The sequence below is a fragment of the Panthera pardus genome, unplaced genomic scaffold (genome assembly GCF_024362965.1).
Source record: "Panthera pardus isolate Hobbes unplaced genomic scaffold, ASM2436296v1 HiC_scaffold_17, whole genome shotgun sequence".
In the NCBI taxonomy this organism is placed as follows: Eukaryota; Metazoa; Chordata; class Mammalia; order Carnivora; family Felidae; genus Panthera; species Panthera pardus.
The window spans coordinates 62,590,533-62,662,621 of NW_026526732.1; the positions used below are offsets into that span (position 1 = coordinate 62,590,533).

The 72,089-nt window shown below is 42.2% G+C and overlaps 1 protein-coding gene and 1 pseudogene across 1 annotated transcript; both read right to left on the minus strand.

The window, feature by feature from the left end:
* Nucleotides 1-798: 798 nt before the first annotated feature.
* On the minus strand, nt 799-5,212 carry POU3F2 (POU class 3 homeobox 2). Its single transcript, XM_019442920.2, has one exon. The coding sequence runs from the start codon at nt 4,925-4,927 to the stop codon at nt 3,596-3,598; it is 1,332 nt and encodes a 443-aa protein (XP_019298465.2). The 5' UTR covers nt 4,928-5,212; the 3' UTR covers nt 799-3,595.
* A 9,546-nt stretch (nt 5,213-14,758) lies between these two features.
* LOC109263252 (uncharacterized) lies at nt 14,759-49,627 on the minus strand (annotated as a pseudogene).
* Nucleotides 49,628-72,089: the final 22,462 nt, after the last annotated feature.

Consider the following 72,089-nt stretch of genomic DNA (forward strand, 5'->3'; position numbering starts at 1 on the left):
TACCTTTCAAAATGGACATTTATGCTTAAACCAGTGTTTCAAGGAGCACTCCAAATATATCAGCAAACTTGTAAACTAACCCAACGCTGCTTGGATTTTCCACTAATCTTAAAACTGATTTTGGTAAGTATAATGCTCCATAGGAGACTATCTGAAACAATCTGTTATTAGCATCACAGCCTGAGTCTCTCCCATACATTCTTCTCTCTTTTTTTCTCTTTCTGTTTTAGAGCCTGTTTGCTTGCCTGAAGAGAAATAGATACTATTGTATAAACCACTGCAAAATCCATTCCCCACCCCCCACCCCTGTAAACCTAACAGGAATAATATTTAGGTCCTACCTCTAATCACTCGGTAAACACACATCTTGCATATTGTCAGAGTTACTCTTTGTTGGAAGATATTTGTTAATTATTAAAAAGAATAATACCCTTAACTAAGCTTTGCTCTTTTAGATCCCAAATTATGTGAGGACAAGTGGGTAAAGATTAAAGTCCACCTAGTTGATTGATGCTCTCCAAAAAAGCACAATCAGTTAAGGTAAAGGTAACCTGGAAAGAAGATGTAGGGATATCTGCATATATTTAAAGGGGACAAACATCTCTCTGTTGGACGCTGAAATGGCAAACGAATCAGAACTCAAACCCAATGACCATTTCAATTTAGTGCTATGGGCACAGTGACTGAAAGGTCTGGGACTGATAGTTTTTTGCAAAGAAAAGTGAAGTAGAATCAGAACAGTAGTCTCTCTTAAAAACAAACAAACAAAAAAGCTCTGAAAGTTATAAACATGAAACCTGGCAGTATACGCATAAAATTTATTCCAAAACTTTATGAAGTATAAAGGAAGGGAAGTATTTTACACACAACTCAACTCAGTCAGTATAAGGTCTAGGGTTTCCCCCCCCTTAAAACTTGGCACTATCTTTAAAAATAAAATAAAGATATTTCAATAATTAGAACAAACTATGAAGGTATTGTGCATTTCTGTTTTATGTAGATAATAAAATATTACTTTAACATAAATATATAAGGATCTCTGCGTTTTTATTTTCCCCACAAGCACAACCAAATGTACCAAAACAAAGTATTTTTAAAGAGACTGAACAAAAAAATTACATCCCATATAGATTTTGCTCATCTACTCATTTAAAGCTACAGAAAAACAGTTTCCAGAACCTTTTTGCTTTAAAAGAAATAAATATACATTGAGGCAGGCCACTTAAAAATGATATGAAAATATTTCCCTGGGTAGCATTAAAAAAAAAAAGAAAAATAGACAAAGAAACATTTAAACTATTTCTGCATTTCAAAAGACAGATATTAAACATATATACATAGTGGTAAGGTTCAGTGGTAACTTTCTTCTTAGTAAACCCAAGAGAGTTAGAGGAGCTATAGACAAGTCCCCTGAACTCCAGCGTCTGACCTTACCCACTTGGTAATAAGAATCTGAAAATTCATTTCCTCCCTTAACCATTGGCTATTTGCCCTGCTCTGGATTGCTTCACTAGAGGCCAGTCCCCACACCTCAGGAACAAGCAGTGTGATACAGCCCGAAGCAGCAGCTCTGTGTCCATCTCCTCGTGACATTCGTTGGGGGAAATGAAATACAGGCAAATAAATATGCCCATTCTAAGTCATCATTTATCTTGCAAAAACATTGAAAATGAAACAATCACAGGTGTTTGAAAAGACAATATAAAGCATATTTCCTAAAACCTTAACTACTGAGTGCAATGCTAATCTGATGCTGAACCATAATTTTATGGTATTGAGAATTTAATTTTTTAAATAAAGATTTGCCTAATACTTAACCAGAAAAAAAAAAAGCCCCAAACTTTTAAGATTAATAAAAAGTGTTTTCCCTTTTAGCGCCCTTTTGTGCTGATTATTTTTTTTAAATATTTTAACTGGTCACAGTTTAATGGTATTTATTTTCAATAGTTAGAAGTTTTTTCACCTACACTTCCCAGTAGAGTCTTTTGTTATGGGAGTTAACCATTTTCCATCAAGATAAGGTAAAAGCGCACTTAAAACTATTAACAAAGGGAGAAAAGGAAGGATAGAAAATAGCATTTTTTCCCCCAGTTCATTTGGCTTCCTTAGTGAAAGAAGGGGGGAAAGCTGTCTAGGTTAAACTGGTATTTTCTGTGATAAATTATAGGAGAAGAAGGTGTGGGACCTTAAATTTGATTTGATAAACAAATGAGCTAGTGAAGACAAAACCAGCCTAGAGTGGAGATATCCTCTGTATGCATATGGGTATTTGTGCAGTAAAAAAAAGTCTCTGCATACACCATTAAGTTCCCAGATTATTTTCTTTATGTTAAAAAAAAAAAAGCTATTAGAGGAACAAAGTTTAACTGCTGCTCTCAGCACAAATAATTCCTCATAATTAAGTTATTAAAACTGAAGGCAGAGAACTATACAGGGGTTTCTGAAGATATATATTTCCCTAGTTCTCTTCAAAGTGCCACTTTCTGTTGGACGACTCTGGAAATACATTTATAACCTCCACATTTCCTCTGAGCTCTTTCACAATGGGCCCGCCTGATAAAATGAAGCAATCAGTCACTCACTATCGATTTTTCTTTTTCTCCCCTCCACAACCTCCCCCAGAAACACTGCCTGAAAATGAAGTTTACTTTGTGGCTGGTCACAAAAAAACCAATGCTTGACTCATTTTTGTATTCCAAACTGGACTCTTGCCTTGGATAAAGCGGGTAGACCATGCACGTTTCCTGAAAGCAGAGAATTATTTATTTTGTATGAAGCCAATCGTTTTTGCTTTGGTAAAAGAAGCAACTAAATGTTACACCAATGTTGGGGGGAGCCTGAAGGTAACCAAAGTTCACAAACAGGAAGAAGAACAAGGGGCAACACAAGAACGTTAGAAATGGAGAGTAGCCAAGAGCTGGCTTCAACTCTCCCTGCTGAATAAAACAACAAAACAAAACAAAACAAAACAAAACAAAACCCGGCAATTTCAAAATTAACCGTGCGAGAAAGAAAAATACGTTCAATGAATTTGTTGGTGTAAACTTCAATTTTCTTGCAGTGCAAATTTATGCGGTTAAATTTTGACTACATCAAAGAACATGTGTATTTTTTCCTCCTTCCTGATGAGGATCCACATTAAATCAACACAGCAGAGCATGTGCCAACTCCGAGCATCAGGAAGCTGTTTTGTGTTTATCACGGTTTGGTGGATTTTTTTTTTCTTTTTGGTAATTTATTTAGTTTTGCCAGGTATTTAACTCAGTGCTTGCCATCTCTCCTTCTCTCTCTCTCTCTCTCTCTCTCTCTCTCTCTCTCTTACACACTCTCTCCTCACTCTATGAGACACTCCACTCCATTGCCTGGGTACTAGCCTGTAAAGGTCAAAACACATCATTACACCTGCTACCGTTTAAAGGATAGTCCAGTGCCTTAGTTGCTTTCCTTATTATTTTTTTCTTTTTAAGGGACGGGGAAATAATAATTAAAATAAAAAGAACAATCAGAAGTTAGAGAGGGAACAAGGGGGCCGGGAAAGGGCCGTGGACCGTAGGGGAGGGGGAGCCCCGCGCTCTGCCCCTCCCCCCGCTCGAGTTCACTGGACGGGCGTCTGCACCCCGTGGTGTGGTGGCGTGTCCCTACTCCCCCCGTACACATCCTCGGCGCCCGGCAGAGTCCCTCCGGGAGGGGTCATCCTTTTCTCTTTCTGTCTCCTGTTACAAAACCAAACTCTCACCACCTCCTTCTCCAGCTGTAAGCTGTCCGCGAGGGAGGTGATCTCCTGGGCCGAGGGCTTGGGGCATTTGAGGAAATGGCTCTCCAGAGCCCCCTTGACGCTCACCTCGATGGAGGTCCGCTTTTTCCTCTTGCGCCCCTGCGCTGCGATCTTGTCTATGCTCGTGGGGCTGCCCGAGGACGAGTCCGCCTCCTCCAACCACTTGTTCAACAAAGGCTTCAGCTTGCACATGTTCTTGAAGCTCAGCTGCAGGGCCTCAAACCTGCAGATGGTGGTCTGCGAGAACACGTTGCCGTACAGGGTGCCCAGCGCCAGCCCCACGTCCGCTTGGGTAAATCCCAGTTTGATCCGGCGCTGCTTGAACTGCTTGGCGAACTGCTCCAGGTCATCCGAGGTCGGCGTGTCCTCGTCCGAGTGCGGGTCGTGGTGCGCGCCGGGGTGGCCCGGCGGGCCCTGCGGGGGCGGCGGCGGCGGCGGCTGCTGATGCGGGTGCGAGTGCGGGTGAGGGTGGTGGTCGGCGTGGTGCGGCTCGTCGTGCGCGTCCCGCAGGCCGTGGTGGTGCAGCCCCGCCGGCTGCCCGCCGGCGCCCAGCATGCCGTTCACCGTGAAGCTGGGCTGCGAGTAGAGCAAACCGCCGTTGGACGCTCCCATGGAGGGCGGGAGGTGCGCTGCAGCCGCGGCGCTCCGCCATGCCCCGGGCCCCGGGTGGTGGTTGGCGGCGTGGTGCACCAGATGCGGCGGCCGCTGCTGTTGCTGCTGCTGTTGTTGTTGCTGCTGCTGCTGTTGCTGCTGCTGTTGCTGCTGCTGGTGCTGCTGCTGCAGGGCGCCTGGCCCGTGCAGCTCGTCGCCGCGGCCGCCCTGCTGTACCACCACCGAAGGCTTGATGTCCGGCTGGCCCAGGGGGCTGGTGGACCATGGGGAGCCGTCGCCGCCGCCCCCGCCGCCGCCCCCGCCCCCGCCGCCGCCGCCACCGCCCCCGCCGCCGCCGCCGTGGGACAGCGCGGTGATCCACTGGTGAGCGTGGCTGAGCGGGTGCCCGTTGCTCTGCAGCGCGCCGTAGTCGCCCTGCACCAGGCTCTGAGCCTCGCGGTAGCCCCCCGCGCCCTGCTGCATGCCGCCCGGCGGCTCGGCGTGCACGATGGAGGCGCTGGAGGTGAGCAGGCTGTAGTGGTTAGACGCTGCGGTCGCCATGACTCTCGGAGCCGGACTGAGCGCTCCGGTTAAAGGAGCCGCGCATTTGACAGTTACTTTTTTGCCTCGGGCTCCTCTGCTCGCTCGCTCTCTTTCTCTCTCCTCTCTCTCTCCCCCAGCGGGCAGCTCCGACGCCCGCTCCGACGCCTTCTGTTGCTGCTCCTGCTATTACTGCTGCTGCCGCCGCCGCCTCCCGCCCGCCCTCGCTCTCTTTCTCCTCCTCTCCCTCCTTCTTGCTCTCGCTCACTCTCTGACTAGCTCCGCGCTCCCCCCTCTCCCTGCTCTCTCCAGCTCTCTCCCGCTCTCTTGGCAGCGCCAGCTCGCAGCGGCACGCGCCTGGGCCCCGCCCCCTCCGCCCCCTCCCATTGGCTCCGCGCCCTTTGATTTACGTGGATACCGCTAGCAACCTCCCAGGCCGGCGCCACTGATTGGCGTAGAGCTGCCCCCTCCTCCTCCCCCCCGGGCGCCGAGTCCTCTCAGCCCTCCTCCAGTCCCCCCTCTCCACCCAATTCAGATTCTCTTAGTTCTCACCACCCCAGCTCTCCAACCCCGGGGCTCCTCCGCCCCTCTTGGATGGGCCCCGCCCCCCATCTGTCTCCCTAGCAGACGCGCGGTGCGCGCGGTGGGGGGGGGGGGGTGCTGATGGTGGGGGGCGGGGGGCAGCCTCAGTCCTTTTCGACCACAGCCACTTGGAAGACTTGGGTGTGTGGGGGTTGTGGTGGCGGGGGGGGGGGGTGTGTTGGTCTACCTTCTCTTCCTGTTAGGGCTGGGGTGGGGGGTGAAGAAGGAGAGAGAAAAAGAAAAGCTGAGTCGCAGGAGCCAGGGGTAGTCCCGTTTTTATTCACCTTGGGACACACACACACACACACACACACACACCAGCGTTTCTTAAATCAAGAGTCAGAAGCCAGACTTGTCCCCCTGTTGAAGTCTCCTTTACCCCCACGGATAGAATTTCAATGTCCACGTGCTTTTTGCTTCAGGATGTGCGGACACTTTTGCCCCCAAATAAAGGTCCTTTTCCTCCCTTCCAACCCGCCGCTAGCACAGGCTCCCTTCCTTTTAGGTTCCAGGCCCAGTTGTCTCCCAGCCCCTGGGCGAGAGGACCCCATGAGAGGCAGGCTCAGCCTGCGCTCATCCACTAGTGAGAAACTCCTGTAAAGGCGCGGAACTGCCTGCTCTGACAGCGCAGCGGCCTGGACCGAAAACAAAACAAAACTCATAAAGTCTGTCAGATTAACTAACACACTGGGGCGCGCGCAGTTTTGGCTTAGAAAACCAGGAGCCTGGGCGGGAAGACCTTTGCCCTGTGTGAGGCCACAGAAGCGCTGGCAAGCGGTGCTCAGCCTCCGGGTGCGGTGGCGGCACCCAGGGCCGCTCCGGGAAGCCGAGACGCGGAGCTGCGTGCGCGCTTGCCTGTGCGGCTGGCTCTTCTCGATACAACTTTTCCGTTAGCTGCTTCCAAAGGGAGGAACGGTGTGTGAAGGAAAATGGGCTGATGCTAGGGGGATCTTCCTAATTAGTAACTTCTACGGACGCCAGCGGGTGGGGCTGGTCTAACTCAGCTCTCGGGCGCTCGCTGGCTAAGCTCCAGCTTAGCCTTCAGCCGTGAACTCCAGAGCAAGACTGCGGGAGAGTACACCGCGGCGCCTCTCTACTGGGCGCGAGCGCGTCGCTTGGTCAGTTCCCTAGCCACCGGGAGCAGGTGCCTGCCGCGGGCTTAGGAGCCTGCGAGCCTGGTGGGAGAGACTCAGGCGCGGACCCTGCCTGCAACAGCGGGACCACCACGCAGGGCCAAGTGAAGGGCGCGGATACTGCCAAGAGAATCAAAAGTTGCTGCCGGGAAAAGAAAAAAAGACCCCAGGGAAAGTGACTTTCGTCCCCACCTCTCACCCTTGGCCCTGTGCGTTGTAGCGCTGGCGCTGCCGGGGGTGGTGGCTTTGTAAAGGAAGCCAAAACAACGCTCAAGAGGAGCACTTTGGGGCCTCCGAGCATCTTAATCTAGACAGCAAAGTGGAGCGGGCCAGAGAATTCATCATGACTAACGAGGAGCGAGCTCTTTGGGGAGTGGCTGAGTTGTTTATAAATCACCACGTTGAGCACCCGCCCGGGCAAGGCGCTTTGGCTGAGAATTTCCACGTGCCCTGTGTTTATGAGCGTGTGTGTGGGAGAGAGAAATGGTTAGGGGAGGGGCGAACCCACAGGCCGCCAACAGGACGGACCTGCTTCCCCCCACGCGCGCACCCGCGCGGCAAGGCGAGGACACACACGGAGTGGCGCTCGGTCCCAGCGCAAGCGCGGAGCCACTGCAGCCGCACGCCTGGGGGCTGCTAGGAATCCCGTAACTTTGCCCGGTTAGGAAAAAATGAAAAAGTCCTAGCCTCGGAGAGCGCAGACTCGGCGGCTGGCGCTGGAGGCTCCTCGACAGGGAGCGAAGGGGCTGGGCGGCGGGCAGGACCGCCTCCTCACGACAGCGGCCCGGAGTTCCCGGCGCTGGGCGCGCGGCTCTCCTGGGGCTTTGGGAGCGCACGGGCGGCGTGCCAGCAGCGTCCCATCCAGGCGGGCCTCAGCCCTCTGCCCCCCCCCCCCCCCCCTCCGCCTCCCAGCTCGGAGAACTCAGAGATCCCCAGATGGAGGAATCCAGCCGCCGGGAAGGGCAGTGTCCGAATACTCAGCAGCTCACCCCCCCCCCCCCCCCCCCCCCCGCCTTCGCCCTTTCAGGGCAGGTGTCTGCTTTTCTCTGGATTTGATTTCACTCTCAAGGGACAAGGCCCTCTGCAGCCCGTGGGGTGATACACTCGAGAGAAGACAGGGTTTCCAGACACATCTCTGAGAAAGCCGAGGCGGCCGGGCTCGGAGTCAGTTTAAAGGTCTCTCCACCTGCCACTTCTTCTGCCGCCTCCCCTCAACCCCAGGCTTTGGGCGCTCGGTTGCGGAGTGGGGGCAAGAATATGCTGCACGTGTACATCAAAACTTCCTGTCTGTAAAGGGACTTCACTGGGACTCTGATATCCATCCCACGTAGAGGTCCCGGGTCTCTACTCCACTCCGCTCCCACCCGCCCGCCCCCATTTTGCTGGCAGACGTTGGAGCCAGAACGTTCTCAACAGGGCAAGCGGGGTAGTTCTCCCGGATTAATACACCCAATAAATCCCCGGGAGTACACAAAGCAATGCCCAACCCCTGGGCCTCAGCCTCCGCACCCCACCCCCAACCTCGGAGCCGGGCCAATCGCCGGGCGGGCAGGGCTGGGCGCGCACCAGGGCTCTGTGTCCCACCTCCCCCCCGCGCTTCCCCCGCCTCCCTGCTTGTCGCCGGAGGCCCGGCTGGCGCGAACGCCGGGTCCTGAGTAGCCTCGGCTTCCTGTCTGTCTCCCGGCGCGACTCTTCCCTGGGGCTCCGGGAACCGAGACTCTCCGGGGTTTTAGCTCCAGATGGGGGCTTCTCATTTTCCCTCCCCCGCCACCCCCACCGTCGTGGGCACCTTTTTTTTTGCGGCTGACCCGGCCAGGGCAGAGTCTGCAGGTCTCCCTGCCTTTCTCCAACCCGCATAAAAGCGCGTTGAAGGTGTCTCGGGGAGACACCTCCAGGTTTTGATTCAGCTCATTCCCTTTCACTGTTCAAAGCAGCTGTTCAAATACTGAGGCTGCTTACGTTGACGTGGAGAGGATTTCAAACAACCCTAAAATGCTTTGAACTGACAAGGTGTCTTGATATCTCCCTCACTCCAGCACAGCTCTCTGAGATCACTCGCTAGGACAATGGCTGAGCAGGCTGTTCGAGCGGGCCTCGCTGCCTGGGGGCGGCTGCAGGGTCCCCTGGGCCCTTTCAGCGAGAACAGACTTGAGGCACCCTAAGAAGAGATGCTGGCAGCGGCGCTAGCCTGGGCCCTTCCCTTAGGTCCCAGGAAGGGCTGTACTCTGTGGGTATCCTGACCTGGACTGGTTTGAAGAAATAGTGCGGACTCCCTCTTGCCCGGGTGCTCTGCGTGGAGAGGAAACAGCTCAACGTATCCGAACGTAACCGAAAAGACCCCTATTTATCTCCACCCTGTCACCCTCCTCAAAAGAGTGAGCTGGGCCTGGCCCCTTAACCCATGGCCCCCAAAGTCTTCACTTGAATAACAGTAATGGTATCAGTCCATGCTCTCTAACTTGAACTCTAATTTATTAACTCATTCATCTACTAAACACACACTATAGGTAAAACAAAAACAAAAACATTTATTTATTTCTCTGTACCAGGACTTGGCAGAAAAAACACCCATAACCATTCCCACACACTGTGCTGAAAAGGCACAGTTATTAAAATAGAGAGATGGTATTCATTTGATAGATCTTAATTTATTTCTTATTTAGGTAGTCTCATGATAATAAAAATCAGGAAACAGGAAAATTTCTAGGAGGTGGCAACTGGCTTAAACTTGGATAAAATTGCCTGTTGGTGTCTCCTTTTAAATGTATCCTCCTTGGAGGAGGGTTGTTGAAATCTCTTCTTTTCCCACTCCTCCCTCCCTCCCCCCTCCTTTCCCCCTTCCTTCCCTCTTTCCTCCTCCTGTGTCCCAGCCCTTCATTCCTGTGCTTTCTGCTCTCCTGCTGGCCCCCCAGATGACGTTTCATTTGAGAGCTCCCCCACAATCGAATGGAACTTCTTTGCTAAGGGCCTACAGAATGTCAAAACTGAGGCTCCCACCTCAGAGCTACAGCTTTAAACAGCCAATCCACACAAAGAGGCAGCTGGCTGCTTTAATGAAAACCTCCTGAAAGCTTCAAGAACTGCAGTCTTGGGGATGCATTCATAAAGAGCATGGAAAATGCATTTTCAAGTTGCCAGTCCTTATGAGAGACACAATAAACATTTAGCTTCTTAAAAAAAAACAACAGAAATTAATATCTTTAATTATGTAGCAGCACACTGTCACCACAATTTAAAAAATCTCATATTTATATGAATTACTGCCTATACATGTATTTTACAAGTTTCTAAATGTGCATCTGGCTCTATGTCATGTATGGTCTTGAAGAAGGAAAAGTTTTCTGAAAGTGGAAACTCCCATTCTTCATATGCTTGGCAACTCTATGTTTGTCCACACCTCATATACAGATGATTCTTCACTACTGTGTAAACCAGTGAGATATAATGTTCTAAGTTCAGTATTTGAAATGAAATTATTTGAATTCATGGATATTAATCTCTTCCCCCTTTACTCCCAGTTCTGAATCTTGTCATTAAAAATGATCCCCCCTTTGTAGTCCGCAAGTGAATATTTTATAGACAGGCACGGTTTGAAGACTTCTAAAACCACATCACCCAGGCAGTCTAGCTGTTTCAGGGATTACTTTGAGTAATTTATCAAAGGAAGACTGCTAAATTTTGAGTGGTGAATATGAGGCCTTACAGGGGAGAAAGCATAAAGGACACATTCCATCAGTGCGCGAGATAAATTCTATTTGGAGTTAATACAGTTTGTTTATATTGAAATATCAGGAACAGAACAGGAGGTGATTGGTGGCTCCTAGTTCCTTTCCTGAAATTTTGCTTTTAAAGGACTAATGACTTCCTAGCAATGGAGCCTGAGGGTGCCCACCTCCACCCCCTCCACCAGCCCCCCTCCGCCCCTGCCCTTCCCCCCCCCCCCCCCCCCCCCCCCGCCTTAAAGCAGGTGGATAGCTGACTACCAGGAGGGAATGACAACTCTGATAAATTAAAGGGATTTCCCACAAACCTCCTTAGCTCTAAAGCATTTAAAAATAAAGCTCTTGCCGCAGTCCGTTCCCTTTCTTATGCTCTGGAATAATTTGAGAAGCGAAAGGCAAGGGGTGAGAGCACGGACACACACCTGCGCAGAGGCGCAGTGAAAGGGCGTCCTTAGCCATTGCACTGGTGCGGCGTCCAACAGCTAGGGCTGGGTTTCGATCGCTGGGGGAAACAAGACTGCATTTGGTTGAGGCTGGACTTCGGTTTTCTTATTCTGGCTGCACAGATCAGGAACGTAAATCCCTTCTAAATTGTACGAATGCACTTAACAATCGTGTTGTTAGTGTCCGGGGGACCGCATTCAGCGGGGGAGGGATGATGCGCGGGAGCGAAGTTTTTCTTAAGGGCAGTTAATCACAGCGGTATTAGCTGTGGGCCAAGACTTCCTCCTGGCTTTCTGAGTTTTTAGATCTGTCATTCTAGGCACTTTGGGACTTAATAAAGTTAGGGATGACTATTTTTTTAAAGGGAGGTTTTCAGAACGTGGGTCCCGGTGATGTAAAGGGTGGCATTGTCCGGAAAACGACGCAGAAAGCGAAGGTCTAGGCAGGTTAGAGCATTGAGAACAGTTCACTCCTCTTGTCTTTCCTTCGAGTTTTCGATGGTAATCTGGGGCAGCCGGGTCCCAGCATTAAATGCAAAATAGGAAAACAGGACACGGCCGAGTCACAGGCCTGATCATATTAACGCCCTAGGTCAGAGGGAGAGAATAATGAATAGGCGCGGAGCTCGGTTCGTGGAAGGGAACCTAATTAACCTTGGGAGAGTGAAAGAAAGTCAGAGATCATGCCTAGGATCGTGGTTTAGGATGCTTATATTTACGTGAATGTGAATGTGTGCGGATGGGGGGCGGGGCGGGAGGGAGGGAGTAGTCTGCTTTGTGCATTATACTAATAATTGTTTTCTTAACCCTGAAAGAAAGCTGGAGTTTGTGCTACTCAGGACCATCTAACCACCCACACAATCCCGCGGAGAACTCCGCTGTGGGAGCTCCCGAGCTCTGCCAGGAGGTTCTGTGTCCCGGCCTCGGCCTGCGTGGGGGATCAGCAGGGGTAGGGAGAAGGGGCTGCGCCGGCGTCCCAGCGCCCTGGCCTGACCTCGGGAGGGACTGCTAGGGAACAGAGCAGGATGGGGGTGGGGGCGTTCCCTGCCACTGAGCCACTGAGCTCCTAGGCAGGTCCTGGCTGCGATCCGGTGGAGGAAGACGAGGGCGAGAAGCGGGAGGCCGGGCCATTGTCCAGGGAGGGCGCATTTTTGTCCGGATGCTGCTGGTTGCTATAGCGAGGAGGGAAATCCAAACAGAAGGGCTCAGTTCGCCTTCTTCGGGCCTGGGAGCAGCGTTCTCTCCTCTCAGCCAAAATAAAAGTGCCGCCCGGGGCCTGGCACCCCTTCCCGGGAGAGCTGACCGTGGGCTTGAGGAGAGGCCCGAAGGATCCGGGCACCTAGCAAGGGGAGGGGGTATCCAGCTACGCAGGGAACAGCCAAGCAGGTTACTGCTGGAGCGGACGGAATGCACCAGCCACAACTCATTCTCTCTCTCTCTCTCTCTCTCTCTCTCTCTCTCTCTCTCTCTCTCTCTCCTCACTCCCACCCGAGGTGACGTCTTTTATTTAGGAAAAACCTTACAACCTCAAACTCTTGTGACATTACCAGTGGGTGAAACTCCCTCTTCACCGGGGCTGATGGCAGCTTTTCGGTGTTGGAAGCGCCGTCGGAGGAGAGCGACCCGCGCGCTGCGCGACGCTGTGCGGGAAGGAGCGACAATACCAGCGGCAGAAAGACCTGTTTGTTATAAGTTTAAAAATCACTCAAAGGGAAATTTCACTAGAAATGGGGGGTGGATGAAAATTTCTCACATTTAGAAGAGACTCTTATTTTGCAGTAGTGTGTGTGTGTTTTAATGTCTTGCTATTCAACTTTAGAAACTGTGTGTGGTGGAGAGGTTACAATAAAGGCTCTTTACGGCTTATAATTTCTCCCAACAGTATAGCTCAGAATAGCTAGGGGAAGACAGCAATATTTAGTTAATTGTGAGCTGTTATCTTTAGAAAAATTTGAGTTGGTATTTTAAAAAGGGAGGATATTAGTTTACTCTAGGTCAGGTAAAAAGTTAGGAGGTTATTTGTGGGGACAAGTTATCCACACCAGATGGGGACAAGATAGTAGGGACTTAAAAAAATTAATTCTCTTACTCTCCTGTGACTTTCAAATTCTCTCTCCTCCCTCCCTCTTTTCTCCCTCTTTTTTTCTATTTTCTGTTTGTCTCTTGCCTAGACGCTGCCCAAAAAACTAGAGAGAAAACTTTTATTTGACCAAAGGAAGCCACTTGAAAAACTTAGTCAAAAGCATTTTTCTCCCTCCTCCATTTAAAATATATCCTTTCCTTCCCAGTGACAAGTCCCTTAAAACACACACACACACACACACACACACACACACACACACTTCACACAACTTTGTAAGAAGTTTCTTAATTCATAATAACATTCACATTTTTAAAAATGCTTGAAAGAAATCATGTTAATGAAGAGAACATTTGCAGTAATTTGGTGATAATTATCAGAATCGCCACATATTCGCAGAGGCTTGAACAATACGTGTTCAGAGAAAAGCAAAACACATTATTTTAATAGTCTGATATGCAAACTATGGACCGTTCAATTATGTGGCTTAATAATGCATACATGATGTGATCTTGTTATTGGGATGGGAAGGTCTACGGTGAGTCACTCCTAAGACCAAGTGTGCTTTCACATCCAGTAAAATCCATTGCCATGGATCAGGGGCCCCTGCCAAACTGCATTTAAGAGAATAAAAATTAATGACTGAGAATTTGAGCGTTAAATTAACATTAATTATATGACCTGCATGCTGGAAAGATTAAATTTCTTACGCCCTAATTAGATAACGTCTCCTCATATATCAAGCAATTTCCATTTTCATTTCAGGTTTCAGAAATAAAATGCAAGGTGGGGAGAGGCAGTTAGTTCAGGGTTTTCCTTCTCTGAGGTCAGAGTTGGAATGTCCACCCATCATCTCCTCTGCTTTCCTTGCCTTCCCCATGCAAAGCCTCAGGTTGGAGGTCATATGAGAGAGAAGTAAGCTCTCTCCACTTCTTATTGTCAGCGGTAGTTAGTGAGCAGGGGGCTTGGTGGGCGGACCCCTAGTAGACCTGGAGCATTGGAAGCTGTCCCAAAGAAGGATGGGCCACCAGTCAATGTCTCAGGCCAGGAAAACTAGGGGTTAAGATCCCTGGCAGGGACTCAGAAGAAAGGAAAGTCCAGCCAAAATGCACCCCGGACCCTTTTAGAGTAGACACGTCTAAGCTAGAAGTGTAAGGACACAAGTGATCCTCAGTGTTGTGTTTGGAAAAGAAAAAAAGATTTTCTTAGGTGAGGAACAACCAAAGGCAAGACAAAGCGCACTCATTTCTTTCCGGGGGAGGTTCATAAGAGGTTGTCTGCGATCTCCGCAGCAGGGCCCTGACATTTTGAAATCTCACACCATGCTAGCCACAGGCACCCATGTCAACGAGACAAGTACGGCCTGTCTGACCCTGTCTGGGGCCAACACGTGGCTGGCGTCGGCCACCAAGGTGAAGAGTGAGCCAGGTGCTCGTGTATGTGCCTCTCCCATATTTGAAAACCTGTTGCCAACGGCGGGGGCGGGGGGCAGGGAAAGGGCAGGATTAAGGTAAGCAGTACCCTTACCCCCCAAGGACAGATGGTCTGTGGTGGCGCGTCCCTTCTCTCTATTCCTAAAATACAATTTAGGGGTCCTAGGGCTCCGAAGAGAGCTGCCATGTGCATTTGGTTTGGAAACAATGCACGTGGACTTAAATTCTTGGGATTAGAATTCGGAGTCTCCCCTTGGATATTCCTGGTGGCCCCAGACCTCTCACGTTTCCTCCTCCCCCTTCCTCCTCGCCTCCTCATCCCTAGGGACAGTAAAGACTGCCGGACCGTTCGGACAGCTGCCCGGAGCACCGGGCGGGACGAGCAGGGCAAGATTAAAACCTCAAGGCGGCGGATACTAAGTCACTCAGAATAGAGTTTTCACGTGTCAGTGTTTCCATTCAGCCACTTTCAGGCTTCTGGGGAAAAGGGCAGGCGTGCGTGAGCGCGAGTCTACGCGGTCGTAAATAGTGTGTTACATGGCAGGGTGAGGGGGGAGATGTTAGGAAAGTTAGCAGATGCGGGCGGGAGGGGGTCTCTGCCCGCGGGTTCCCCATCCCCGCGCAGGCTTTGGGCGCCGCAGGGGCTGTCGCGGAAGGGGGCGGCGCTGAGAGGGGCGCCCCTGCGGGCCCCAGCAGGGCAGATGCTTTCCGAGGCTCCAGGCGCCGCGGCTCCCTCCAGCGCTCCTGCCCGCCGGGCCCTCGGGCCGCCCGCCGCACGGCTCCCCCGCGCGCTGACCGACGCACGCTCTCACTTGGCTGCTGCTTAGCGCGCACTCCGGGTCGCGGGTGAAAAGGCAGTCTCAGGGTGGGGGTGGACCTGAAAGTTAGCCCACTCGTTTTCGCGGGCTCGAACACGTCGCCTCGGATCCGTGCGCGGCCTGGGGCCCCGGGATTGCGGGGCGGGGAGGCGGGGCTGGGCTCCGAGGCCGCGGGTGGGGAGAGGCTGGGGGGGGGGGGCGCTCGGGAAAGTCTGGCGGCGTTTAGCTCCCGGCCAGCGCCAGCTCGCGCTCCCCGCCCACCTGCTGCTCACCGAGGGGGTCGGAAGGGAGGGCATCAGGATCCGGGGGTAACGTAGGTGAGGCGGGAGTGAGAACGGATGAAAGATGGTCCTTCCCGCTTCTCCCCCCCCCCCCCCCCCCATACAGAAATTTCTGTCTTTTGGCAGAGAAACTTCTCTCCTGGCTGGTCTACAGAATTAGAACGTCGCAGCTGTTGTGGCGAGAACTTCGCAACCCCCCGCTACTTGGGCAGAGAGGAGCCTCTGTTCGCTCACCACAGCTCCCTCTTCCCATCTCCGCAGCGCTTTCGGTTTGCAATGTGTTTCTCCTTTACGCAGACCCCACCCCCCACCCCCCAGCGTGCCTTTGCTCGAAATGGTTACTCCTTTTAGAAATTGGAAAATCAATACTAGTTTAGCTTCTTCCGTGAGATGATGCACTGTCTAACCTTACTGGGAGGGAAACAGCCGAAGGCACAGCTCCAGCCCCTGGGGAATTTTACATAGAAATTTACAATGAACGATCCTCCTGAGCGCTGCTGAAGTGCGCTTTGGTTAGTAGCATTACTATAAGCCCAAGATACACCTCTTACGTACGTATTCACTGGTCGTGGTTGAGGTTTGGTTAAATGATTGATCAGAAGCTCTCACTGTGGGTGTTTATTCTTCCTGTTTTCTTAAACCACTTCTTGGATGGTTTCCTGTTAGTTTTCAGATGTCATTTGCAGCACAGACAGATTTCATATGCCTAGTGCAGATTGTCTTCAAAGTTCTAGTTTAAAGAGCATTATGTAAGCCTCTCTCTATTTACATAAGAGCTTTAACTCAGACGTCTCAGAAAACCATTTATTACCAACTGAAACCCATCCAGGGGAGCGGCATAACCGACCTGTATCTTTATGACACTCTCAAGAACAGCAGTAGTTCATTCTATTTGAAAAAAGAGAAAAGCAGATGTAACAAAGAATTGGAGTATTTTGCATTTTTATTCAGCTTGGTTTTATATCACTTAAGCATTATTCTTAAGCTCCAGGCAACGCCAGCTTTTATAGGATACACTTTTTCTCTATGTGGTCAGTATTTAGGCGACAGAGCTGGCCCCGTCTCCCTCAAGTTTAATCCTAAAACAAAGATCTTTTAGAAGTAGAATCAATTAAATACAAATTTTACTAAATTCTAAGTCACTAAAAGGATTCATGAATTCATGATCACTGTAAACAAAAACCAAGCCATAATAAAATATATAGAATGAAAAGGCTTATTTTTTTATTAACTATCTGGACCTTCATCACATTCCTTTTCCCGCAGATAATCACTGCCAGTGGTTCTTGCCTCCCTTTCTTTTCCCCTTCTCTTCCTCCCTCCTTTTTTTCCTTCAGTCTACTTACTAAACTTTGGGGAAGGTTTGTATTGTTATACATTGTTACAGTTACTTTTAGGAAGATGGAGCCTGAGATAGGAAACTTAGTAATAAGGGGTTCAAAATTGGGACAATATAGGAAAGGACAATATCTTGTCCCAAATCGCATAGGATGCTAGCTTTGGGGTATTGCTCTGTGTTAACTGCATTAGCTGAAAAAAAAAAAGCCATTTAGACACTGGCACCTTCATATCCACAGAAAAGATCAACAAGGGTCCTAGGGATATGCATAACTATTAGAAGCAAGAAACACTTCAAGAGAGTTGTTAGAGTCTGAGGTTCTTCCTGGTGGCTCTCTTTTGTTCAGACAATCTTCTTTCTTCCTGCAGACCCAGGACAGATGCTCTTCTACAGCCATGTCTCAAATATGGAATTTGCCTTATTAAGAACTTGTCTTGTTAGGGCATTTTCTCATAGGACGCCCCTCCTAAGATGTAATTAAGATGTAATGAGTAGTTTTACCAAGAGGATTTGTGAATTAGACAGGTTGTGTCTCAAGTGTCCCCTATCACCTGCCAGCCTTCTCCTCACTCTTCCCTATCACTCTGGGCACACAGTTGCAAGTCTGCCTTTTGTGACAGTTTAACACATTTAGACTCCTTTCTCTGAGGGACCCCTCACTATTGCCTTCCCTATCATCATTAATCTGATAAGGTAATCAATACTTAGGTGTTAAAAACTGATAAATGTGGGGCGCCTGGGTGGCTCAGTTGGTCGAGCACCTGACTTTGGCTCAGGTCATGATCTCAGGGTTCAAGTCAAGATCTCGAGGTATGTGAGTTCAAGTCCCACACCTGAATCACTACTGTCAGTGCAGAACCCACTTCAGATCCTCTGTCCCTTTCCCTCCCCCGCTTGTGCATGCTCTCTCTCTCAAAAATAAATAAACATTTTTTAAAAAGCTGATAAATTCAAAGAGACATTTACTTTTTCCAAGCAGTTGGAGGGTCCATGTTATAGGCTCACAACAATGAATCTCAGTAGTGGAACTGGAATTTAAGACTGTGGTTGGCAGATGGGGAAGATATTTTAGGCAAGAGGAATTCACAGCATTCCTAAAATAAAGCCACATGGCCGTGAGTCATGTTCTTTGTCCTCTCTTTAAAGACCAGCTCTACCTCTGTGATGTACCCAGATATAATATTTCTACTGAAAGAACAGTGCCATTGTAGAATTCTTTAATAGTAATTGAGCAGTTTTGGAAACATTTTAATGGGATTGAGGTTGTATTGAAGAATTTGCTTCTAGTAACAGGTTCCATGAAACTGAAACCACTCTCTGGGGAGAATGACCCATGATTGGCCAATAAAAAGTATTTGTCCCCATAGTGATTGGTTCAGGAAGTGCACATGACCTGAGCAGACCAATCAGAGCCAATGAGCATTATCCTATAACTTTGGCCAGAGTGATGATAAAGGAGAGAAAAAAAAAATAATGTTCAGATGCCTTATACACTAAAATAAAAGCCTTGATTTTCTAGGTTCTTTGTTGTGGAGATAATGTGCTAGATAGAAACCAATTCAGAGAAAAGCAAAAGACAGAGTAACATAACATGGTGTAATTGAGCCCTTGGATTCAGCTGTGTGTGATTTTTGTTTGGTTTTGTTTTGTTACATAAGCCAAGAAATTAGCCCTTACCTCCCCCCAAGTTAGTTTGATTTTTGGTCACTCGCAATTCAAAAAAAAATTTTTTTTTTTTGAGAGAGAGAGAGAGAAAAAGAGAGAATCCCAAGCAGGCTCCATTCTCAGTTCCCGCTGTGGAATTCATGACATGAGATCATGACCTGAGGCAAAATCAAGAGTTGGTGGCTCAACTGACTGAGCGGCCCAAGTGCCACTGTCATTTGCAATTTAAACTCATGATTCTCATGCTCTTAAGGGCAAAAGGTTGAGTTAATCATAAATCTCAATAAATGGCATGTTATAATCATTGATTCATGCAAAGTCCTTTTCATAGATACCTTCTTTCCTTCCTTTTACCCTCCTTCCCTCCTTCCCTTCATTCTCCTTTATGTCTATATCTCACTTTGGTTCCTATCTCTGTCATAAGCCGCCATTCTAATATGTTGCATGTATTCTTGAAAATGCATACTTGGGGCGCCTGGGTGGCTCAGTCGGTTAAGCGTCCGACTTCAGCTCAGGTCACAATCTCGCGGTCTGTGATGAGTTCCAGCCCGCGTGGGGCTCTGGGCTGATGGCTCAGAGCCTGGAGCCTGCTTCCGATTCTGTGTCTCCCTCTCTCTCTGACCCTCCCCCGTTCATGCTCTGTCTCTCTCTGTCTCAAAAATAAATAAACGTTAAAAAAAAAATTAAAAAAAAAAAAAAGAAAATACATACTGATTTTCTGAAGGAATTATTTTTAATTTATGTAAATGACATATTAATGATCATGTTCTGTTTCCTGCTCTTTAACTCAGTACCCTGTATTTAATATTTATTTATTTATTTATTTATTTAACATTTATTCATTTTCGAGAGTGAGAGAGGCAGAGTGCAAGTGGGGAAGGGGCAGAGAGAGAGGGAGATACAGAATCTGAAGCAGGCTCCAGGCTCTGAGCTGTCAGCACAGAGCCCGACGCGGGGCTTGAACCCACCAACCCTGAGATCATGACCTGAGCTGAAGTTGGACGCTTAACCAACTGAGTCACCCAGGCACCCCAATATTTTTTAATGTTGCTTATGTGTACATTAATTTGTTGCTTCCAACTGCTACACAGTTCTCCTTCATGTGTGTATTAGTCAAGTCCCAGCAGGCAAAGAACAAACCACACTAGGTATCTCAATAGAGAATTTAATAGAAGGAGTTGATTACACAGGTGTTGGAGAGCTGAAAATGAAAAAAGCAAAGACTAATGGAATATGGAGGTAATAATTGCACAAAAAGTGGGGCTGGGAGAACAAAAATAAAAGATTGAGGCTACTAAAGCTTTCAAGTCTGGAGAAGGAACCCCAGGGAACTGGGACTCAGACCTTTGAAGAGGGAGTGCTCCTCAGCTGGTACTAATACATGGAGGTAAAAGGAATAGTCTTGAAGAGTTGGGACTCAAACCTCAGGGGTATTGAGGGCAGAACTAACAAGGCTGCTTTTATAGGAGTGACAAAAAATGTTGGAGGTTGAAATACACTGCTGCTTCCAGGGTGAAGTATCTTTGGGTGACACTGACAGGTGTCAAATACTTGGCCAATTTTATGTTTTGCTTTTATTTTATACACTTATTATTTTAATTTTTCTTTTGCTTTTATACCAATTGGTATATACACATATACCATTCACATATACAACTTCCTGTGAAAATTTTCTTTAACATGTTATGATAATCCTATCAAACATTTAATGGGTATGAACTTACCAAAGTAGATAAGTAAATAACAAGCAAACAAATAAACACACACACACACACACACACACACACACACACACACACACTTTTAAACTATTTTGATGCTGAAGAAAGAATTTTGCAGGATAAATTCAGTAAACGTTTCATCCTCAAAGATGAGAGTCTCTGGCTTTGTCTTGTAGAGTTTAAGAATATTTCAGCCTTATTTAGGCCAGGGGAGCAAGCAAATCTCATCTAATTCACACTGTGGGGGAGAATATAAGAGCAAGCATTTACTAAAATTGGAAGCAGGCATTACTGGCTACTCAAAACAGTTTCTAAGAAATGACCATCCAGTAAATAATGTGTTGTGTACATTAATGTTTGTGAGACTGTCCTCCCTGGATGATGGGCTCAGCTCTTCCTGCAGAGCCCAAAGCAGTCCAGATAAAAGCCAAAAAGGGTGCATTTGCCCATTTGTTTCCTAATTTTCTCTGGGTACTCAGTCAAGGCAAAATTGTCTGTTGTATACTGGCTATTTAGTACATAGTTCTATATTTATGGAATTATCACAGTACATATGAAAGTAGAACTCGTTTTTCTCTTTTTCCATTTGAGATACATGAGCAAATCTAATCTTTTCTTACGCTTTTTATCTACTTAAAAAATCTTTAATTTAATTGACCAAGGAAACTCTTTTTGCCTTATTTCATATTGTCTTTCTCAACCCACCATCGAACTCTTAATACACGCCCAAGGGTATAAAGCCAATAAGACACTGTGTTAGATGAAGACGGAAAACAAATATAATGGCGTTTCTCATACTATGAGCTCACAGACTAGTGGCGGAAGATGGATAGGTCAATATTATAATGTGGTATGTGACATCTTTCACTCATTTACTGACTAGGTTTACTTATTCTATTCAACATTTGCCCCGTACACCAGGTACTGTGCAGTGGTTCTCACTCTTGGTTCACGTTAGGTGAACCCATTTGAGAAATCAAAGAAAGACATGTTGGTCTACCCTCAGGGATAATCATTTAAATGGTTAAGCTTGGGTCCTAGGGTTTTGGAAACTGCCCAGGTGATTCTTATGTGCAGCCAAGATTGAGGACCCCTGTTCCAAAGACATTCTCCTATCCCCTAGGAAACTCATAATTTCATGGCAGAAACAGACAAGTAACCAGACAATTGTAATCCAGTGTGAAGGACCTTATGACAGATGAGTATGGGGAGCTATGGCCCTTCTTCCTCCCATTTTTACAGATGAAGAATTTAAGAGTCTTACATGTTAATAGATTTGTCCAGTATCATGGATCGATAGACCCAGGATATAAATTTAGATCAGTCAAATTTGACTGATCTAAACCATTCCACTAACTCCCAATAGAAGGAAACTATACTTCCCCATAAAAGGAAAAGGTAAGAACCAGGACTATTTATTTTCATTATTTTACAAAGGAATTCATAGTGTTTTTGTATGTTCTTTTTTTTATTAAAATTTTTTTAACATTTATTCATTTTTTTTTTTTTTGAGTGAGAGAGACAGAGCGTGAGTGGGGGAGGGCCAGAGAAAGAGGAAGACACAGAATCCGAAGCAGCCTCCAGGCTCTGAGCTGTCAGCACAGAGTCTGACGCCGGGCTCAAATCACAGACTGCAAGATCATGACCTGAGCTGAAGTCAGACGCTCAACCGACTGAGCTACCCAGGCGCTCCCGTTTTTGTATGTTCTAATATGGATATAGTATTCGTATGAGTTTCAAAAGGTTTGCAAGTGAAAAACTATAGCAGCAGTAAAACAATACTCAGGTGATTCCATGTTCTCAAAATATTTTCTGAACTGGATATCCGTAAAGAAATCCTGCAAAGGCAATATTTTTACATCATGATTTCTATGTGCCTTGGAATATCCACCTAAAACAATTGGACAATGTTTATTTACTTATCATTCTCATGAGAGCATGATAATAACAAATACAATTCTGAAATTCAGGGTGGAGTCCTCTTGGATAATCTGACCCATGATGATTAAATCTTGAAATATACAACATGATGTAATTTGGACATCCCCTACGCCTTCTCAAAAGTGTCATTCTAGTTAGACATTTTTGCTTTCCTAGAGACTTCACAGCATCTTCTATTTTTTTATGCAGGAAACTGTAAAAATCTGAATGCAAAGTTTCTGTTTAAATTATTCTATTTTAGGTTTTTATTTTTTATAGTTTTTCTTTAGGAAAACTTTTGCCTGTGGAAAAACATCTCAGCTCATCATAAAAAGGGTATACGCAGGCAAAAAGCAACATAACTTTTCTACATTTTCTACTGATGTTTTATACATCAGTGAGGTTGTGCGTGACATGTCCAAATTGAAAAGAAAAAAACTGAACCAGCATCTCTGCGATGTCCATCTGGAGGTTTCCTGAGTAAGGAGTATTAGCCAAACTCTAGAAGAAACCCCTAGCCCTTGCCAATACAGCGCTGGAGCTGGAGCCGACAAAAAATGTGAAACAAAGCAGAACTTTACAGTTTTAACTACACTGCAGCAGTGACCCAGTGAGAACAAGTCACTGGGAGATAGTCAGCTTCTGAAGTTTGTTTATTTATTTATTTATTCATTTATTTATTTATTTAGAAAGGTGGGGGGAAGAGAGAGAGAGAGAAACAGAGAGAGAGTGCCAGCAGGGGGAGGAGTAGCGGAGGGGCGGAGAACATCCCAAGCAGGCTCCTCACTGTCAGCACAGAGCCCGATGCAAAGCTTGATCTCATGAACCATGAGATCATGATCTGAGTGGAAGTCAAGAGTTGGACGCTTCGCTGACTGAGCCACCTAGGCTCCCTGAGAATGAACTTCTAAAAGTAAACTTTGAAAAGAAAAAAAGCCCAGTGATGCAAATACTTTATGAGGCAATAAACAGTTAAGTGTCATGAGATATTTGAATATTTTTTTTAATGTTTATTGATTTTTGGGAGACAGAGAGACAGAGTGGGGGAGGGGCAGAGAGAGAGGGAGACACAGAATCTGAAGCAGGCTCCAGGCTCTGAGCCTGTCAGCACAGAGCCCGACGTGGGGTTCGAACCCACGAAGCACGGAGTCATGACCTGGGCCGAAGTCAGACCCTCAACCAACTGAGCCAGGTGCCCCTAGTGTCATGAGATATTTGATAGTTATATTATAATGGTTTTGATTCAGAGATTTCAGAATATCTGAAACAGACATATCACAATTATTCAAATTATGAGTATCTATAGGGGTTCTTTTAAATGTCACATAGCCCTTTCATTTTTATCTATGAAATTGTGTAGAAACTCTATTGAGCTGATTGTATAAAAAGGTCCTACAAAGTTCAAGATAAATTTTCTCCCCTAGATCTCACCTTATAATAATAATAAGCAATGATTACTATTTTTGGTCATTGTGTATGATAAAAACCACTTATTTCCTTTCATGGGTTGACAGATGTAAACCAACTTCTTTCTGGGCCACACTGAGGAAGCAGATGTTTGTATTTATTTGGTGCTTTAAAGAGATTGGGATCTACCTGAAATTTAACATGGATACCTCAGCATGAGATGCCCCACAATAGGCATTTGATTCCCAGGAAGCAATTTATGGCGGTTGGAAAGGGCTATATTCCAGGATGCAAAGTTGTACATGTGATATATAGCTTGCCTTACATACAGATTGTGTGTGTAACTGTGCTGTTGTAATGTTGCTACTGACCACAGTCCCCATATGAGGAAGGATGCAAGTGATGATTCCTAACCCCAAACCTAACTGTCTTAACCCTATTGTCCTACTTACCAAGAAATCTCAAGAAAGCATAGCTCCAGTGTTGTTCGCTCATTGGCTCCTCGATTAGTCAAGAACCAATGTCTTTCTATTTTTTTCCCCTCAGTTATCTCTCCTTTATCCTCCACTAGCTTCCCTGAAGGTTACAAAGTTGTTGCTGCAGGTCTAGACGTCAGATGCAGGTACCACGATGTTGGATAGTAGAAGGATCTTTGATTTCTTTGATTCCAGTGTCTCTTTAGTGAGAGGCAGTTAAATTTTCCTGAGGCCTCCAGTAGTCTATGACCATAGACTGGAACTAAGTGATATGCACATGCCTTCACCAGCTGCTAGCCAAGGAAACAGGATCATCCCAACAGAATTCCTAATCATGGCTTACCCTGAGTCTTATGAGGAGAATGGACACTTAAATTGGAGCCACTTGGTAAAGAAGAAGGTGGAATGACTCTTAGCTGGGCAAAACTAGGTGACTCTCTGGGGAGAATAAAGAGCGTGATAGAGGAGAATGAGAGAAAAAAAATAGTTTAAGGAAATAAAAGCTCAGAGATGATTCTTCATAGGAACAGATCGGTTTACAGCTATTGGAAGCAGGTGGCAACAGGGTAGAAGGATTATAATTTTAGCCACCTTAAGTGGTCCTCTATGCACACTAAGTCAGCAATGTGGGTAAAACAGAACGGGGAATTGGAAGCTTCTGGTATTGGTTACTGAATTAATGTCATTTTTTTTGGTTGATTAAGCCAATTAAGGTGATTTTACAATAAAACTTTGCAGGAAGAGGCTGCAGTTAAGTGACTTGCTCACACTCACATGATAAATTTGACTATTCCCTCCACTTATGCAACCTGGAAACAGATGTGGAAATAGTCTAGGGTGAATGCCCAATTCCCATTCGTTCATTCATTCATTCATTCATCCATCCATTCATTCCCTCACTCATTCATTTCTTTCAAATATTTATTGAGCACCTATGTGCCAAGTACGTTTTAGGTTCTGGAATTAATATTGAAATAAGTATAGAATGTCTGTCATGGAGCTTACATTCTTGAGGGGAGAGAAAAATAATAAATAGATAAAGAACAGATGGTGATAAGCTCTATGGAGAAAAATAAAGCACTACAGACAAGGGTGAGGCAAGTTTGGTATTTTATATGGTGTATTGAGAAAAAACCTTATTAAAAGGGTTTTTGATCTGAGAACTCAAAGAAGGAGTGGCCTTGTGGTTATCTAGGGGAGGAATGTTCCAGACAGAAGGAAAGAAATTACAGAGGTCCTGAAGTAGGAGCTGGCTCGAAGGCCAAAAAGATCAGAGTGGCTGGAGCAGCGAAAGAAGATGGGAAGTAATGGGGGATGAATTTAGAGAAGTAAAAAATACTGCAGGCTGTTGGTTTTCACAGCATGAACCCCAGACCAACAGCCTCAGCATCTCCTGGAAACTTGTTACAAATGCTAATTATTGGGCCCTACCCAGGGTTCCTAAATCTGATGCTCTGGGGAGGTGGGATCTAGCAATTGGCGCTTTAACAAGACCCCAGGTGATTCTTTTTTTTTTTTAAATGGGTTTTAAAAAGTATTTATTATTTATTTATATTTTTTTAGAGAGAGAGAGAGAGAGAGAAAGCATGAATAGGGGAGAGGGGCAGGGGAAGAGGATATCAAGCAGGCTCCACACTCAGCTTGCCAGGGTCAGTGGGCAGGGGGGGGGTGCGACAGATGGAAAGGGGCAGGGAGCTCCATGTGGGGCTCAACCCCACAATCCTGGGATCATGACCTGAGCCGAAATCAAGAGCTGGATGCTCCACTGACTGAGCCACCCAGATACCCAAGACTCCAGGTGATTCTGATTCTGTTGCAGGTAAACTTTTACAAGTAGTGTTAGAGGTTAGTGTAAGAACTTTGGATGTTAATATTTAAACAAAATATCACCTTTTACACAGAAACAGGATCTGATCCCACCTTTAAACATTTACTTTGCTTCCCTTACATTGGTCTGAGCCTGATCAAATGCTGTCTTCATTCAAAATGTTGACATTTTGTTCATCATGAAGTTTTTTGCATTTATTTTCATTGAAAAATATTACATTGAAACATTATTTATGTCAGTTACTGAGTTTTTGGCACCTCCTCAAAATTTGCACCCCAATGAATATGTCTCCCAACTTGTTCCACTGTCTGGATAAAATAAAGACAGAGGATTGGAACAGTCAGTGGTGACTCCAACAATAGATGTCTCAGTGATGCTGGTTGGATAAAATTAAACTGGGCAGGTTCAAGAGGGAATGGGCAGGGAGGAACTGACAGACAGTGAGTTTAGATCATTCTTTCAAGGAGTTTTGCTATCAAAGAGGAGCAGAGAAATGGTTATTAGCCACAGGGCACGTGGGGTCAAATGTGGGTTTTATTTTATATGGAGAATATTGCAGCACAGCTGATGCAGAGAGAATGTTGAGAAATTGGGGGGTTGGTAATACAGAAGATGGAACGTGTGTCATAGAGGAGAACAGAAGCTGGACACCTGTGAATGCAAATGTGTTGATGAGAGGGTCCAAGGCTTGGAGTGAGGGCAGGGATGTAGTTTTGGTTTTCCTAGAAGCAACTCAAACCGCCTGTTAAGAAGACAAATGCAATACGTTCCTGTAACTAACCCTTGTAACTATTGTATATGTAACGTGTGTAACGGAATGGGCAAACATTCTTAACGAGTGCTTCATCACGCATACAGCAGTGTGATCGACGTGGATCATTCTTGTAATGTCCTTTGACAAAGGGCCAGGTTGTATCATGAAGAGAAGTTGCCCGAGTACGTAACCTTTTGATGTTTAATAAGATGTAAGTCTAGAACTTAGACTTTCAGAGGAGCAGGCAGATGAGCATTCTTACATTTACTTTCTGTCCATTGGGTTTTTGGTTGGAACTGGATGTCAAACATTTCAAGGTGATTCTTTCAAGTGTGGTGTACATCAGTTATGCCCACTGTGGAATAAGAACAGAGGGCATCTTTTTGGGAACCAAGTGGTGATATCAACACATTTATTAAGAAAGTTAGGGAGCCTGCTTTTGTGTTCTGGCCCTGACATGAGGCCTCTGAATCTTCACCTGGGGAGTCATGGACAGAACAAGGGCTTTCCCCAGAAAGCGATTGAAACAATGTTTGGTTAAGACTAGGGAGCATGGCAGAGAAAATTTTAATTTTAATTTTTTCTTAACAGAGGGTGTTACCACACATCCATACCCATATAAAAACGATAGGTTGCTACAGTATGCATTTACTAGCCCGGCACCCTGATGGGACTCCCAGGGGGTGTGGAATACACTCCTTAGATGACAGCATGAATTGGACTCTTGTACGGAATTATTTGTCATTGATGTTTTATTTTATTTTTTATTTTTTAAAATGTTTTTGTTTATCTTGAGAGAGAGGGAGTAGGCATGATCAGGGGACAGGCAGAGAGAGAGGAAGACACAGAATCTAAAGCAGGCTCCAGGCTCTGAGCTGTCAGCACAGAGCCTGATGTGGGGCTCAAACTCATGAACCGTGAGATCATGACCTGAGCCAAAGTCGTACACTTAACTGACTGAGCCACATAGGTACCCCTCTTATTGATATTTTAAAGGTTGGAGATATCAGCCTGGAATAGTAATTTTCATTTAAATTTTGTTGTTGTTGTTTTTTAGTGTTTTTTTTTTTTTTTCCTCCCGAAACTAAGATGGTTCCTAGGATCATTTGGCACTTAAAAAAAAAAAAAAACAGTCAAATAAGCAAATACCACAATTAAAATATAGCCAAGCTAAATATTGTGTGTCGTACAAACTCACCAATGGTGCACTGACTAAATTTTGCAAATTTTGGCTTGTGAGGTTAGTGACAAGTACATCCAGTCATAGCATGTGTCTCAAATGTCCTTTTTTCTCCCTTTTTTCTGTCACCAGTGAAGAAACTCTGTAATGGGGGTGGGCTGAGGAAGTGCAGCCAGAGTATCTGAGTATCAGCCTGCCCAGAAGAGCTGGGACATATCAAAGAGGGTGGAAGGAAGGAGCAAAGTCTTCGGGCTATGCTGGATGACAAGGGAGTGACAGCGTGCTGAGGGACCCAGAGAAGAGTCATAGGGTTAAACTCATGCAGACACCAAAGTTTCACTGGGGGAGGATCACCAACTGCTATCCTGGGGTTAAAGTGCCAGGATTTTTATGAAACCGCTAAGAAGTCCTATATTTAAGGCGGGAACTATTCAAGTCTCTGGTCTCTTGGAGATGACTCATCTCAAAGTCATTTTATACTTTTGAAATTTGTCAATGATATAATGGGAGCAAAGTTTTTCCTGTAAAGAAGACATAGGCTGTTTGTTCCCTGCAAAGGAAGTGAAAAATGAGGAAACCATCTGGCATTCACTCAAAATATCTAGATAATTGAGACCAAAGTATCTTTTAGCTTAATTTTATATCAATGAACATCCTTCATGCCCCCTTCCACATTCGCTGTATAGAAGGTATCTTAAGGAAAGAGCCTGGACTTTTCTAAGTAGAGTTTTGAGATACAATGGTTATTAATACTATTGGATTGTGCTCTCCATTATCCTTAGCAATTCTGCTATTCTTGAATTTAATATATGTGTGTGTATGTATGTATATATATGTTAATTAAACAGATGTTTTTAAGAATTTTTATAGATTGAAAAACTCCTACCTTTATTGAGAATTTCATAGCATTGATCAGATATTTCTCACAGGGGATGTTATCTTGCTGTTATCTCTCAAAATTGCATTTCAAAGCTGGTTGATAGACTAAGTGAGAGGAAGTTAATGTCCTTTCTGTACAACACAGGTGTAGGATGCATTTCTGCTTAGAAACATTATTATTTATTGCCAAGGTCATTTAATAAACTTAGTTTTGCATTTCGAATTCAGAATTGTATGTTTTGTACCATATATTCAAGTTCTGTTATAAAAACTCACATTTCTGGGGAAGACAGAACCATATTTAAAAGACATTTAATAGTTGTTTCCTCACTCTCTACCTAAGTGTATAAAGTATTGTTTTATTATTCTTAAGTGTGGTTATGTGATAATATCTTGCCATGTCAAGGATGAACACCACTTTTCATTCCTTATTTTAATCTGGGTATAGATCATTTTCTGTTTTCCTGGGAATAAATGTACAAGACTTGGGAAACATTGTAACTCCCTAAAGAAAAAGAAAATCTTTATCACCTAGGAAACCTAGTATTAACACCCAAACTTGCAGCTACTATGTCAAACTGGTGTTAGTATATTCAGCTGGATTAATTAAGTCTCCCAACTGGTCAGTATTTGAAAGTTGCTGTCAATTTTCGTTTGCATCAGAAATTTTCCTAAATTTCATCACCCTAAATGATATACAAAGATTGTATTATATGTCATGTCCTTTAAAGTTGAGAAATTGAATGGTCCAATTAGGTCCTAGACTTAAAGGGAGCACATTGACGCAGGGTCCTAAAAATATAGAATTTTGTGGTTTTACTGAGAAATAATATATAACAGGAAGTTATATGACAGAAACTTGGTTTTGTCCTTAGTATTCTGTATTTTAAAAATATATTCCTACACTTCAGGTTTTTTCTTCTTCCTCTCCCCTCCTTCCTCCTCTTCCTCTTCCCTTTCCTCCTCCATATCCTTTAACTTAGGGTTCGACTCCATTTTCAACAAAAATTGCAAACGTCCATTGGGGACCACTGTGGTCAACTAGCCAAACAGGAGATGAGCAGCAGCTTTTCTTAGCTGAAGAATCAACATGATTCCTAATTCACATTTCCCCCCTTTTCCCTAGGCCATTCCTTAACTAACCATCAATTGAAGATAACTCTGGTTGATCATTTTGGATGGAATTTGCCTATTTTTTCCCCTGTATTAAAAAAAAAAACCTTCTAATTTAGAAGGAGCTGGCTTACCTTCTTACCCTAAGGAACTACAAATCTGGAAAACATATATGAGATAATGCTTTTTAAGACATGATATTAGACAATGAAGAACAGTGATTCCTGACAGGTTGGAAAACTAAATGGGGAGCCCTATGATTACCCCAGTTTACTGTCTGTAGAGAGTTTCAAGGCTACAACACAGGGAGGAGGGAACCCAAGTAGACTGTGGTAGTCTATCTGAATTCTATACCCAGTGAAAGTATTTATTTTTAAATAAAAGTTAAAAAAAAACTGTCTGGGGGTGCCTGGCTGGCTCAGTTGGTGGAGCATGCAACTTTTGATCTCAGGGTCGTGAGTGGGTCAAGCCCCATGTTGGGTGTAGAGTTTACTTAAAAATAAAATAAAATAATATAGATTTAAAAAGTAAAAAAATAAAAAAAAACTTGTGCATTTTATTGAGATATATTTGACATATAACGTGTTAGTTTAAGGTGTACAATGTGTCGATTTGATATACTTACATATTATAAAATGATTACAACCACAGCATTAACAACTCCACCATGAGAATATTTTCTAAAAACAACGGTGAAATAAGGACTTTTTCAGACACACAAAAGCTGTAAGAATTTATCACTAGCAGAAGAGTACTAAAGGAACTGTTTGTGGAAGTCCTTTAGGCAGGAGAAAAGCGATACCAGATGGAAATCTGAACCTATAGGAAGAAAAGAAGACACTGGATTAGTAACTATGTGAATAAATGTAAGATATTTAAATCTCTTGGAAAGATGATTGTTTAAAGAAAAAATAATAATGTATTTTGGGGTTTACAGTAGAAGTAGAAGTAAAATGTATGAGAAAAATAGAACAAAGGTCAGGAAGAGAGAAATGAGACATTATTGTAAGATCCTTATGTACTGTACCTAGAGTGGTATAATGTCATTTGAAGGTAGACTACGATAAGATATAGTATAAATCCTAAAGCAACCACGAAAATAACATGGCAAAGAAATTTGTCTACTAAACCAACAAAAGAAATAAGACAACATCATGAAAAAAGCTCAATGAATTTCAAGGAAATCAGGAAAGGGGGAACCAAGAACAGGTGAGACATGTAAATATGACGTGGTAGACAAAACCAAATTTTATTACTAATCACTTTGAATATAAATGGTCTCAATATCCCCATTGAAAAGAAGAGATTGTCAGATTGAATAAAAAAGCCAGACTCAAATATACACTGTTTACAAGAGATATGTTTTAAGTATAAGGACAAAAATAGAATAGGTTACAAGTAGAAGGAGGGGGAAAGATACACTGTGCTAATCAAACAAAAGCTAGAGTGGCTATGTTAATATCAGACAAGAGAGACAAATGACATTTAAGACAGGTTTTACAAATTATTCATTGCTTTATCTAAGTCTGAAATACAAATATTACAAAACTTTGTTCTGATCTCATTCAGTAATGTGATTCTTCAACCACAATTTTTAAAAATTGTATATGCATGCTCCTCCATGCATATCTTTCTTTTAAAATGTTTTTTCAAGGCTGGAGAGAGAGAGAGAAAGCAAGTTGGTATTGAAACATTGAAGCAAGCACACAAATACAGAATGGATTCTTAGCTCTACAGCTGATTTTGGGTCAGAAGAAGGGACAGAGGAAGCTTTCTTTCTTTTCTCATGAGGACCCTTCCTATTTTTTTTTTTCCTGTTTGCAATTGTTTTACCAATGCCTTAAGGTTTCCCCCAAACATGCTCAGGCACTCCCATTTGTCCCACTTGACAGTAAGTTCACCTTTTCGGTTGCTTAGGCTAAGAGCCCTGGAATTATCCTTGAAACTTCTCTTAGCGGTTAGCCTATTTACTTTACCTTCAAAATACACCTGGAATCTGATACCTTATCATCTTCCTTGCTATTACCTGGTGGGAGCCACTATCTTCTCTTCCCTGAGTCACTGTGATGGTCTTTTATATGGATTCCCTTCTCAGTGATATGCTTTATCCATTTAAAGTCAAATCATGTCCTCTTTCCTTCAACAACCACCACACTCCACCTTCACTAGCATTCCCTCTTCTCTCAGTGTAAAATGTGAAATCCTTACAATGGCCCTTAAGGTCCAGAATGATCTGGCCCTAGTACTTCTCTGCCCCCCCTCTTCTGCTCTTTCCCTTCCCTCACTGACTCTGCTCCAAACCACCCCCTTCCTCTGTTTTCCTCCATCACGGTGCACATTCCCTCTTTAAGGCTTGTATTGACTGTTTGCTCTCCCTGGGACACTTTCCCCTCAGATATCCTTACGGAGAACTCCTTCACCTCTTTCAGATCCTTGTTCAAATGTTAGCCTCTCTAGGAGCTCTGCCCTGACTGTCTTATTGAGGTCATAAGCATCCTGGCTTCAAGGTCCCTTTCCACTCCCTAACTGCCTACTCTGCTCTAATTGTATTTCTTACATTTTGATCTACTATATAATCTGCTTATTTATTATGTTTATTCTTATTGTTGGTCCGTCTACATGAGCATAGAATCTCCATGAGGACTGGGATTTTTGTCTGCTTTTTTCATTGGTGTATCCCAGTGGCCTTAGAACAATGCCTAGTACGAAGTAAGAGTTTAATATTTATTAATGATTGAATGGCCATTTGCAGAAAAGGGTGAAGAATCTTGTCAGAAAATAACAGTGTATTTCATCTTTTCCACCAAAATGTCTACTACAGAGCCACGTGTCTTTCAATTTATATTATTGGTTGGCAAACATTTAAAGCTGACACTTTTGACAGATGAGAGGATGACTAAAGATTTTGGCCACCTCTGCAATTTTTAAATTTTTGTTACATTTATGTGTTATAAAGAACTGATTGTTCCTATTTGGATGTAATTCTTATATAACTCAGTGAAATGATTAACACGTTATTAGTTGTCAGACCTGAGGGGGTAGAATTTTACCTGTTTAGTTATTGTCAATTGTCAATCATGGAGGAAGGAAATGTACCTCTCAGAATGGAAAATTTCCCTGGTCTCGTGGGTTCCTGAGAATCACTCTTAGGCTTTAGCAGAAGGTTTCAATGTTTCTATAGGATCTGTATGGTAAGTCTAGGCATAGTACCCTTTACATGGAGAAAGATTTGAAGCAAGAATATAGGGAGTCAAAGCTTTGATGTACCTGACTATGGGGCTACTGGACACACACACACACACTCTCTCTCTCTCTCTCTCTCTCTCTCTCTCTCTCTCCGCTCCCCAGCCCCACTGTACTCCCTACTCAGAACAGCTGTAGAGCAGTCCCAGTGCAGTTGAAGATCAAGTCAACCAAGGTAGGAGGTGACCACCTCCTTTCAAGGTAAATCCTTTCAGGGTTTGACTTTGTTTAAATGTCTGGTTGACATTTGCAGTTTGCATTTGCTTTGCATTTGGCTAGTAGTCTGTACAAGGTGCTATGTTTAAAGTAGCCAAAAATTATATCTGCAATACCTTGCTATTCTCTGAAATTGCAGCCCCCTGTTTGACTTGGTTGTTATATCATCCGTTGAGCTAATTGAGGACACATATCTTATTTCTTTCGTCGTCTTCCACTGCACTGGTATTACTTGCAAATGACCTAGGCTGTGACAGTGGCAGCCATAACATCAGGAACGACTCGCTCAACTTCTATTTATTGATCATCTGCTACATGGCAGGAAATACATTAGATATTTTACAGCCTTGTAAATGTATATTGTTATTATGCTGTCTTTCATTTTCTGTGGTTTTCTTAGGCTTCATGACAATTTCTGGAGGAGACGTATTTACTTTTTATCTGCCATATTAGGCAGTGTCATTAGAGAGAGCAGGCAGGGGCAGGAATAGGGTGATGGGGATAGGAGTGTGGAATGTGTAGAGTCACTACCAGCTAATCCACAAGCAGACAGATTAAATCTGTGGCCTAAGAAACAATGAGAGCAATAAACCATGAGTCCTGCTGTTGGAAATTCATGGGGGAACCCTTTGTCCAGGATAACAAAAAGATGAGAGATGGAGGGATGGATACCAAGCCTTCCTAACTAACTTTTGATAATCGGCAATGAATCAGTACTTCAAAAACTGTGAAAATATTTTGAATCCTTTAATAGTTTGTCTGCTTGCATATCCCTTCCCTTACTAAGAGTCAAAACAAAATTTGCCAGTTTTCTGTTGAAGTTTAAATTTTATCCTACCAAATTGTGTGTATGTATATATATGTAACACACATACACTTAGGAGCAGGATTGTCAGGTTTAGAGTTTGTGAATGTTTCGCTTTACAAGGTTATGCCACATTATTTTCTAATAAACGGTGCTCATTAAATTATTTGTTTTTAAACGACAGAATTACCCATGATTTATCCTTAGCTCCTGCCTGATCACTGTATTCCTGGTTCTTGGCTGCTTATAGGACTCATTTTGATGCATTAATTTTAACACCAACTAACCTCTCTTTATTGCTGTCTCTAATTATGAGGAAGATCATCTTTAATTTATTCCAATGAAAAGATTTCAGGTCCTGTGTTGTGTAACTCAGAAGACGAAGGAATATCATAATTCCTAGCTCCTCCTAGGAGGTGAATGTATTGTGAAGCTAATGATGGTTAATCTTCAAGACCCCTTATTTGCCTGGGTTCCTACTAGCATCATTGGAGAATATTCATTTTTGGATGCATTAAAAAAATTTTTTTTTAATTTTAGAAAGAGAAGGAAAGAGAGAGCATATGGAGGGGAGAGGCAGAAGGAGAGGGGGGAGAGAGAGAGAGAGAGAGAGAGAATCCCAAGCAGGTTCCACGTTCAGCACAGAGCCTGACACGGGGCTCAATCTGATGACTCTGGGATCATGACATGAGTCAAAATCAAGAGTCAGATGCTTAACTGACTGAGCCACTCAGGGGCCCCATGTATACATTTTTTATTCATAATTTAAAATTATGTTTCTTTAAAAGGATTCCAACTTGTATAAGCTTAAGGTCCCATGAAACCTGACTTTGTCCCTAGTTTCTTTTATGTTATAATCTTTTTACTTTAGGGTTTAATTTACAATTTATAACCTTTGTCTTCCCAATATTCTGCAATAACTTTCAAGAGACTTTTTAAAAGATTCAAAACATTTTCCCCTGAATATTAAAAAAAAATCACCTCAAACAGTAGACTAGTCATTTAACTCAACAATGGGCTCTTCCCAAGGGACATCATCCCAGTTTTAGTGAAGTTGCTTGGAAATGAGTTAGAATCCTAACAGTTTCAACACAATGAATTAATTTAATCCACATAAGTCATTCTTGGAACCACTCAGTTTAGTTTGGTTATGATGTGGCTCCATGTGCCAAATCAGATTTAAGAGTCAATGTATGGTATTAGTGTTTCATAGACTGGTCCCAGGGTTTCCCTGTAATCTCTGCCTGATTTCTCTGAATTAAATAATAGACAATATAAGGTGTAATAAATCAATTAACTATTCATGAGAAAGTTGTGTGCCTATGAGTAGCTGGCAATCTACTGGTGGTTATTAGTATGTTTGATTACTAATTTAAAGATATCTTTATTGGCTTCTGATCATTGACAGCAAGGCATATGACTACAAAAAAAGCACTCATTAAGAAAATAGCAAAGCTGAATTGGAATATCGTCGTTGTGTTTCTAGGCAGATTATTTCTTGTAAGTGTAACTCTGTGGCAGAGTCCCTTGATTTTTGTTCCAGATCCATGGGATAATCGGAAAAATCTTTGGTTTCTAACTAATGCCAGAACCTTCTCCAGGGCTTTTATATTATGGACTCTTCCCACACTGGTAATCAAAATCCTCTTTCTTGTTTTGCACCAAGGGCACCAAAGCCTTCCAACCATTCAACCATTTTTCTTACTGGCTCCCTGAAGGTGGAGTGAATCAGGTCAGACCTTTACTGAGTGCTTTGCCCTTTCTGTCCCAACCTAACCAAATGCTATGCTTAACCTTCAAAGCTTCTTATGTGCCTGGGCCCTATGTAGCTTCATTAAAAAATACTTTTGCATATCATTTTTGTTCATAGTATTTTATTCTTTTTCATAAAAGGGCCCCCCAGGAGCACGCATTTCTTTGTAAGGAATTAGGTAATCTCAGGAAAGATTTTAGTGTAAGACAATGTTTCTTGAATTTAAAAACTCTTAGGTTCCTTAGAATATACCCACAGACCTCCATTCAAAAAACTGGCATAGAAAACTTGACATTCCAGTCAACTTGAATATCCTCAAACTCATCAGGGGGAGGCCCTTTCCCATTTAAGCCTCTGCCATGAGCATCTCCTGTGGACTCTCCCTCCATCCAGACCTTTCGTGCTCTGTTCTCTGAGTGCTTCCTGTCCTCTCAGACTCCCTTCAAGTATATCTGTTGGTTATCCTACTCCTTCCCAGAGCAGGATTTGCCTTTGTATTTCTTTCTTTCTCTTTTTAAAATTTTATTTTAAGGAGAAAGATTGCATGTAAGCAGGTGAGAGGGACAGAAGGAGAGAGAGAATCTCAAGGAGGCTCCACGCTCAGCACAGAGCCCGATGGGGGGCTCGATCCCACAGCCCTGGGATCATGACGTGAGCTGAAATCAAGAGTCGACGCTCAATCGCTCAATCAACTGAGCCACCCAGCGCTCCACCTTTGTATTTCTTAAAAACCCCAGAAGCACCTCAGTCTCTGATAGGGTGTGCACTGATCTCTCCCCCCAACCCTCTGAAAGTAGCACTAATCCATTCCTGACCATCTCAGATTAGACCCCGGGATACTCAGCCAGAGGTAGGATGTTTTTAGCCACAGAATAGCAGCCCCAGTTAATTTGCACAGAATATCTTATTCTGATGTCTCTCTTAGGTAACACTTTCCTTCTGGTGAATGTAAGACTTCTCAAGCAATAATAACTTGCATTTATACAGCCTTATGAACATGAACTCACATAAATCACATTCATTAGTGCCTCTTCCCTTCAGAGATCCCTTTCCCAGGTGACTAGCACGTCGCCAGCCTGCCTCCCAGCCTCTGCTTCGCCTCTATTATTGGTATAATTGTACTTGGCTCTCCCGGGGGAAGCCCACCTGCCTGGTCCTTTTCCTCACTCTTCCGTGACTCTCTCACCAATTTAGCTGAGGTCCATGACTCCCCCCACCTATTCTGCCAAACTTCTACTGGGTTTTGTCCAGAGGACTGAGGACCTCTGTCTCCTGTGAGCACCAATCTCTCATCTCTCTTCTCCAGCTCAAAAGTCTTGTGTTTTATTTTTTTTTTCCTTTTTACTCCCTCATCTTTCCCATAATATTGGCGATCTCATCAAATGAATCAATACAGCTCTACTATGCTAATACAACCAGCAAAGTGCTTAAAAGCGTAAACTGGGGTTGGCTCCGGCTTGATGCCAGTTTTCTTAAAAAGTTTCAAACGTCCTCCTGTCCTTACATATTTCAACCAGGGGGACTATTAAAAAAAGTTCTCTGGGCTTCAGTTTTCTCATTTCTAAAATGGATTTAATAATAGCACTTACCTCAAGGAGAGGTTGCGAGGATTCATTGAGAAGATAAATGTGAAGTATTTATCAAAGTGGTTAACATACAGTCCACAGACAAAAAGTGTTTAGTTTTCATCGCAGACTCATCTGATAGGCTTGCGATTTGGTCTTTCTGTGCCAAGGAGAGTGCAATGTTTCCATTTTGTGCAACATACCCAGAAATGTTTAAAATTTGAAATGTTAACATTTTATGCCACATGTTTGATTTATTTTTAATTAGGGCTCTTAGTGTGACTATCCCTTCTTTAAGTGTTTGAAAATAGAACATTGTTTTCCCCAGCACTGCGTGGGTAGTATTTTTTACATAGGCTGAGCTTTTTAATCGAAAAATATTCATCCATTTTATCCACCTCATTTAAAAAATTCTAGGACAGGAAACATACTTTGTTATTACCATTCCCATTTCAAAGATGGGGCAACAAAGGCATTGAGAAAAAAGGTAATATGCCTGAGGTCACAGAATGACTACGTGGGGAAGCTAAGGCATAAGCCTAGTCTCTTAGTTTGGTCTTCGTGTAATTTTGTATCAATATTTTAAAAAATGCACCAAAAAACCTAATCAGAATCTTCTGAATAGCAATCATGTGCTGAAAGATGGTGTATTCTTTTTGCATAAAAGATTTTCTGCATTACAGCAGGGGGCCCTACCCTGATGTGTCAGGAGGAAGAAGAAAATTCATTTCTTATACCAGCCTGTCAGCTGCCCTTTATGATTGAACCATATACCATTAGACAATCACAAACAGTGACAAGAGCTTTTGCTCTGTAGCGATTCTCATGTTTGAATTGGTTTGCTGAAATGCTGCTCTATGCTGTATTACTGGAAAACACTACAAAGAACAGATGTGCAGTACCATGCAATATTTATCATTTAGATGTTTAATCTGGGTGTTTTAAATACTACTCCGATTTTGTTACAGTGTATTTGCTACTTGAAGGGTTTTTTTTTTAAGAGCTATGTTAAAAGCACAATAAATGATATATTTTTATGGATTAAGTAAATCCTCCGTTGTGGACGTAATCATATCCTGAAAGTGACTGAAAAATAAAAATATTCCCAATTTTCATAGATACATAATTTTGATGGTGTATTTGTAGCAATTTTACCAGAGTAAATTCACATCCTCTGTAGCTGGTGTAATTCTTACACCTACCTTAGGGGAGACTTCTGTAGAAACACAGAAGATCTGTGCTCTGGTATTAACTCCCAGTAGATTACAAAAAGTAATCAGAACCAAATGGAAGATATACTGTCCATCATATATTTTCAGGCTTGAAGTAGTATTTTTTTTCCTGCATACTAAAGCAAGTAGGGACCTTTTACATTATCTCTGGTCCCTTTATAACTCCTTGAGTAAGTGTATTGCAAATAAGCACATTTATCATTGAAGACTGTTAGTAAAGAATATGGTATTTATTCAGACGATTCAGAGACACAGCGTTTGAAGAGTTTTTAAATTGCTTATTTGGTTTAGAGCCACATTCGCTTCTTGACTAAGGCATTGTTAAGTGATGGAAGTTCGAAAGCTTATCATTTCACTGATCTCTGTCGTAACCAATGAAAATGTTAATTTTAAAGAATTAAAATGTAGGAATAGGCTATATGAATTTTAATAATGTTTCATGCTTAAATTATTAGAAAATTTAATAGAACATATACTCCTAAGGTTAATTTTAAAGACACTGCATTTCTTGAGTCAACATGAACGCTATGAAGAGATTTCAGGATGAAAAATTAGTGCCGAACAAAGCCCACTGTGGAGAATCACTAAGCACCAGCTATGATAATAGCCTATTACGAGGCACCTGGTTATACCATGGATTTGATCACGGAGGTCAAATCATGTTCTCTGTGTACACAGTGATGCGTGGTACATCCCTTTTCTTATGACTTGGAAAACATACAAAGAAAGGGTTCTGTGTGTCCTCTGGCTCCTGCATTATAACAGGACTCCATGTAGTAAGACCATTAAGACATTTATGAATGCATCCATGGTGAGTTACAAAATGCCTGTGGATGGACAATTCATGCTTATGTATTTATTTATTTAGGATTTTATCCTTACTGCCATGAGGATATGGAGTGGCTTCCATACTGAAAGCAACGAAGTAAATATATCAAAACAAATATTAGCCTTTTAGACAAACATTTTCTCATTAGTCTTCTCTCTGTGAAGAGAATGAGGTTAAAAATGGTTTGAAGTTTCTTAAGTCATTATGTTCTGTGGCTTTTCTAAAATTAGAGTGTCATGTTTTCAGTAACTGTGTTTGTATTTACATAATTTTATTAATTTTTATTACAGTTCAAAGCATACAACCATTTTACCAATTGCCTTTTTGTAATTAGAATGTTATATCTTCACTTTGTTTTGGCTCTCAGTGAATATAGTAGCATCACATTTCATTAGCAAATACAGAACAGTATTTCCTGATGTAATTAGACAAGTGTATTTGGTGTTTAACATGATTTTCATCTTCATTAGAGAGAGATATGAAACTTACGTGTCTCTTTTATCACTTAGAAAATTCTTCTGCCTTGAAAGAAAATCTCTGCATTTTTTTTTGTTACTATTCCTGTTTGATTTTGTGAGGCAACATGTCACCTGAATCCGTGGACGTAGCAAATTATCTGAGTTTGTCTGGTGGAAGAATACAAGGGTGTGTGTAGGTGGAAGATATAAAGGACCATACTTGGAAAAGATAACATAAAAATGATTGTTTTGATCAATCTGAGGAAGTTTTTGACATTAGAGTTGCACATTTGAGACCTTTCTCTTGAATTAAGGACAATTTTTGAACACTGGCTACTTGATTACCTAAGGCCCACTTTGTGGAGATCAATGGTGGGTTAAATAGAAGAGCATTATGCATTAGTAGACAAACTATTATTCAAGAAGATGGAGAAGCAGATCCTGTAACAGCCATTTGTCACTATATTTCCTTCCTCTACTAAAACCAGAAGGTATTCACTCTATCTTACAGAACTTGAGAATCAGCAGTGGAAATAGGGTTTTGAAGAGTTTTAAGCTTGCTTTTCTTTTTCTTTCTTTCTTTCTTTCTTTCTTTCTTTCTTTCTTTCTTTCTTTCTTTTGACAAATAAGTCACCTAATCACATTGATTATCCCACTCCTTTTATTGGCAAAATATGGACAATTTGTATATTTCTATTTATATCACCACTATGTGGTCAGTTTTAATTTGGCTTTTATTTCTATACATTTTTGCCAAGTACAAAAGTTTGTCCTCGAAGTGGTATTGACTTATAAATTTTATAGGATTAGGCACTAATTATGATAATATAAATAGGAATTTGGAAATATATAGGGGTTGAACACTTGTGATATTTTCGTATATAAAATTATTTATGATATTTACTCAAATTTAGGATAGTTCTTTTTAGTGAGGTCTTCTCTGCAGTGGTTTTCAATTATATTCTTAGTTCAGTGGAACATACAGATATCAGGGGACCTTTGTGACAATCTCAGAAAGGCGGGATTATAGGATAAAATATTGTGTTCTTTTCTTGTATCTTAGGCTCTGTTTGTCATATATGTCTATTAAAATACTATTCATTATATTCTGTTTATTTACTCAAGGGATTTGAATTAATTTGTAAAAAAAAAAGGCAAAATGAAAAACATAAAAAAATAAGATTAAGGAAAATAAGAAGTAGAACAAATGTCAAGATCAGAAACAAAATAGGACGTAGGTGAAATAGCTGTGTTCTATGTTGAGGTTCAAGATTTGTGGTAGCCTAAGTGTAAAGGGAGATTTGGACAATTATTCGTGATGAGGAAACCAACACTCTCTCTGATGCATGTGAAACTTTTCTCAGGACATAGCCCTAAAGGAAATTTCTCCCATAGAGCTGCATATGAGCAAGCCCCGGATAGGGCTACTCAACAATGTTCTTATCGCCAATACAAAGAAACATTTCCAAAAACCAGGCTATTTTCCTTCCTCTTAATTTGAATGAAAGCTAAAGGCAGATGATGAAAGAATAGTTTAGTATAAGCAACCCCATAAGAGGTCTTGACAATATGGTACTAATGAGAGTTTTTGATATCTACCCCGGTCCCTCTAGAGGAATGGATCATAGCCAGCCCTTCAAATTCTTCCCCACGGATGGTAGGCAGTTTGAGGCTGAATCTCTGGTGAGGAACTCTGTGTTGTGTTAGAATCGAGGTTGTGAGTGCTCGTCGTGCTGTGAGTGCACAACACGTGCCCACCGTCCTTTTATGAGCAAGTATTTCCTTATATAAACATTTCCTGCCTTGTCCTGTGATCTTGCTACTCCAGCCACAGCCAGAATCTGGCCTGCAATCAGTGCTAAGACCCAGGTCAGCATCTGAGTGCCCAGGGAAGATAACTCCATCCACTGTGGTACTCTAATCTGGATGAGGACTGATGGCCAAAATGGTATCTTTGCTCTTAGGGAGCGTGACTTTAAAATAACCAAAAAGAGATGGAGACCAACAGGGTGGTTTTGAAGTGAAGACATACCCTGAAGGGAGACAAGCAGAAGCCCTGAGCTGGAAGGAGGAGGAGAGGGAAACTGAGGCACACACACACAGACTCCTGGAGCTGCGGTTGACCTGCTGGCAATGCAGTGGAATCATGAGATCTGCTTAGCTATTTCGAAAACCTTGCTTGGGGAGATATTTCCTGCTTCCTTACTTTCTTGAATATCTTTACAATAAACGCCATTATAGAAGGTAATCTGCATACCTTGTTCTTTGTAACCAAAAAGAGCCAAACACAACTTGACCCTTGTAATGTGGAGATTAAATGATAGTTTATTATTCTTTTATAGAAATTAAAGTTTCCAACAAAATGCTTTCCAGGAGGAATCATTATGTATGTTTACGTCTTTTTGTCATTAGTGATAGAAACAAAACATCTAAAATTTCTTCTTGGCATAATTAGAAGTAACACCTATTGAAGATTATTGAGGCTTATATTTTTGTTAAATCCGTAAAAACATCTAAGAATTACACACAGAGACCTGGTCATGTATTTGTTTTGATAATAACCCTGGGATTAAAAGTCGTGATGTTTTAAAAGAACACAAGATCTCTTACTACAGTGGTGTAAATGTTGAAGAGCACTACAATCTGGAAATTAAGGTCTTCTAGGATTTAGCATGTCATGGGGCTGATATCTGTTGTTATAATCAGAACAAACAGGTGGGCTGCTTTTACTGCATTATGTTTGTATTTTGGAGAAACAATGTCATGGTGCAATTACCTACCCATTTCCAATAAGAGGAATACGGAACCTGGGACTTCGAGCCCTCTTATTGTCTCTTCCTACTGTAAAATCAGACTATCAGGTTACAGTGAGGTAACTCTAATGAAGCAAAGTACATTCATTCTTCAGCCCCTTAAAGAGCACTCTGCTAATGCGGTCTCCTTTCTTTAACGTTTCAACCCAAATCGGTGATGACCTTTCTAATGAAACATAAAACCTATGGTATGCAACCTTACTAATATATTCTAATGTAACTAGGTCACACAAAAGGCTTGTTAAGTTTGCAATGTCTACTTTTGCCTTTGCCAGAATTTCGAGTTATACCCAAAGTGTGTCACTCTTGACGGTATCACTGTAATCCTACTCCAAATAAATAGTTCCTTAAATAAAACTTCTAAACATTACCACCCTGTAAAATACGTTAGAGTGCTTGATGATTCAAAAATCATGACAGTTTTACATATGACTAATAGCCATCTTCTATATTATTATGTATATATTTAAAAAGGATTCTACATATTCTTAAAGAGATATAATTTGATAAGTGTGTTAAATATGTTTCACATTTAATGGTGTTTTGTAGTTGTGCTCATGGAATGGCTTCCTCATGAGGAAGAATTCTTTATTTAGAGCTGCGGTGGGGATGTTGCCTTCCTGAATAAACATCCACGGGGCCAATGTCCTGTAGTGACCACACTTGTTTGTTTGTGGAGCTCTTTGTTGAAAACTGACATTTCGGAGTCACCCCCTAGTTCTTTTGAAAAGTCATTAACCATCTGCCCCATAGACGCTTGTCATATATATATGGATATGAAACCACCCAAAGATCTCTTAACGTAGAGTTCCTATTTTGCATGAATAAATAGGGGAGAAGGAAATCAAAGCACTTGGTATTGCAAGCATCTCCCTTTAGTCTCTTATCTGGCTACACATGGCCACTCATACATACACCAGAGTTTCCCAAGCTGCTGCCACCGCAGACCCGACTGGCCAACGGCTCTCTAGAGATAGGTGGTTGCTTGCTTTCCGTGGGGAATTGATGCGACACAGATAACTGTGGGCCAGAACTAAACGGAGCCCGCAAAAGTTACTGAAGGTATGAGATTAGATCCCGCCTGGTGAAGGGGATCGCAGAGGAGATCCCGGAGGGGACTCGGAGGGAGCGGCCGGGCTCTGCTGAGGCGGCACAGAGGCCCGGCTCCTGGCAGGCGGGTCTGGGCTGGCTTCACTACAGTCAGCCTCCCGTGGATGTTGCTGCAGGCACATCGGCATCTCTTAATGTACTGAAGAAGAAAGGGGACGAGGACAGCAGGGAAGGAAAACCAGGGGGAAAAAGAAACGTATAAAAAATTCACCACATAAATTAGCTGCGTCTCTTGTCGCAAAAACTGACAATTTCTTCTGAACGTGAATCCTGGGCTGCTTCTTCAAGTGCCTGGAGGAATTGCATCACGGAACCTACAAGGTAATTATTAAAAATGCATAGATGGTCATGTAGGTACAAAAAAATTGGGCAACTTGTCTCCAGAAAAAAACATTAAAAGGTCCGCATATGTCAATGAATTAGAGTCTGTTTTCTTCTAACAGCTGCTATTTTGGGAATTCCTCTGAGGATGTTTAAAGAGCAAGTTTTGTATATTGAGGTGGCTGCTCCATTGTCGCGGACAGTTGAAACCAGAGTAGGCTATTGAGGGGAGCTAACGGTTTTGGCACTGGTTTTGGGTGTTAAGTATCAACTAACATGTTTATGCCCGCCCTTCAGATGTCCACATACAAAGACCCCTTTCTCTCCCTTCTGGCAAGAATCCAGGCCAATCTTGGAATGCTTAGTCCCCCGCCCATCATTAAGGGCACTGTGTTAATCGTGGGGCTTCATCTCAGAAGCACCCTGGAAAGGAATGCTCACTGACCCACAATATCCACATTTCCGCTTCTGTGGAAATTGCATGCATATGAACATGGGGTTCTGAAGCAGAACTAAGAAACAATCAAGTTCAAGTTCACTTAAAACTACCTAGAGATTTAATATGTTAGCCAGGCTAATGGATAGGTCATTGAGTTGTTGCAATCACTTAAAAAAATGTGTGTTATATTAGAAGTGTATGGTATATGTATATCTATGATATAAATATGAGATTCTTTCTCACCATTATTTCTGTGAAGAACACAGATACCACACACTTTATTCAGCGAGTTGTAGACCAAGTTTTAGGCTGCTAAAAAGATGTTAGCTTGATTTGAAATAATACGTTCAAGTTGGGTTTAATAAATACGATGATAAATAGGTAGACCGAGAAAACATTATATCCTTCCTTATAGCTTTAAGTCGAGTACTAGAATGTCCCGGAATAACTAAAAAAAAAAAACCAAAACTTTCTTTTGTGATCTATTTGGCATTAAAAGTATCTTGATGTTCTGTAGGCTTTGTTAGACTGAAGATTTTAATGAGTTGTATGTTTATGAATTTATTAAAATGAAATCTAGAATCAATGGAGAAGAGAAATTTGAATCATTCTAGTAAGTAATTTGCAAGGTGTTTCTTGGAAAATATAGAAGAAAGGAGTAAATAGTTTGTTTTGTGAATATTGCAGGTTGGGCATCTTCAACTTGTTGGGGGAAGGAGTGAAACATAATCTCACATCTAAAGTTTTCAGGATATTTATATCACATAAATGATTACTTTTTGCTTAAACTTGTGACTTATTTAGGTTACATCTAGAACATTATGGTTCTTCTCAGATGCTTAATATATTTGTTTTTATGATTCAAAACTAGTCTTGACAACCATGATTCTGTTCTCTGTCTCTATGAGTTTTGTTTTGTTTCTTCATTTGTTTTGGTTTTCAGATTCCACATGTAAGTGAAATCATACAGTATTTGTCTTTCTCTGTCTTACTTATTTCACCTAGTATAATGCACTCAGGTTTCATCCATGTCGTTACAAATGGCAAGATTTTGTTTTTTTTTATGGCCGAGTAGTATTCCATTGTGTACATATTTTTTATATATACATATATAATATATACATTTAATTTATTATAAATTATAATAATTATAATATTAAAATATATAATATATCAACATATTACATATTAATAGATATTACATCTTCTTTATCCATTCATCTATCACAGAGGGTATCTAGACTTATTGTGGTAATCAATGACAGTGTATACAAATATCAAATCATTAGGTTGTACACCTGAAACTAATATAATGTTATGTCAATGATACTTCATTTAAAAAAATGAGTCTAGGAGCACCTGAATGGCTCAGTAGGTTGAGCGTCCAACTCTTGATTTTGGCTCAGGTCATGATCCCAGGGTCATGGGATTGCGCCCTACTTCAGGCTCTGCACTGAGCGTGGAGCCTGCTTAAGATTCTCTCTCCCTCTCTCTTTCTCTCTTTCTATCTTTCTCTCTCCCCCTCTTCCTCTCCCCTACGCATCCCCTCTCTCAAATTTAAAAAATGAGTCTTGAATCTTTAGAAAAGCAGAAAAATTCTCCCCTACATGCCAACTATTTTACATATTTATGCTGTCCAATTTACATTTTTACTTTCAAGATATTAGTGCAAGAAAATAATACTGATGACTAGAATAATTTGTTTACTTCTTTAAAAAGTCCTCACACATTAGTTTTATTTATTACTTCCCCAGTTACTCTGCCAGTATGATATGTTTTTCAGAGGAGCGCAGGCATGATTCTTCACCCCTCAGGCTCGAACTGTGGTTTTACAAATCCTTAGGACTGTATGCCTGGCACATAGCTGGCACTCAGTAAATAATGTTTGAATATACGATTGGATAAAGATCTTAGTGATTTATGTGAGTGTGGGAGGAAACATTAGGACCCCTCCCCTCCTCTATGTGTGCACTCCGCAGAAGTCACAGCATTTGACAGGCCTACAGGATGGATCGGATCGCTTAGGTTTCATGAGAACAGGCTACAGCTGCTGGGTCCTTTGAGACCAGGCTGCTATAGCCCTTTGTGCCATTGCTGGGAGTGGTCAGACTTACCCAGCCTCACTTCCCTGTTACCACTATGGAAGTGGTAACTTCAGTGGTAACTCCAGTCTTCTACTGGAGACAAAGGAAGATCAGGCAAAGCAGGGTAGGTCTATCCATTGTTTGTTTTCAGAACTCTCTTCTCCATTCAGCTCTGTTTCCCCTCTCTGATCCAACACCCCGTTGACCTTACGATAGCACCCCACCTCTCTTTGATATTTAATTTTCTGGCGTTTCCATAGTCTTGTTACTCCTTCGGCATTACTTTAGATTTTTACTTTGTCCCATGGAACTGCTTCAGCTCTGATGTCTTATTATCACATTTTCTGACCATAATCCATCATTTTTTCCTTTCTCAGTCACAGCCAGGTAAGAACCTCCAGTTCCTTGAACTCCTTACCTTCCCCCTTCTCTTTTCTGCCTTACTTAACCTAGACTTTGTTGTCCATCCTTTTAATTATCCTCTTGCCTACAGCCTTCATCCCCCATTGCTCCACACGCCGGTGGAACACAACCCTGGTTCAGTCTAGCTCTTTGCCTCCTCCAGTCCTACACCAAGATGCCATGCCCACTTGGCAAACTAGAAATTTAGTCATCAACCTTGACAGCTTTTTTCCCACTCTCCCCTCCCTCCCCCACCCTGCCCAGGTTCTGTGCCTCTTCCCTCAATACCTCTGAACTTTTTCCTCCTCCCGTGTTGCCCACGGCCATGCCTATAGATCAGGTTGCTATTACCTTTCACCCACATAGCTGCACTAGTTAACTGGTCTTGCTGCCCTCAGTCTTGTGTTCCTATTAGCCAGGCTCTGCACAGCAGCTATAATGTTCTTCATATGTTTCAACTATGATCAAGAAACTCACTTCTGAAACCATTTAATGGTTCCTTGGTTAGAGGCAGTGTTCAAAGTTTTAAAGATGGTGTATCCCTGTGTGATCTGACTTCTGTCCATAGCTCTGATTTTGCCCCCTGCCTCTTGCCTCTCCTTTCTGCAACTCCAAAAGTTGCTTTTTTTTTTTTTTTTAATGTTGTCTATTCCTTTACTTTTTTCTTCTCCACTAGCACCATGAAAACTAAGTAGGGTCTTGGGGTGCCTGGGTGTCTCAGTCGGTTAAGCGTCCGACTTCGGCTCAGGTCACGATTTTGCGGCTGGTGGGTTCGAGCCTGGCATCAGGCTCTGTACTGACAGCTCAGAGCCTGGAGCCTGCTTCGGATTCTGTATCTCTCCTTCTCTCTCTGCCCTTTCCCTACTCACACTCTGTCTCTCCATCTCTTAAAAATAAACAAACATTAAAAAAAAAACACCCAACCAAGTAGGGTCTTGATTTCCTTTCCCCAAAAAGCTGCTACCTCATTCCCAGGCAAATGAGGAGAATAGGACTTGAGGCTGGAACCACTGTTAGGGTCTCCCTCCCCCAGTCCAGAGCCAGGGAGAGGAACTGACACATGGAGAGGAAGTGGGATCAGGGAGGGCCTACTCCAAGTAAAGCCTACACTCGGTCCAGTCTTGCTTCTAGGGATGGGAGAGGCATGACTGACTGTCAGAGCCAGGGTGGTGCCTAGCTGGGCCACAGCCCTCTGTAGTGTGGTCCAATGAAACCTGAGGATTCCCAGCACCGCTGGTGTCTGGTGTTTCAAGGTTGCTGTGGCCATAGACACCTCTTGGACCTCTTGGCTTTGGTTCCCCAAAAAGCCAATGGTGACAGCAAGTGGTAGACAGGGAAAGCAGACCCAGCCCTGAGAGCCTGCAGGCTGCACAGGAGAGTAGCCAACCTGGGGTGGAGGCAGCTGGATCCAGGGAGTGGCTGACCCACACATCATAGATGCTCTTGTTGGGCAGCACCCCCTAGAAGAGGGCATCTAGATCCCAGAGCAGCCCTCAAAGAGGAGGGGAAGGGGCATGGGTTTTAAGGGCCACCCCCTAGTAGGCTGGGCTGGTTGAAGGTGGGCACTGGGGACAGGATGTGGGTGGTAGTGGAACCAGGGGCATTATCACATGGGGAGTGTATATTGGCAGCAGGAGGTGGGCAGGTGTCCCCAAAGTGAGGCCCTGTGACTTCTACTGGATAGTCCCCAGGGGCCTGGGGTACCCTGCCGTAAGTAGAGGAGCCAGGCTCTGTGCTCAGGGGAGAGGGACGAGGGCCTGATGGTTTCCCCCTGGGAAGTCTCCTCCTGGGCCTGGGGAGGGGGCAGAGGTGCCACAGAGTCCTCTCGGAGGTCAGAGGTGGAGTGGGCACCTCCACTGTGCCCAGAGCCTGCCTGACTGGGGCTGGTCCGTGGCCCCCCTCCCTGAGGTCCCTTAGCAAAGACACTATGCTGAGGCCCTCACTAGGCAGTGGCTGGGGTCTAGGCAGCCAGCAGGGCCAGCCGTGCAGCACCTAAGGGCCTGGGTCCTTGGCGAGGGTTCCCCGCACCCCTCCTGCTCTGCCAGCGCCGGCACAGGGCAGTGTTCTGCAGCCGCAGCACCTCCACCGGGATCAGGCTCACATCTACTGCCTGGGAGTTGCCCTTGGCCTGGGGCTTCTCAGGGTCCGTAAGTACCTTGCAGAAGCATCCGAAGCATGGTTGGAGGAAATGTTGTGGTGGATGGAATCCTCCCAGCCCTCGTAGTCCTCCTAGTAGTTGGGGAACCCAGCCTGAACCTGACGGATGATCTGGGCCAGTTTCAGCCTGCGGGAGGGCCCGGTCTGGATCCCCCAGGAAATCATGGCCAAGTAGGCGTAGGTGTAGGGGGTGCTTGTCGGGCTGCAGGTATCTCTTTTTCCTCCTCTTGGGGGGCTGGGAGGATGACTCCGACCAGGGAACCCCCAGGCATGTGTTGCTGCAGGGCCCCACGCAGAGGAGGTGAGCAACGTGGGCAGGGGCCTGGCCCCATGGAGGCCTCAGGGCAATGCAGCAGTGTGGTGAGGCAGGGCTAGGGGTCTGGGGCTGCCAGAAGCGCTTTTCATTCTGCCCATGCTCTATGCACTCTCTTCCCTTTGCGAATTCTCTTTCTTTCACCCTCCTCTTTACCCTCTCACCTCCAACTTTATTTCTCCTGGTGGGTGAAATACTCCTACTCATCTTTCCGGTTTTTGTTTACTGCTTCAAGGAATTCTTCCTGAGATCCCTCTCCCTCCAAAAATAATCGGACTTAAGCACACTGTATCTCCTCTAGGCTAATACTTAGAATCCTGTATTCTAATTACTTATTTATCTATATCTCCCACTGTTTCATGAAACCCATGAGGGCAAGGACTCTACCTGCCTTGTTCGTTGTTGTGCTCCCAGTGCTTAGGACAAGGCTTATAATATACTAAATGGTTAATCATTATTTGCAGCAGAGAGTGTAGAGTGATGGTCAGGTAAGTAAGTGAACAGGAGCCCAACTGCCTGGGTTCAAATTCTGAGGCTGCCAATTACTTGCTTGGATAATCTTGGATAAGTTAATTAACTCCCTATGTCTAGCTTTTTTATCTGTAAGATGGGGATTATAGCAGTGTTCACCTCATCTGGGTATTGTGAGCACTGAATTAATACATGTGAAGTCTTTAGAACAACACCTGACACACAGTAAGCACTCGACTGACTGCTGATTTGTCAAAATATTTAGTATGGCCATTAAAAAATAATGGAAATCTATCTATCTATCTATCATCTATCTATCATCTATCTACATCTACAGATATATCTAGCTGAAAATGGCCATATTTTTACACACCTTTATGAACCAGTTGCACATATTAAATTGGAACTGTGACTCAATCAGTTGAACAAGTTCCCCATTTGAATAATAGAAACATCAGTCTAGATTTTGTGATGTCGAAAGCACAACTATGTGCCCTTCTACACATTAACCTGGGCTGCTTTGTCTTTTTTGTCTGTCTGTTCTTACAGTGATCTCCCCCAGCACCACCAGCAGGGACTCTGGCTGTGACACTGGCCGTGTCTGCCTTTATATCCAGCTCTAAAACCTGGCATTATCAGGCTTACTGGGTTTTCAAATTAGAGCTTTCCTTAATTTTTAGAGGTTTGAGATGGTTCTTCACTGACACGGCGTGACCAGAGGTGGAAGCAGTCACACCCTTTTTTTCCAAGAGGAAGGGGATTTCCAACCATCTTTTATCAGTAAGAAGATAGAAGCTTAGAAAGGCCTAGTTATTTGTCCAGAGATACGTATCAGTTAATACTAAAGCCAGGAATAAAGAACTAGATTCCATGGGTCTCTCTTGAATTCACACTAAAACAGTGTATAATTAGGAAAGGAAAAATCAAGTATGAGAATATAAAATATGGTATTCTTTTTGAAACTATAACTATGAATTTATGCTACACTAGTCCAATTTTCTCATAAGGTGAAAAGAATGGATAAAAAGAGGTCCTTCAGCGTGTGTATGTCTGTCTGTACATACATTATGTCTCCCTCTCCTTCTCTCTCTCTGCTCCCCTATCTATCTATAGATATACATACTATATTGCCTGTGAAAATAAAATGAAGCATTGGAGAAGACATTAGATAACAGTTGCTACTTCTAGTTGTGTTGGGGCCAGACCTTTGTTCAGTTTGAACTTCGTCTCTTTGGAGAGTGAGGTGAAAATCTTTCATTTGTGTCCTTGGTTGCCCGCGGACTTAAATCCTAGATTCTGCTATGTGAGCAGCACTCATTTCCTTCTCTCCTTTTTACCCTGTCAATCTTCTGCTATGATGCACTCTTCACCCAGAGGACACTGCTTCCTAACTGCTTTCTCATTGGTCTTTGGCAATCTAGTTTCTGGTCTTTTCATTCTACGTATAAATAACAAAAGTCACCTGTTGTCTTCTGACATTTTCTTAGCTGTGATTCACCTTGAAATTTCTTTCTGGGTAATGCTGTCTATCAAGTCTACATCATTGAAACATACCCCTGCTCTGGTGGCAAGGACCCTGAGCTCATCCTGGTCATGCTGTCCTGGTTCTCTCCTGCCTTGTCCTTCTTAGCTTCCTCCATTGGCTCTTCTTCCTTCTTGCATGTTCGACAAAGGATTCACCAAATTGAAGCCTCTTCTTTTTCTACTCTAATTTCTGCCCTTTGAGCATTCCATTCTCTTCCACAATTTGTGCTGAGCTTCTTGTGAGGAGGAACTCTGTTATTCTTATTTCTATTCCACGTACTTGGCACAATATCTGGGTCATGGTAGGTGCTCAAAGTGGTCTGTTGCCTTGAATGTAAGCTATGTCGAGGATTCCAAAATTTAAACCAGTAATGGGCTTTCTCAACTTCGAGTTCCAATGACATTACTTACTTTCTGTGCATTTCCAATAATAATAAAAATAGTTACTGCTATTAAGCGCCAGTTGTGGGTTGGTCAGCTTGCTAGGTGATCTCAATACATTATTTATACTCTATACAACCCTACAAGGTACACATTATCATCAGCACTTGGTGTAGGAGGAAATCAACATCTATTTGGATATCTAGTGAGTATCTCAGACTTACAGCCAATGAAGAACCCTTGCCCCAAATCTGCTCGTATCCAGTTTTGCCCCCCAGGAAGCAACGCTCTATTCATGAAGTTATTCTCCACTCAGTGCTTTGCTTTCCGACATCTGATCCACTAACATGTCTAGTTGACTACAAAAAGTACTTCTAATCTGTTCGATTTTCTTCATTTTCCAGGTCAGGACATCATCTTTTCTAGACCAGGGCAAGAGCCTCCTAACTGGGCTCTCCTTCCATTCCCCTGCCCGCCATTCTCCACACAGCAGCCTGTGATCCTTTAATCAGATCATGTTACAGGAGTCATTACACCCTGCTGTGGCTGCAAAAACTATTTACCGGTTTGACTTGATGGTATCAGCAGTGTGGCTGCACTCGTGCTCTACTTTAAGACAAATGTTTGAAAATTTAAGTTAGCTAAATATATAAACTGAGGATTGATTCACCTACGAAGGGACTAACATCTACATCCATAGGCAAACCTAAGAAATGACTATTTTATTAGGGTATTCTATACTTTATAGAAACCTAGTCTTTCTTTAAATAGCAGGTACTTAAAATATTAGCTCATTTACCATAATTTATTTACAAAACACTTTGAAGGAATATACTGAATACATAAGGTGAGGAATGTGCATACCCACATATGGACAATGTATGCTTCTTAAATTTTATTATCCTATTCAAGCAAGTGCAAAATAATATCTCTTATAATATTTGTATTGCCTACAATTTCGATTTTCATTGAAATCTAACTAATGGAAGAACAAACAACCAAAGAGAGAAGTAAGGTAGCAGAGGGAGCTGTCATTCTTGGTTCATGGTTCTGGCTTTTAAATTCCTATTATGTATTTGGGATCAAATTGGCTGGTGTTGGCTGTGAGACTCATAGATGTCACCTGCTCTTGTTGTTTCTGGACTCAGGTACTCTTATCCAAAAAGCAAATACTTGGTTATTAAATATAAGTCCTGTGTATCTTGATGCAGTATTACAGTGCATAAAAATTTCTCATACAGATAGATTCATGTTCATGTCTTTGAACAAATATTTTTTAAAAATCCAGTCATTTTTTATTAGAAGAATATGACTTTTAATGATTATCAGTGATTTATCAGTAATGCAAATATTTGTCTCTCTTTTAATTAGTGGAGACAAGTTGCGAGCTAATTGTGTTAATGTCTGCTTAACTGGTGCAATTTTCACTGAAAAATATTTACCTATTTGTTAGTCTGAACTTGCTCTCATGGAAGAGCAAGGGTGGAAAATGCCTAACCTTTTTTCTACATATAAGGGTTTTATCAGAGTGTGTTTGTTTGTTTGTTTGTAATTTGCTCTTGAGTTTTTTTCTGAAGTTTGTACGTTTAAGAAATTATTGACTTAGGTAGAGAATTTGTTGTTTAGAATATCTCTGTTGATTATTTGCAAATAATGTAGTTACTCTTCAGCTATTAAAATAATCATATTTTAAAGTATGGGAGGGAAAATGAAATATAAGGGTATTTTCATCTAAGTCTCCATCAAGAGTAAGATTACATTTTGGAAATTTATGCTCACATTCTTTATTTTGCTTAAAATTTTCTCATTTATTCCCATTTTCCTTTTCCTTCTTCCTTTCTTTGTGGGCTTTTCTTCCTCATGTAAGCTCTTATAGCCAAGGGTTACATCCTAGGTAATCTCTTCTTCCACATCTGCATGAAATTTATTATCACTGCTAGGTTCACTCACTTCCTTGGCTTCAACTGTGCCCATGACAATAACAAGCAAATTTATATCTTTATGCCTTACTTCTCAACATCTGAACTGTTTTTCTAGGAGTAACTCAGACTCAAAATGTCCCAAAGTGAACTTACTAACATCCTTATTCAAACTTCCTCTTCTCATATTTCTATCTTGGTTAATGCTTGGCCAAGGGACTCGCCGTCTCCCCCGTGGCTCAGACTAGAAACTATGCCATTCTGGACTCTGATCTCCATCTCACTCTCTATCTTATGTTCTCAGGGTCACCAAACCCTGTTAATACTACCGCTAAATATCTTTTTGTTCTATTTCTTTCTGTGCAGACCCATCATCTGACTAAAATCCTCACCATGTCTTGCCTGTGCTTTAGCAACAAAATCTCAACAGGTCTACTTGCCTCCAGATTTCTTGGTCTCCATCCCCTTCTTTATGCTGACACTAGGGTAACATTTCCATAACCAAAATATGATTGTGTTATTTCTCTGCCTTGAAACCTCTGATGGCCATACTCTATCAATTTCAAATGCTATTGCAGGATGTATAAAGTCCTTCACAACTTGTCTTTGTATCCTCATGAGATGCTATGTAATGGTTAGGACCTGTGCTATAAGAGTGACTAGTCAACAATTCTGTATTATTCTTATTCTTATTCTTATCATTACTTTTTAAAATTGACGTCCAATTGGTATATAACATTATATTCATTTCAGATGTGCAATCTAATGATTTGATTTGCACACACTACAAAGTAATCACCGCAATTAGTTTAGTTACCATCTATCACCATACAATTGACCCATTTTACCCTTTTACCTACCCCCCAAACCCGTTCCTCTCTGATAACCACCAATCTCTTCTCTGTATCTATGAGTTTTGTTTTGTTTGGTCATGTGTCTTGTTTTTTAGATTACACATATAAGTAAAATCTCAAGGTATTTGTCTTTCTCTGTGTGACTTATTTCACTTAACATTATACCCTCAAGATTCATCCATGTCGTAGCAAATGGCAAGATTTCGTTCTTTATTAAGGCTGAGTAGTAGTTCATTGTATACATACTACATTTTCTTTATCCATTCATCCACTGATGGACACGTGGGTTATTTCCGTATCTTGGCTATTGTAGATAATGTTGCAATGAACATAGTGGTGCTTTAAATTAGTGCTTTTGTTTCCTTCAGATAAATACTCAGAAGTGGAATAGATGGATCATGTGGTAGATCTACTTGTAATTTTTGGAGGACACTCCATAATGTTTTCCATAGTGGCTGCACCAACTGACATCCCCATCAATGGTGTACAAGGATCCCCTTTTCTCCATATCTTCTCCAATACTTATTATTCGTGTCTTTTTGATAATAGCTACTCTGACAGGTGTGGGTGATATCTCATTTTTGTTTTGATTTGCGTTTCCCTGATAGCGATGCTGAGCATCTTTTCATGTGTCTGTTGGCTACTTGTATGTCTTTGGAAAAATGTCTATTCAGACCCTATGCCCCCTTTTAAAATTGGGTTGTGTGTTTATGGGAAAGCATACAGGGAAGACGTACAGTTTCAAGGACTGCTGGGCAATTACAGTGGGTCTGTCTCCTAACTGGCTCCTGGGAGATCATGGGGCTCTGTTCCCGTGGTGGTATCGCGTCTGACAGCCTTGAGACCACAATATCGCTGATATTTCAGCAATTACCCCATTCACTTTCCCAGGGCTTACAATACATTCTCTAGAAATAACTCCACAGTTTGCTTTTTTGCTGTTGAGCTGTTTGAGTTCTTCGTATGCTTTGGATATTAACCCTTTATTGGACTTATGATTTGCAAGTATTTATCCCCTTCACTAGGTTCCCTTTCCATTTTGTTGATAGTTTTGTCTGCTGTGCAGAAACTTTTTTTTTTTTTTTTTTTTTTTTTATTTATTTTTGGGACAGAGAGAGACAGAGCATGAACGGGGGAGGGGCAGAGAGAGAGGGAGACACAGAATCAGAAACAGGCTCCAGGCTCCGAGCCATCAGCCCAGAGCCTGACGCGGGGCTCGAACTCACGGACCGCGAGATCATGACCTGGCTGAAGTCGGACGCTTAACCGACTGCGCCACCCAGGCGCCCCTGTGCAGAAACTTTTTAATTTGATGGCGTCTCACTTGTTCATTTTTGCTTTTGTTTCCTTTGCCTTTGGAGTCAGATCCAAAAATTCATTACCAAGACTGATATCAAGAAACTTACTGCCTATATTTTCTTCCAGATTTTTTTTTTTTTTTACATTCAAGTCTTTAATGCATTTTGAGTTAATTTTTGTATACAAGACTGTGGTCTAGTTTCATTCTTTTGCATGTGGCCATCCAGTTTTTCCAGCACCATCTATTGGAGTGCCTGTCCTTTCCTGTTGTATATTCTTGGCTCTTTTGTCATAAATGAATTGACCATGTATGTGTAGGTTTATTTCTGGACTCTTTATTCTGTTCCATTTCCATGGATCTATGTGTCTGTTTTTACGCCCGTACCATACTCTTTTGATTACTAAAGCTTTGTAATATGGTTTGACATCAGGGAGCGTGATATCCCCGCCTCTGTTCTTCTTCCTTAAGATTACCTTGGCTATTCAGGGTCTTTTGTGGTTCCATACAAATATCAGAATTGTTTGTTCTAGTTCTGTGAAAAATTCCATTGGAATTTTAATAGGGATTTCATTGAATCTGTAGATTGCTTAGGGTGGTATGGACATTTTAACAATATTAATTCTTTCAATTCATGAGGACAAAATGTCTTTCCACTTGTTTGTCTTCTTCAATTTCTTTCATTAATGTCTTAGAGTTTTCAGTGTGTCAGTCTTTCACCTTCTTGGTTAAATTTATTCCTAGATATTTTATTCTTTTTGATGCAGTTATGAATGAGATTGTTTTCTTAATTTCTCTTTCTGATAGTTTGTTATTAGTGTATAGAAACACAACAGATCTCTGTATATTGATTTTGTATCCTGTAGCTTTACTGAATTCATTTATTTCTGCTAAGAGTTTTTTGGTGGAGTCCTTAGGGTTTTCTATATATAATATCATGATATCTGCAAATAGTGACAGTTTAAATTTCTTCCTTTCCAGTTTGTATGACTTTTATTTCTTTTTCTTGCCTAATTGACATGGGTAGGACTTTCAATACTCAGTGGCAACAGCGGGCATCCATATTTTGTTGCTGATTTTTTGTTCCATTGAGTGTGATGTTAGCTGTGAACTTGTCATATATGGCCTTTATTATGTGGATTATGTTCTTCTATGCCCACTTTGTTGAGTGTTTTTATCATGAATGGGTGTTGAATTTTGTCAAATGCTTTTTATGCATCTATTGAGATGATCATATATTTTTTATCTTTCATTTTGCCAATGTGGTGTATCACAACAATTCATTTGCAGATGGTGAACAATCCTTGTATCCCTGGCATAAATCCCACTTGATCATGGTCCTTTTAATGTACAGTGTATAGTCCTTTTAATGTACTATTGAATTTGGTTTCTTAATATTATTTTGAGGTTTTTTGCTTTATGTCCATTAAACATATTGGCCTGTAATTTTCTTTTTTTTGCTATGTCCTTGTCTGGTTTTGGTAGTAGGTAAATGCTGACCTCATAAAAATGAATTTGGAAGTGTGCCCTCCTCTTCAGGTTTTTTGAGGAGTTTGAGAAGGACAGGTATTAAATCTTTGAATGTTTGGTAGAATTACCCAGTGAAACTGTCAGGTCCTTGACTACTGTTTGTTGGTAGGATTTTGATTGCTGATCAGTCTCCTTACTAGTAGTCAGTCTATTCAGATTTTGTATTTCTTCATGATTCAGTCTTGGAAGACTATATGTTTCTAGGAGTTTATCTATTTCTTCTATGTTGTCCAGTTTGTTGATGTATAATTATAAACAGTAGTTTCTCATGATCCTTTGTATTTTTGTGGTATCAGTTGTAATTTCTCTTTCATTCCTAATTTTATTCATTTGAGCCCTCTCTTTTTTCTTGGTGAGTTTAGCTAAAGGTTTGTCAAGTTTGTTTATCCTTTCAAAGAACCAGTTCTTAGTTTCATTGATCTTTTCTATTGTCTTTTTAATCTCTTTTTCATTTATTTCTGCTCTGACCTTGGTTATTTCCTTCCTTCTCCTAACTTTGGACTTCATTTTTTCTTCTGGATATAAAGTTAAATTGTTTATTTGAGATTTTTCTTGTTCTTGAGGAAGGACTGTATCACTATGAACTTCCCTCTTAGAACTGCTTTTGCTGCATCCCAAAGATTTTGGACTGTTGTATTTCCATGTTCATGTGTCTCAAAGTATTATTTGATTTATGGTTTGGTTTCTTCGTTGACCCACTTGTTGTTCAGTAGCATGTTGTTCAGTCTCCCCATAACTGTTTTTTTCCCCCAGTTTTCTTCTTATAATTGATTTCTAGTTTCAAATCATTATGTTTGGAAAAGATAGTTGATATTTAAGTCTTCTTAAATGTATTGAGACTTATTTTGTGGCCTAACATGTGGTCTATCCTGGAGGATGTTGTGCATGCATTTGAGAAGAATGTATATTCTGCTGCTTTTGGACGGAATGTTCTTTATTTACCTATTAAGTCCATCTGGTCTAAAGTGTCATTTAAGGCTGATGTTTCCTTATTGATTTTCTGTCTGGATGATCTATCCCATGATGTAAGTGAATGCTAAAGTCCCCTATTATTATTGTATTGCTCTCTATTCCTCCCCTTAGTTCTGATGATGTTTGCTTTGTATATTTATGTGCTAACAATTTCGTATGATGAACTTCAAAGTTGCTGAGAGACTAGATCTTAGCTTTTCCCACCACAAAATAGAAATCATAATTATGTGATGTGACAGAGGTGTTAACTAATGCTCTTGTGGTCATCATTGCAATATATACATTTATGAAATCAATACATTTTCCTTAAATGTGCACAAAGTAATATGTCAGTTATATATTAATAATAATCAAAAAATGATGGTCTCTGGCTATCCAGGCTTGTATGTCAGTTTGCCCAACTGAACCTTGGGGGTATTATTTAACTTACCTAAATCTCAATTTTCTCATGTGTTAAATTTGGGTTATTTGGAAAAGTGTTTTGAGGATGAAATGAGTTAATGCATGTCAAGTGTTTTGAAGAGTAAATGTTGGCTAAATAATGTTGCATAAATAAAAACCCCTTTTTCCATGTGCATATGGAATTTCATGGTTTCCCAAACAGGCCACATATTGTCTTGCCTTTGGAAATTTGCATGTGGGGTTGTTCTGTTCAAGAAGCAATTTCAGTGTCCTTTCTCTTGTGAAATTTTCTCTAAGACAGGCTAAATGCATGACTCCTTTCTCTATGTTCCAGTGGGGCCTCATAAAAACCTTTATTACAGACCCTGTTGAATTGTTTTGCAATTGTTTATGTATGTGTGTCCTCAAATAGACTCTTGGAGTAGATGATCTTATTCATCTTTTTATTTCCCTCAGTGCCTATCATATAAAAAGTGTTCAATAAACATTTGTTAAAGGAATGGATTAATTGTGGAACTCTCCTTTTTTTGGACTCATGTTGTTTCAGTACCATAAAAGATTTTTTTCCTAAAAGACAAGAGTATTCCAAAGGGAGATTTAATAATTCTGTGACTTTAAAAAAAATCCACAGTTTGTTTAGGATGAACATTTACCTTCTCTGAAACTTCTATCCTGCTGATGTGAGCAAAATGAATACAGTGTTACCCTGATTAAAATTAGCTTAGATTAGGCTTTATTTAATTTGTATTTGGAAAATATGAAATTTCTAGACATAAAATGTTAAAGGAGAATTCGTTCTCTTCTCTTGCATAATTCTTTTGATGCATTATTGCCCTTTTACACTCAAAACTTGTTGATTGCCAGGAAAGTTGCTCAACACCACAGTTATATGTTGTGAGAATTTTTGAGTCTAATCTGGCAAATATTAGCAGTGTTGCTGAACTAGAGCAAAATGTCTAAGTAGGTGAAGTTTGGAGTTTGAAGCCTCCACTCCCAGCCTCCCCTCTCCCTCTGGGATCCTCTGCTCTCATGATGACCTCTGCTTTTTCCAGCCTGAACTTCCAGTCACCCTCCTCAGGACTCCTTCTATGTGCCTTTGCCAGCCCCTCCTGTCTCTGGAAATTTAGTGATTATTGCACTCAGTCCAAGATGGACCTGAGTTCTTCTGACCCCCATCTCAGGTAAATAATCTGCACTGCAGCATCTGGAAAGCAAGCTTTGGCCCAGAGGAGATACTTCAATGGTGGCAATAACATAGCCTTTACCAGGACCCTGTAAGAGACGTTTGATTAATGAAGAGCCCCTCCAAATCACTCCGTTATGGGTAAAGGACCCCTTGTGTGCTTGCATGCTCCCAACCGTCATTGGAAACCAGAATGAAAAAGCAATTATTCTTTCATTCATTGTGGTGTTGTCAGAGGGGCATAGACTATGAGGTCAAGAAGACTCGGGTTTGAACTTTCTCCCCCAAAGGCTGGTTATGGTTGTCATTGCATGACTTCTTTCCCAGTTTCAGTTTCTAGCTGTGAAATGGGAATGATGTCACTATCTAGGAAGTGTTTTTCTAATGATTAAATGAGATGATGTTGGTCAACTGCTTAGATGGTTCTGGCACACAGGAGTATGTCACGAATAAAAGACATAACTATTAATATTTTCACTCGTTCAAACTTTCACTGATGGCTAACTTCATCCCAGCTATTGTGTTAATAACTGAGCCTTCAGGTAATCTCCTATCTCTATTTTAGCCTAAACTTTTGTGCTTATCTGTATTCAAACCCTTTCAATGCTTTCCCCAAGTAGTTTTCCACCTTATGGTTAGGGTCAATTCCCCTTGGGAAGACAGTAAATGTTGAGAATGGAAAAGGAGAAGACTGTCATTAGGACACAGAATTGATAGCTTGTCCCAGGATGCAATGTGCCACTGTGAAAATGATTTAGAGAATGTAGAATCTGCCAAAGTTAATCAAGGAGTATCAACAGCTTGTTGAAATCCCTTATATTTAGGGGAGAGGAGAAGAGATAGGGGGATAAAAGGAGGCCATTCAGTAGCGAAGTGTTCAAAAGCATAAGTGTGAAGAGCCAATAATATTTAGTTTGGATGATCAGGTCCAAAACAGTGTGAGTTGTTTCCAGGTTCCAAGCTGGTCCCTTTTCCTCTTGGAGCAGCTCACCTGAATTACTTTTTAAAAAAAGTAGTAAAGGTTCAAAAGGTAGAGTAAGAATTTTTAACTTAGGCCACATACAGTTACTGTCCAGCCGCACTGGAGAGCCTACTCTTTGGGAAATATACAATCAGGATCATTAATGTAGGCCCTTTAAGCATGTTTTCTAGAAATTAAGAATATTTGATCACTGAGATTCACTGGAAGAATATTTGCTCCTTTTCTACACAATTTCAACGGCTTATTCTGCTGTACGTGTCAATAGCACATGTTGCTTATATCTCTGCAAGTAGAATCTGTCTGATACTCTCTCATAAACCTTTGATTAGCTCTCAGTTGCTTGAAGGCTATAATTCAGGGATCATTCAGGGATACAGTCACCCTCAGAAGATTGAGCAGACTCCTCCAGGGGAAAGCTGCCAAGTTTCTTTTTGGATGAATTTCTTCAGCAAAGATTTCAGTAGTCATATTTATGGAAAATTGCATTATCTTCTCCATTTATTTTACTATTGGACCAATAAACATCTTTTCCTGAAATGGACTCTGTAATGTAGCTTTTGCTACATCCTTTTACTATTGTAAGTTTGATGGTCAAGCCATATGTGCTAAAGTTGATATTAATGATGATGGGATCAGATTAAGTATAAGTACAATTTTTAATTTATCACAGTTACTTCATTCAAGCTTAACTGTAATTGGAAAGTTGTAACCAAATGTTTGACGGTATTATGTAAAGCAAAACTTTTATTTCCTTGCTCAAACAGAATTTACATGACAGTGTAACAAAATAATGAACGATGAGTCGGTAATGAATATATCCAAATTTTCAGGTAAGATTTTAACTTCAATTTAGGCAATTTTGCATTACATGAAATAAACTGTAGATAGCTTAAATCAACTTTTAATCATTCAGATATGTTTTTTTTAAAACAAATGATCTAAAGTAGCGCTTCTCAAACTTAAGTGTGCATTAGCATTGCTTGGAGGCCTTGTTAAAACATGGCTGGCCCTCCCTTTTCTCCTTCCTTCTAACCACTACCTCCCTAGCTCCCCCTGGGGGTTGATTCAGTTGATTTGGGGTGGGGTCTGAGAATTTACATTTAGAGCAGAGTCCAATGAGGCTGCTGCTGCTAGTTGTGAACCACACTTTGAGAGCCTTTGATCCAGAGACTGTGGTGTAAGAGAAAGAAGAGAGTCTAAGGAAATGGATTTTATATCATTGGCTTCTCCACATACATGCAGTGTAACTTTAAATGGATTTCTTTTGGGGGGGGGCTTATATGTTCATTGACGAGATAGGGATAAGAATGTTTGTCTTGCCCACTTCCCATGGATGGGAGGATCAAAGACCACACTCTGAGTAAACACAGGACGGTATTAGCATTGACACAGAGTAGGAGTCGCTTGATGGAAGCATTGGCGCTTCTCAGGCTATTATTTACAAAAGGGTACTTTGAATTAATTGCGAAGAACTGTATTATAGAATGGGAATTCAAACCTCTCCATTTTCTAAGAGTTGTCTTAATTTACATGCTGCATAAATAGTAATATTTGTAGAGAACCTCAGGACTCCAATACATAATCAGGTCAGAGGAGCTGATTAGAGACAGTAAATTAATCTTCTTTTAGTACTAATTAGCATAGAAACTTGGTTCTGAGTCTGCATTTACTTAAGAAGACCTGCATCTTTTCCTTCTCAGTCTTTTACTCATCCTGAAAGCGTTTAGGAGGGCCCACTGTGTGTTGGGCACCGTGCTAGAAGGGCGGTGACGGAGATGCACTTGTTGTGTTCATGGTCCGTAAACATGCTTACAATTCAAAGTAGTAAATGTTGCATAGAGGAATGTGCTAAGCAGTGCAGGAACAAGCACAGAGCAGGGAAGACCTGATTCTGCCTGAAGGGGTCAGGGAAGGCTTCCAGTTAATGTTGCTTTCTTTCTAAAAAGCAAATGGAGAGCTATCTCAGAGGCAGTTTCAAAGTCAGTCAAACGTATCACCCTCATAATCCAAAGGAAGGAGGAGAGATGACAGGAATGTGATATTTATTTAAGGAAAACAAACACCTAACAGCAAGATATGATTCCTCCCATTTTAAAAACTCTTGCTTTTGAAGGTCAAGTAGTTTCAATCATTTATTCACTCACCCACTCATTCACCCGCTCTCTATTTCTGAGCATTTAAGGGCTTATCAAAGCACTTACAATGAAATCTCAATGGATTGTCATGGCCGGTAAGGTCATGAACGAGCTGGCTATGACATGGCAAAAGATGGTCACTGCCTCCCTCACTTTTTGCCTCTTAGCTCTGTGCTCCCTTGAACTACACTGGTTGCCTCTTGGTTCTTTACCAAACCACAGTCTCAATGCCTTTGCATTTGTTGTTTCTTCCACCTGGCTCTGTGCATGACAAACTCTTCTCATCCTTCTGGTCTCAAGGTACAGGTCTCCTCCTCAAGATGTCTTTCCTGTTCATGGAATCTGAGACCCATCCCGCTCATTTCCATGATCCCTCATCAGACCACTCTGTCCTGCTCCGCTGTAGCATCTCACCAGTTTACATGATGTGTTGGTTTGCTACTTATTTGTTATCCACCTTCCCTATTGTTTTGTCTCCACCGTCAATCACAATGCTTTGTGTACAAAAGAGGTTTTTAATTTCCATTTGTAGAATGAATAAATATTTGTCGAATGCTTGCCAGGGTTAGAAAAGTGATCACCTGAGATAAAGCTGAGAACTTTTTGGGGGGCTGGACTGCACAATGGAGCTCAAACAGGGGCTCCATTTTCCAGGTAGTGGGACTGGGATTTCTGAGCTTCCTCCCTAGGACTTGGCTCCCAGTAGGAGCAAAGGGGATCCATCTGCTGGCAGCACAGCCATGGCATGTTGTCACTCCTTTGCCTCACAAAGCAACTACTGCCTCTCTTGTAAGTGTTGCTGCTATACATTCGGGGAAATAGTCCGGAGGGATCATGAGGATTCTACTTAGCCTAAGACTTTCCTCTCGGTTTACCCAACCAGCAAGAACTTTTCTTTAACATCCAAAGGGCATTACATTAGAATAAGTAGGCAGATAGGCTATGTTGCATTTGAATTCAATTCAAGAAGATTTAAAAAAGTTTTTTTAATGTTTATTTTTATTTTTGAGACAGAGAGAGACAGAGCATGAATGGGGGAGGGTCAGAGAGAGAGGGAGACACAGAATCCGAAGCAGGCTCCAGGCTCTGAGCTGTCAGCACAGAGCCCGACGTGGGGCTCAAACTCATGGACCTCGAGATCATGACCTGAGCCGAAGTCGGACGCTTAACCGACTGAGCCACCCAGGCGCCCCTGATTTTTTTTTTTTTTTTAAACAATGTCTTGCACTTAGTACTCACCTGGGAGGCAATGAAAAGGAATAAAGGTTTTTGATATGTAGTCCCTGTCCTTAAGAAGCTTCCAGCTTAGATGAGGAGGTAGGAAGTTTGGTTAAGTAACTGGTAAATCAAAATGTGGAGCGATTTCTAACTGTAAAATGTGATGAGCACATTGGACTTTGAATGCTTTAGGACAAAATGTTATATGCTCATAAAATGGCTTTATCTCTATTGGAAAATAGCCATGGTCTATAATGTAAAAGACCTCCTGGTCTAAACAAAAGATGTGTTGTCCAGTAGAACTTTTTGCCCGGATGGAAATATTTTATAATCTGTACTGTCCAGTAAGGGAGCCACCAACCACATGTGGCTTTGGAGCACTTGAAATGTGGCTAGTGTGAATGGGGAACTGGATTTTTAATTTAACTTAAGCTAGATTTAAATAGGCACATATGGCTAGTGGCCACTGTATTAAATAGTACAGGTCTATGGGGAAGGACAGAATTTGTGTCCACTGGAATGTTCCGCAGAACCAATATTATATATGTCTATATATAAAATAATTTTTTATGATCAGAAAATAATTTATCAGGGGTAGCATTGTGGCACAATATGTGTTTGTTATTATCATAAAATAAGAATTCTAAATAATATATTTGGGTCATCTGTAGCACCTTTAAAATGAGGTGGCTTAAAGGAATGTTTGTTTCTATTTTTAAAGCATATGTTCTTGAAAATACTCTATTTCTTGAGTTTGCAAACTTTGGTGCTGAGACTTCTATAATTTTCAAATGATTGTGATGACAGAAGGAAAAAAGTAATTGGAATTGTAGTTGAAGTGGGTACTCTGCAGAATTTTCTTTCACTAATTTAAATAAATCAACATCTTTCCTTGTATGTAAAATTTTTGAAATAAATGCAAAATTGTCTTAAGAAAGGGCTCATAAATATCCATGTACTTTTTGGATATCATTTAGTTAAAGGGCATGAGAAAGGGAGAGGGAGAGAGAGAGAGGCAGGGAGGAGGAAGCCGTATAAAGCATAGCTTTTCGGCAAAATTTGGGAATAGTCTCTAAAGTTAGAGGAACTGTCAAAGACATAACTTGCATAATCCATTCATCCAACAAGTATAATCCAGATCAATCACCCACTATAAACTAATCAGTCACCTAAAAGACACAATCGTTCACCAACTCTGCTCACCTCACCCACCAATAACTCTTTACCAATCTTGCCTCAACTCCCACAGAATATTGAGCAACTGTGACTCATTCCTGCAAAATATTCCACTGGCATTAACTCAGGAAACTAAGGGTCTTAGAGTATTAAAAGCTTTCTGCAGGTAAAAAACCCAGCCAACCCACCAAACAAAATCTGCCCAGCATGGCAATTCAAAATTGCTCTATGAGAAAACGGATGCAGTTTTATCTGGACAAATAGGAATAACTTTCCTCCTGTTTTGCGAAGAAGAGCAATGAAATTCTGAAGAATGACCCCAGTTGTGGTTGTAACAAACAGTATGCCTTGTCTGACTTCTGATCGCTGGCTCTTAAATGCTTTTTTGAGATTTGCCTGCAACAAGAGTCCTGCATCTGGTCTTATTGGATCAGCTTTGGAAAGAAAACACAGTGAGACTTCATGACCCTGGTAGAATTATTTTGTTTCAGGGTGGAATGGTCTTTCAGTATTCCCTTAAAGTTTGCTGAAGAGCATTTATTTGATTTTTAAAAAATTGTACAGAGTAAGTAGAAGAAATCCATCATTCTGGAAAAAGTTTATCAGAAGATAAAAGCTGGCACTCTGCAGCCGGTCAGGGCACAATCATGGAGAGAGTACACATGAAAGATGCTGTAATCTCCAGAACAGAATCATTGAGGCACGCGTCTCTGAGTTCCGAGAGTGTGCCTGAGGGCCTGAGCCGTGTGCCCGGTGGTCATGTGCCCTGGCTGGTGAGTGCGGGTTGGGAGGTCTGAGAGGGGCACACATGCCTCAGAACCACCCATATGCCCAGGGAATGGGTACACTGGGGTTCTAGAGAAAAGTCTCTCCAGAGAACATGCTTGTCTGAAAGAAGTGTGGGTTTTCTTTAATAAAGAAGTGGGAACCCAAAGAACTTTGATCCGCTTGCCTTTTTGTTCCCCACATATTGGAGTAGGAGGTCCTTAAGTTGTGTGCGTGTGTGAGTGGGTTTTTATGGGTGGTAATGGGGAGTGTCAGAATGTGATCAGTAGCTGTTTAGTGAAGGCTCTTTGCAGGTGGTGGTGGTTAAGTGCTTTAGTGGGTATAATAGGAACGAGTTTAGGTGTTTAATTGGGGCCTCTGGACAGCTGTCACAATCCTGCCTGCAACTAGGGAGGAAGAAAGTGTAAATAATGAAATTCACGTAGAAAATTAAACTAGCTTGTGTGCTGGAGATCATTACTTACATGAATTACAAAATGAATATTTTATGTTTGACAGCTAAATCGGTTAATTTTTTTAAAAATAAAGGGTTTGGATCAGTTGTGGAAGTGAACATTTCATCGAAATCTGTCTGGGAGCTTAATGCGTCTCACCCTAAATGCATGCAACTCTCATATGCTACAGAAACACTCAGCTATCGTTGATGAATCATAAATGGCCAACCAACCCAGACCTAGATTGTAACTCATCTTTGAGGTATTGAACTCACATATTGCCCCCCCCCCCAACCCCCAGCCTGAATTGGTGTGCCCAAATAAAGATTCTCTTCTAAAAAACTCCTCAGATGCTTCTGAAGTTCTTTGTTAAATCAGACTTACCCCGTGGAGGGGTGGTAGTGGTATTTGGAGTGTATCTCTCAGTAGAGCTCAGGAGGGATGAAAAGGTGAGCCGGTCCTTGGAGCGGATTGCCTGAATGGGCCACTTCGCATGTTGTGAACACATCTGCCGGGTGTCTCTCAGAGGAATAGAATCAAGTTGCCGCGTACGGAGGCCGGTGTCAGTTTATAATAGGAGGTGCAAATGCTTTTTCCTAGCCGTTGATACACTTTCAGAATTTCTTTGGGTTGAGGGTCTACCAGATAAAATACTTAAAAGTGATTGTCCAGGCTACTAACTCAGTGCTCAGTTCCAGGGTGAGCCAGAAACTTCAGAACCAATGGGCGAAGGACACATTGAATATGCCTACCAGGAAACATTTGGCGGATTAGAATAGCCGCTATTTTTGTCAGCAGTAGCTCCATTACTGGGCCTGTCCGGTGCTTCCAGGAGATGTTGGAATTAAAAGTGGGAAGTTGCACATTGTATCTATGTCCTTCAGAATATTCCACCAGTTTAAATAATCTTCCCCGTGGAAAAGTCTGTGGAAGACTTAGGTGACACGGTCACAAATAAACGCTTTACTTGTTTGGGAGGCCCTGGGCGCTGGTGGCCATTTGCCTTGATCTTAGCGGAAGGGAATATTTGGAAAAGGGAAAGGACAGACACTGTGGGGGAGACATTTAGAGCTACATACGTACTGAGGCGGGGGCGGCAGCGTTTAGTTTACAAAAGGAAAGGTTAGGATGTGCAGAGATCAGTGCCGTTGTTTATCTCAGAGATTTATACAAAATACTCCAAAGCAGGATTCTTTCAGTTAAGGGCAGGGCTAGACCACAACGTACACAGGCTCTGGAGCCAGACGCCCAAGTGTGAGTTCCCACGTAGCCACCAGGTGGTGACTCAGCATCTCTGTGCCTTAAGTTTCCTTGTCTGTAAAATGATCACAACTGTACCTACCTCACTAGGTTATTATGAAGATCAAATTGTTTATTAGTAGTAAAATGCTCTTAATAGTGCCTACACATAGTAAATACTACTCGTGTTCATTAAATAAATAACACTGATACTTGAGGTGGCAACACATTCTTCAGACTTGGACCAAGACTGCTGATAAGGACGGAAGTCAAGAAAATGGATGAAAATTATTTTTGTCTTATGCTGCTTAGCATTTCTTGTACATACACCTTTCTTCAGAGTACATATTCAAGTTTTATCAGCTCCTTGTCCCTGGAGATCCCCCAGGTGGGGGTTGTGGAGATACAGGTCCTCAAGACCTGGGATAGGCTTCCTAAAGAAGCCCCCTTTTGAAATCGAAGAGAGTGAAAGGCCCTCAGGTTTACATTTGACAAGTGTGACTATTGGACAATCAAGTAGCTAGCAGAGTCTGAGGATAAGAACATTAGTTCAGGTCAGACATGTAAAGCAAAGTTAAGTCATGCTCTACCTCTGAAATGAAAGTCAATGCTGTTTAGAATAGATGCTATTTATTATTAAGGGTACACCCAAGCCCTATTTCTAGAAGCACCATGAGATGTATTGATGAGTCAAGTTCCATTTCCTTCTGATAAACTAGGCAAGTTTAATTCTCTATTCATAGGCTTGGTGAGGATAAATCACTAGCCTATAAGAACCATTAAGTTCTGATGTTGCGATCTACCTTTGCCCGAGGGCCCCACTCACCCCGCATGTGCTGACAATGCAGTTTTGCCCACGTGTCTCCTTACTGGCAGCTTCGATCGAAGAGCTCCTTTCTCTTCCTCCATTTTTATGTTACCGGGGATGGAGATGGTCAGAACCAAACTAGCACTCTGCTCTGTATGTGCTGCAAAGTGGGAGAAAACAATGGGTTGGACCTTGACAGAAAATCCTGAGAGGCTCATCAATTATCCCGTAGTTTCTCTTTGTCCCAGCTTGCTTTGATTGTCTCATTCTGCCAGAGCAGAAACCACGTGGGCCCTCTACGGCGACATTTTAACTTGTTTTCAAGGAGGCTTGCTCCTTAATGGTGTTGATGTCTACCTTGAGCTCACAGTGCTCAAGGATGCCTCCTATTTTCTGCTTAGTGGGACCCCAGGCCAGGTTGCACTTCCTGTCCTCAGCATTCTGTCTGGAACACACTGAGTCAGGGGCTCGGCTAATGCTAAGCACCCTGAGGTTGATATGTGTATAAAAGTGGTCAGGATTATTGGTGTCGAAGGGGTCTTATAAATGGCTCCTATTCCCCACCACATTCATAAATAACTGAGAGAAAGGCAAAGGAGTTGGGTGGATGAAGATAAAAACTCCAGTTTTATTCCTGATGGAGATGTTGGAGAGCACAGGTGAGGTGTGCTGCCCCCGAAGGGCTTCCTAAACCAAGCCCGGAGTGAGACGCAGTTGCCCACTCCACTCCAGGTGCACAAAAGAACCTCCTGTTGGAGGGAGAGGCAGAGCTGAAAGGAGAGTTCTCCTCGAGATGAAGGCAGATCTCAAAGGAAGCCGAACAAGTGGCCAAGCCATGGATACCAATTTAGGGTTCTCCTAAACTGGTGCCAATTGAGCATTCTCCTAAATTGGTGCTTCTTCTCAGAGTGTGGTCACTGGTGCCATGAGGTCAAAAGTATTTGCATTTTCACTCTCTTTCTCTCAAGAGTGTATGGTGGAATTTTCCAGAGGTCACATACATGTAATATTACCAAAGGTTGACATGAAAATTCATCTACCTTCTCTTAAGTCTGACACTAAAGAGATTTGCAAAAGTGTTACGCAATAGTGCTCTTCTCACTACGATCTTGTTTGGCAAATATATTCTTTCATAAAATGTTATTTATGTCGACATCTGGTGAATTTATTCTTGTTATTTAAAAATAAGTAATCTTTAGAGTTCTCAGTTTTAATTTCTAATGCAGTAAATATTGATCAATATCACCCTCCTAACTAAAAGTTCTTAGGAGTTATTTATGAATTTTAAGAGTGCACAGGGATCCTGAGCCCAGAAAGCTTGAGGGTCGCTGTTTTAAATTAATAATCATATACATCCTGCCTTCTTCCCCAGGTAAGAATGAATGAGGGAGAAGAGAAACCAGAAGGTGTTAGCTTAGTACATTTCCCAGCACAGGGTGAATGCACTACCCGCCCCCCCTCACTAGGAACCCTAGGACAACCAGGGGTAGTAGCTGCTAAAGTTCATTGCTCTGATGTTTGTGAATGATGCCGGGAAAAGGCAAAACCCTTTTCTTAAAAAAAATTTTTTTTGTTTACATTTTATTTATTTTTTAGAGAGAGAGAGAGAGAGAGAGACAGAACACAAATGGGGGAGGGGCAGAGAGAGAGGGAGACACAGAATCCGAAGCAGGCTCCGAGCTGAGCTGTCAGCACAGAGCCCGATGCGGGGCTCAAACCCACGAACTGTGACATCATGACCTGAGCCCAAGTCAGTTGCTTAACCGACTGAGCCACCCAGGCACCCCATGGACAAAACCCTTTTAATTTCAAATGTAGTGACATTAAGTTCTCTGATGGCTCTGTGGATGGGCAATCGGTACCAGTGAAGAATCTTAAGCCGGATTTTGAGATGGGGAATTGTCTTAGAGTATGGAGACTATGTGATATCTAAAAGGAAGTTGAAGAAGGAAACGGTAGATCAAGAGAGTCGCTGATACTCTGCAACGTATCTCCTGATCAGTAACGGCTTGGATACCCTCAAATGCATTGCGACTTTTTCCATATTTTTCTCTGTTACTTATGAAAAAAAGGCCACTTCTGGAGATGGTAGGGCATAGTGATCAATATCTACTCTTACACCAACTTGGAGAACATTTTTTTTTTTCAGGCTGGTTTTCTCTTCTCATTTGATATTTCTTTTTTTTAATGTAAGGAGGGTTGAGATAGGGAGAGAACATGCTTTAAACATAGTAAACTAATGCATATGCTTTGATTAAATATAGATTGGGAGTTGGGACTCACTTGCTGGAGATATGAAGAAAGGCCAAGTTTTATTATATCCAAATAGCCTGATCCTGGAGGTAACAGCATGCAGACATTGTAAGACTCAGTATTTGTTGAATAAATGATACATTCGCAGCTTTGGTCTCAAAATGTAAATATTAAAGGTGATTTCAAAGTCCCATTCTCCTCAAACATGGATTTGTAAGCTGTGAATAATTGAATAAGAATGATTAATTAAATAAATAACAATTGAAGGAAATATTTTAAATTAAGCCTTTATTATGCTCTCTGAAATGACAAGTGGATATGCCTGGGAGCTAAGGCCCTGACCACCCACAACAAGGCAGGGATGACTTTAAGGGTGGTATACTGATGTTTGATTCTCTCAACCATCCTGTATACTGGGTTATATGACTGTGCCTGCGTCATATATGGAGAAACTGGAAAACTCCGAGCGGGAAGAGAATCTGAACGCTGGCAGCCCATTCAGGGCCACGGTCAGTGGCCGGGCACGTTGGCTACCATTCCCCCACCTACACTTGAGAAAGGTGAATTTGGTTCCTTTACAATCGCTATGCTCGCTTAGGAGGCTGTGCTGGTATCGATTGGTTTGGCAACAAGACAAGTTTGGAACACTTTCTGCGGCTCTCTGCCACCCAGCGTGTCCTCGTCTCACGTGAAGCACATGGCTCCAACTTTCCCTGTCAGTTTGCTCCTCTCTAGGCGGGCTACCCCTTCGCTGGAGGGTCTCAGTGACGAGGGTGGAGAGTGTGACGGAGCCGGAACAGTAGCCTCATGATTACACAAAACCCCTCCACGTGTTTCTTCTTTTTCATCCACGACGGAAACAGCTTTATTTTGTCCTCTCAATAATTTAGCTGAAAAAAATTTAAACTCTGTTAAAAAAAAATCGTTGTCAAAAAAATAGAAATGAACTTAAACCTTACATTCATCTCTTTATATACACGTACAAACACTTTAACACATCATTTTACACACATGGGATCATATCACATGCTATCTTTTAATACAGGACTTCAAATCATTTTTTTATTTTTTCTTATCTCTCCCTCCTCTTATATTTCTCTCCTAC

Coding starts and splice junctions, on each gene's coding strand:
- POU3F2 (XM_019442920.2), bottom strand. CDS start 4,927: ATGGCGACCGCAGCGTCTAACCACTACAGCCTGCTCACCTCCAGCGCC.